The 72,089-nt window shown below is 38.0% G+C and overlaps 1 protein-coding gene across 1 annotated transcript; it reads right to left on the bottom strand.

The window, feature by feature from the left end:
* Window positions 1-31,526: 31,526 nt before the first annotated feature.
* CEP85L (centrosomal protein 85L) lies at window positions 31,527-70,637 on the bottom strand (the record flags this gene model as incomplete). Its single annotated transcript, XM_024756677.1, has 8 exons — window positions 31,527-36,052; window positions 40,227-40,458; window positions 42,073-42,177; window positions 57,356-57,406; window positions 57,952-58,069; window positions 61,576-61,730; window positions 63,930-64,082; window positions 70,458-70,637. Coding segments are annotated over 8 exons (1,158 nt in total), but the record flags the coding sequence as incomplete, so codon positions are not given.
* Between the last annotated feature and the right edge of the window lie 1,452 nt (window positions 70,638-72,089).

Below are 72,089 nucleotides of genomic sequence, written 5' to 3'. Positions count from 1 at the left end.
TTCCCAGAATTGGACTTGTTGAATCATGAGGTAGTTCTCTTTTTACTTTTCTGAGGAACCACCATGTTTTTTTTCCATAATGGCTGCACTGATTTACATTCCCCCCAACACTGCACAGCGTTGCCTTTTCTCCACATCCTCACTAACATTTGTTATCTATTGTCTTTTGGATGATAGCCATTCTAACAGATGTGAGATGGTATCTCATTGTGGTTTTAATTTGTATTTCTCTGATTATTAGTGATGATAAGTACCTTTTCATATGCCTGTTGGCCATTTGAATGTCCTCTTTGGAAAAATGTCTATTTAGAAATTTGCCCGTATTTAAATTGGGTTTTTTGCTCTTAAGTTGTATGACATCTTTGTATAGTTTGGATATTAACCCCTTATCAGATATATGATTTACAAGTATTTTCTTCAATTCAGTAGGTTGCCTTTTCATTATGTCGGTCATTTCTTTTTCTGTGCAGAAGCTTTTTCATGTGATGATTATTAAACGTCCCTTGCTGATGACGTTATTAAAGGAAACCAACCAGCAAAGAAGTGAATAAAAGAGACCATTCATGGAGCCATGTTAAGAGTGTCATGAACCAGAAATGTGATTAATCCAATTCCGAGGAGCTATGGTCCAATACGAAATTTAAAAAAAGAAAAATAGCTAATAAATCCCCATTTTAAAAAGAAGTCCAGTAGCAGATCGATGAATTTTTATAATAAAGGAGAGGATGCAAGTGACATGAGAAAGGGTCAGCTTTAGCTTGCTTGTTTGTGGAGACACTGTTCTAACTGCCTCATATAGCACTTGGCAGCTATTCGAGCAAGGATTCGGAGAACAGGTGGTGAAAGCAAAAGTGCCCAGGACATGGGCCTCCCTGAACACCCCAGCAGGAGAATGGTCCGCAGGAACAGGGTACTTATCATGGGCACCCAGGTCAGAGGTTGGACCATTGGACTATTCAGAGACATTTGTCTATTCCCAGCTCCTGCACACACAAATTGTCTAACTAGGAGCATTTTTTCCAATTATCAAAATCCTATCACAGTCCTTCTCTGGGCTGATCAGGTGTGAAGTGCTGTACAGAACAGAAATGCTTCTGAGCTGGCCTCAACCTGAGAAAGCTTGAGAGTGACCTCCAGAAGGGTCTGTGGCCACTTCAGTTTACGACCAGGCCAGCTATTTTATGTTTAGTATTCTCTTGCTCTTCTCGGTGGTTTGACCACAGGTACACGTATCCCTGAACAAAAAAAGATTTTAATTGCTTACCTTTCAACTAGAATTATTTATTTTGTTTGTTGTCTCTCTCCCTCTGACAGATATAAGTTCTCAGAGGGCAGAGATTTTTGTCTGTTTTGTTTACTTCTGTATTTCTGGTGCCTGACACACAGCAGGTGTCACAAATATTTGTTAAATCTATGAATGAACTGATACAGGCGAGTGGAAGTGGTTCCTGACGTCACCCTCATCCCTCACTGAGGCCCACCTGTAGATCTATATGAACTTTAGCATCTGTGGAGAAAGGACGTCATTAGGTCACAAGAGCCTTTTGCTGCCAGTAGTCAAGGATTCACTCCATTAACTCATGAAAAATTCTTGCTGCATCATATGTATGCACTTTTGTTTCCCATTTATTGCTGTGTCATCAGGCCTATGGCAGGCATGACTAGAGTCAAAGCCCAATCCCATAGTGGTATCATACAGCACCCTTACTATGGTGATTTACAGTGTCTTAGCCCATCCATTCTAAAACCTCTATATATGGCCCCATCTTTGTGTCTTTTCTAAGACAGAGTCAAACCCTAATCTTGCACAAATGGCCTCCGATATGCAGGGTTTCATTGCCGGATTCACGGGACCTAGAGGTCCAGGGGCCTCTGATGAGAGACTTCCCTAGACTGGCATCCTTAGCAAACCTGAGGAAGAACTGAGAAGGAAGAAGGAAACCAGTCTACTTGACCACTGGTCTCTCTAACCCGGGGGAACAGAAAGCAAGATTGCAAAGCTGAATTCAGGGATCTATCTTGGGTCACCTCCGAGCACTAATGCCTTTTCCTCAGCTTGACATCTCCCTACTTCCTCTACTCGGCTTAGATTTTCTTCCTTGCCCTTGAATTCATAGAGTATGAAGCTCCTCTATCAAATGACAGCCCTGCCCTCTTTCCTCATATGGCCCCACTTCATTCTTTGCTTTGTCCAGCCTGTACTCTTTTGATGCCCAGAAACTGCAAAGGCCAGTTCTGAGCTCATCAGAAAGTAAAACCCCTACCTAAAGTTGGCAAGAGGCATCCTTTCGTCAGCCTTGCAGTGTTTCCAGAACTGACATCTCACAGACTTCAGTGGAATTTTGTTCAACAATACCTCACCCAGAGCCGAGAAGTAAAAAATACCCACTATTCAGGTACACTCTTCTGAATGAGGATGCACTGGGGTATACAAAGCTGATTTTTGGTCTCAGAAACAGTCTTTTTGTTTTTCCTTTTTATAGAATTTAAATTTTTTACAGCGAACCATGGGGATTTTTAATATATATCGAGAGAGTTTACAGAGATGAGGGGTATTTATAACATATCATCTTGAATCAAATTCATTTGAACAAGGTAATTGTCCCCTTGTGATAAGGGAGCAGCTTGTTTATGGGGTTGCCATTGTTACCCATTTCTAAAAGGGCTTCTTCCTTTAAAAAGGACTTTCTAACTCATGAGCCACCTATTCCTTTCCTCCTGTCTTGGGTGAAGTCACTGAGCTATCTTTATAATTTCATCATTATTTTCCGAGCAACACACTGAGCAGCTATAAACGGAACATTAGGGAAATTCAAACCCACGCAACTGGTAGGGAAATTGGATTAAACAATGGTCTACCATCGTGGTCAAAAGTGACCACGGTGAAAATTAATTAAAGAGAAATATTTCTGTTGCCTTTGGCATCATTCTGCAGCTTAGAGAATAAATGTCCCAGATAATAGCAATGACTCCCAAAGTGAGATGGTGATTTATACATTTTCTTCCTGAAGAAACTACTGGTTATGGACAGGGAGAAGCTCCCCACTTCCTAGTTGGCCTGTGAAAATGATTTGGTGTAACTTGCAATTCATGTGGATGCAACTGGAATGTCAGAGGTGAGAATTCTCTTCTAGGACAGAGTTCTCTTTCACCTGGTGTCAGTTTCCCTGCCCACCCTTCATCCCAACACATGTTTGTCATAAATAACTCGCTTGGCAATACAGTCTCTTCTCTGAGTTCTGTCAGAGGTTCTCTGAGTGCTTCCAGCCTGTCTATTTGGGCCACAGCACCCGCAAAGCAAGTTATCTCAGAGCTGGTTCAAAACAAGAAATGAAATCTTCCTGACCTCTTTCTGGCCTCCTCCTTGGAAAAAGAATAGGAGTTGCTTGTTAGCAAGTCTTTGAACTTTTGTGTGATCTTTCCTTGAATTTCGAAGAGGAGTTCTGCAGCAAGTGGCTTTGATTTTTGTTTAATTGATGTTCTGATATCGAGTTCTTGGTCTTAACTGGGTTTTTTTCCTCTAAGACTGTATTTTATTCATTAACGTGATGTAGTTTGTGTTTGATCTACTCTCTGTGGAAATAGGTTTTGCGTGGATTTTTTAAAGGTTTTTCTAAAAGAAGATAACTAAATGATGAACAAATTTCTCTCCTACTTCAGTGTGACTAAGCTTACTGGTAGCCAAACAAAATGAGTTGTTGTGAGCTCAGAACACAGCTCTTACTTTGTATTTTAAAATAGAAAAGTGGGAAAAAGCACTTAGTTGTATCAAAAACAGAACTTGGAGAAGCAAGTTCTTGATGGGGGCCTTTTGAATCCAGACAGGTAAATACGTAAAATTTCCAAGGTAACGTGTGACTGGTGAGTGTAGATTTGAAATCAGAAGAGTGAGGCAAAATGAGTGAGCAGATTAAAACCATTATAATATATATATAATATATATTATATATAAATATACTATATATCTATTACTGAATCACTTTGCTATACACCTGAAACTAACACAATATTGTAAATCAACTATACTTCAATAAAATAATTTTAAAACCTGTAAGATATAAACTTGCAATTAAATATATCAAAACCATATGTAATAAATACTCAAACCCCACCCCTTCCTACTTACATTACTACATTTGCTAGTATCTGTGGACCTGAGGTAATTTACATGGATTGTATCTGTGTGGTAGAAATAGCACATGATGGAACCTTACTGCACATCTCTTCCCAGCTCCATGTGCAGTGATGTGAGATTGGTAGCTTGAAAATAGCTTTGCTGGAGTATTTACACCGTGAAATTTGACAAATGGTACAAACCAGGGCTTTTCACCAGACCTCCAGTTGTTTCAAACATTTACCAGCACTCTACTACCAAACAAGCGTAAGAATCTTGCTGTTTCAGAGCGTGAGTAGATCTGAAGGGCCTGTTCTGGACGGTTGATTGCTCTAAATGTGCTTTGTTTTTTACCATACAGCATTCTTTCCCTCTTCATCGTTTAGCATTATTCCTTTCTCTGTGGAGTTACCTCTTTCTTATTCCATGCAGTTGGGCCAGAGGGTGGAGACACAAAGACCCCAGCTCTCCCTGTCATCAGGGGTGACTTGAGTCATAGCACTGCAAGGCACTGGCCACAGTGATTGGTTCAGGCACGAACATGTGAGCCAAACTGGAACAGAGTCCTCCTTGAAATGTAATCGATGGATGCTGGCTGGGATTAAGAGCAGCATATGTAGGCTTGAAGCCACCATTAGCCATCTTTTCCACGTGTAATGATACATAAGAGGAAGCAGGACCCTGATGACATTATTTGAAATTTGTTTCAAGCCCAAAGTGCCTTAGACCTCCCAGTTACCTGAGCCAATATATTCCCTTTCTCGCATGACCAATAGGCATTTTTTTTTTATCTTGAGTAATTCTGATAAAATGCCATATAATATCGTACGGAGAACTCTCTTCTTGGGCTACAGGGACAGAGATGCATAGAGGGGATTGCAATTTGATCTATACTGTGACCAGATTTGTAGACCAATAAAATATTCTTTACACACAGTCTTATTGTATTTATCAACCAGAATTTTGTGTAAATTTATGAGATTCTATTTAAAATACTAAATTGTGTATTTGCTTGATTCTTTGACGTTCATGAAAGATAAGGACAATGCAAAGTCTATCATCACATCCCCAGGACTTATGCCAGCATCACATACAATATAATAAGAAATTACTCAGGAAATACCGGTTGAGAGAAAGCCTGTCCCTTGAAGACGCTGCATTCATCTGTACCATGATGATGATTCAGCCGTTTCATGCAATACCCCACAGCTTTCTTTGTAGAAAGGCATATGGACTACACTGTTTGATGTGAGGCAGAGTAAGCAGATTCTATAAATAAAGAAATTCGAGCTCATCAGTATGCTCTTTGACCTTGAGAGTTGAAGTTGTTTCTGTATAAGCCAGATTTCCCATTTCTGAGTCTCTGGGCTCAAGGGAACCAAGCCAGAGAAGAGAAATACCCTACCCTGCTTTATAACAAGCAAAAAAGGTTAAGCCGCTGGCTATTCGCAGATTACCAAATAGCTAATTTAAATTAAATTAGCTATTTTAAATTAAAAGTAATTTAAATCTATAAACTAAGCTTTCAAAATTTAGACATTTTTTTCTGGTATATCTCATACCCACCCACAGCAACGTCCAATGAGAATGCTTTGTCAGAACAGAACTGAGGTTGCCAACGGGGAGGGAAGGATTGGAAGTTTGGGATTAGCGTAGGCAAACTGTAATATGTAGGATGGATAAATAACAAGGTCCTACTGTACAGCACAGGGAACTATATTCAATATCCTGTGACAAACCATAATGGAAAAGACTAGAAAAAAATATATAACTAAGTCACTTTGTCGTACAGAAGAAATTAACGCAACATTGTAAATCAACTATACTTCAATAAAATTTAAATAAATAAGTACATAAAAAAGAATGCTCTTGTCAAAACAAGAGCAGTGTCTGCATCCCAGTTAGAATCTTTTGGGGGAACACCTGCCTCCCCTTCTACGTTTCCACAGAGATGAAGGAGCAGTGTTGGGATGAATACTTCTGGATCTTCTCTTTGTCCCTTTACTCATTTTCCCTCATTAGAATAAAAACAGATCTGTCTGAAGAGTCAGAGAATAATCTGGCACACGTTTACCAAGCTGACCAGGGTGGGGATGAGGCACAGCATTGAAAGGCCAGCAGCACATCCGTCTCCCCTTCAGCTGGGCCTCTGTTCTGCCAGACATCAGGTTACTAAACAGCCATGATTCTTTGTGGGGTTGGCTGGAGAAAATGTGCACTCTGCAGAAACAGCTCTCCCTACAGGTAAGGAACAAGGCCCAGATTGGGAGGAAGGGAGGAAATTGTGGCCTCCACTTCAGCCTAAGCTCAACCATCTAACACTGTTTACCAGGGGTTGCCGAGCCAGCAGGGGATCTGCTGATTTGCTCTAGCAGTGAAGCCGTATCAGGAACAGCAACTATAATCTGAGTCACCATCTGATTAAGTTCACAGTAATCCACTATCATTCTCTATGATCCGTCTGTCTTCTTCATCAGCCAAATAGCAAATGCAGATTTGGTAGAAATCAACACCTAAACCTTCCAAATCCTTGATGGTGGCGCTAATCTCTGCAGTACCTCTAAGACTGCAGCGTTACTCCTGGTTTACTAATTGGGTAAGCTTTAACGGCGTCCATTTGCTCCCCCTGCTACAACAGCTCTCATTTCACAGAACCGGTCTGGGCCTTCTGCCAGTTGCTGGACATGTCTGTTCTAACAGAGCAATCTAGAATTGAAGGGTGGGTTCAGGAACTTACTGGATACACTGTTACATTAACACGAGCCAGAAGTTCTTTGATCACTTGACGTCATTTAACCCTACTCTGACTGGCGGACCACAGTAGCATTTTGTGTCTCCAGGAGATTGTGTCAGTTCAGAGCCAGAGTCACAACATCTGATCAGTCTCCTTTCCCCACTGCACAGTCACCCTGGGAAATACCCACAGGTCCCTTTTGGGAAGGCTATGAGGAATGTTACCGTATGAACTTTGCCTGTGTAGCAGGATTTTCCCTTTAGAGAATTCAGTATTCAAGGATCCCTCCTTTATTTTTTTATTTTTATTGTTTACAGGTTATAAAGAAAGTATATTTTCAGTGCAGTTATGACATTCCTGGTTCTTTAAATTAAAGAAGAAACGTCCACTGAAACCCCATGTTTCATCACTTTAAAATATATTTTTTTAAATAGCCAAATAGGGCTTCCCTGGTGGCGCAGTAGTTGAGGGTCCACCTGCCGATGCAGGGGACACAGGTTCGTGCCCCGGTCCGGGAAGATCCCACATGCTGCGGAGCAGCTGGGCCCGTGAGCCATGGCCGCTAAGCCTGCGCGTCTGGAGGCTGTGCTCCGCAACGGGAGAGGCCACAACATTGAGAGGCCCGCGTACCGCAAAAAAAAAAAAAAAAAAAAGTCAAATAGCCAAATAGCAGGTAAATAAATGCAATGAATTTTTGGACGCCAAAGAATGCACATGGGCTACAGCCATAGGAATATTCTTATGTATTTGAAATACAGGTATTAAGGATCCCTCCTTTAAGGCATGCTTCATCCAAGGGGCTCTATATTTGTCAAGAGGCTCAAGGCTGGTTGAGAGAATGTGACTCTATTATGGTGATTCAAGGACCTCTGTTCATCAGACTTAGGGCTTTTCTATTTATACAAATCGACTAAGACTTTAGTGGGATGTACACCTACTTTCATTCTAAGGACACCACAATCAATCACCAATGCCAAAGATTTCTGCGGGTCAGACTATTCTTATGACGACTTCAGCTCAGCAGTTCACCATAGTAACCATGGCCACACTGTCTCTGGCAATTAAGTACATTTAAAGGGCAGATTTTGAATCCTGTCCTCTCAACCACTGTAAAGAGGACCATCTGCCATGGACCTGGGCCCCATCCAGGTGTGCTTACTGCTTGAGGACAGAAAGCAGAGGAGCACCCCCCGTGCCTGGATCCAGAAGAGGAGAGGAGAAACCCCCTGCCCCTGAACAGAGTGAAAAAAGACAAATGGATGGAGACTGAACCTGGCTTCAGGGGCCCAGTTACTCACCCACCAGCTGACTTGGCTCAAACTCAATAGATGTCAAGTCCGAGCTGCACTGCCACTCCTTCACCCTTGGGGAAGGGCAGAATAAGAAGATGGAGAGAAGCAACATTTCCAATCCTTGCACTTACCCTGGCAAGAAAAGGGGACAGACGCCCTCCTATGTGGAAACAAGACTCCTAATAAGACTCTGGATGAAAGCGTAGGATTTGGATTAGCTGAAACGACAGGCTTCAAGTGCTTGACATGGGGGGAAACAGTAGTCAGGAACACAAAGGCAGGAGAGGATGGCAAATCCAGGAGGGTTCTGGTCCTGACAAGTGACTTCCACTCTACTAGAGCTCCTGTCCCAGGAGGGAAGTAGGTGTCAATCAGGAGCCAAAGCCTGACTTGGGATACAAAATGTACAAATGTGGAGGTCATTAGGAAAGGGAAGGTTCAAATGGCACATGGATACAGAGGGTGAGAACTTACAGTATTTAGGGCAAAAGAAGTAATTCCAAAGCAATCCTCAGTCCATAAGCAGAGATTTCCTAAAGTGTCTCCAACCTTTATTAGCTGAAAAATAGACAGCTATTCCCCAATCATCCCAACTCCCTAGAAATGTGAACCTTTAGGCAAGTTTGCCCTGAAGTTGCAGTTGTGCAAAAATATGTCATTTATGGAACGATAAGCCTTGGATAATTCTCGGTTAATGTTCATGTGGTTATTAAAAATCAACTAAGACTTTAACTTTCATTTGCATTTCATTTTTATACTTTCCAGAAAGAAAAAAATTACAGAAAATACATCTCCTGGGACCAAACCACAAATTCCAGTTCAGTTCAAGAAGCTGAAAAAATAGGACCCCTGCCTTCCAAGAGACGCAGAAACCAACAGGTGCTCCGCTTTGAAAAGGAGGCTAAGAATAAAGCAGGCACAGCAAATAGTTCTGGGCAGGAAAGAAACCAGTCAAACTCTTGCCAAAAATTATTGTATTAAGTGCTAAATCCTACTTAAAGGTGGCAACCACAATTTAGCCTTTTAGAAATCTCTCCCTTTATAAATAGAGCCTCCTGCTATTTTCTAAGAAGCAGAAGAACTTCTGTCTGCAAGATGATTGATTTTTTTTTTTTTTTTTTGAGAAGAGCTGGAATTTAAAACTGGCATCAAAACCCAGCCAACTTGAGGCTAGGGAGAAGAAAGTAACACTGGTTATTTTATCTAAAGATGAGCCATTCAAATTTTTGGTACATCAATACCACGTTTGCCTGAGAAAAAATTAAGGAAGTCTGGTTGCATAAATACCTCCTATTCATGACTTTTCACCTGCCTCTGTGAGTGCAAGATTGGGTGATGGTATTGGCAATTATTTGGAACAGTCACCAGGGGCTGCTTCCCCCAAGAGCAGCCCAGTTAAGTGGCATGTCTATGGTGTTCTTTTACATAGTGACAAATGGACCTGAGGCTGATGAAATTACACGGAGCTCCACATGACGGGCCATGGTCAGGTAGAGACTCACCAGGAGGATGTGGAAAAGTTCTTTTTTGAGGGAGAAATTTAAAGGTGGAGATGGTAGGGGCAGGGGAGGTGGGATGTTGTGTTTTTAAGACATTCAGGAGGGTCTTCCCTGGTGGCGCAGCGGTTGAGAGTCCGCCTGCTGATGCAGGGGACACGGGTTCGTGCCCAGGTCCGTGAAGATCCCACATGCCGCGGAGCGGCTGGGCCCATGAGCCATGGCCGCTGAGCCTGCCTGTCTGGAGCCTGTGCTCCGCAACGGGAGAGGCCATTACAGTGAGAGGCCCACATACCGCAAAAAAAAAAAAAAAAAAAATTCAGGAGATCAAAATAGGTATGCAGGCTTGGGTGATCCTTCAGGAAAAGTAGGAATGATGTCACCTACTTCATTGTGGAATGATTTAAAATGACTAATGACATGAAAGTTAACTATCTTCCCTTCGACATATTTCCAAAGCCTTCAGTAATGAAAACAGTTTCTTCTTTGTCAATTTCCTATGCTTAAAAGAAAATTTATGGGCTTCCCTGGTGGCGCAGTGGTTGAGAATCTGCCTGCTAATGCAGGGCACACGGGTTCAAGCCCTGGTCTGGGAGGATCCCACATGCCGCGGAGCAACTAGGCCCATGAGCCACGACTACTGAGCCTGCACGTCTGGAGCCTGTGTTCCGCAACAAGAGAGGCCGCGATAGTGAGAGGCCCGCGCTTGCCACAACTAGAGAAAGCCCTTGCACAGAAACGAAAACCCAACACAGCCAAAAATAAATTAATTAATTAATAAAAACTCCTACCCCCAACATCTAAAAAATAAAATAAAATAAAATATCTGCATTTACGCAAATGATACAATTTGTGCTTTCACTTTCCTCATCAAGATCATAAAAACGTCTTGTTGGTGATAAACTTCAGTAGTCTTTGTTCCTTATATAGCCCAAGAGTCTAGAACAGTTCCTGGCACATAGTAAATGCTTATCTTAACCTGGAGTCCCAAGAAAGCAGAGCCTGAGACAAAGGCTTTAAATTCAACCACTTTGCTGGTGGAAGAAATCCCAGAAGAGCAAAAGTGAGGGAAAGGGGTTCTGAGAGCAAATGTTTCATTTGATCTTTTTTTTTTTTTTTCTTTTTCGGTACGCGGGCCTCTCACTGTTGTGGCCTCTCCCGTTGCGGAGCACAGGCTCCGGACGCGCAGGCTCAGCGGCCATGGCTCACGGGCCCAGCCGCTCCGCGGCATGTGGGACCCTCCCGGACCGGAGCACGAACCCGTGTCCCCTGCATTGGCAGGCGGACTCTCAACCACTGCGCCACCAGGGAAGCCCTCATTTGATCTTTTAAGACCATCCTTTGCTAAGTGTAGAAACTGCATCTCGAAACAATCCTCTGGGAGAGGAAGAGAGAAGAATGCATCCCTTGGCCCCCATCTCCCACTGGTCTCCCTTACGTTTCTGAGTCGTGCGTGTATGGGACCCCCCAGAGCGCCACACCTCGTGGTCAACAGAAAAGCTGTGAGCAGACTGTGTGGGCTAGTTGCACCGGGGTTGGGGGCGGGGAGTTGGTAAGAGCTCGCACAGAGGAAGAGAGGATGGGAAGTTGTACGTAAGAGGAGTCTAACATAGTACTCAATAAGTATTTGCTGAAAGGATAGAATTTTATTATAATAGTCTGAGTTATTGATTGAAGAGGTGTAAAATGTCCCCAGTAATTCATTATCATAATCATCGGTAGTTTAGTGAAGAAAAGACACAGGCTCTGTTTTAAAAGATCTTGTTTCATGGAAGAATTTTAATATTTACTGATTTTTGAAATATTTTTCCAACTATCAGCTCAGTCTAACTATAGCTGATCAACGGGGGGACCTGCAGCCATGCGACAAAATGTCACAGATAATGCAGCTGCCCCTCAACTGGATTAAAGAAAAACTGTTCCTAAAAGCATGGAGCAAATCACATATTTCCACGAGCATCATCAACAACAAGTACCCGCTAAGTTAGCTTAAGTGATTTTTCAAATTTGCCACTGTCCCCTGAAGACCTCACACAGACTCATCCTTCCCCATCACATCATCCTTTTCTGACTACGATTCATCCTTCAAAGCTAAACTGAGAAATCAGTTACCAAAAAGCCTTCACATTCCCTCTCTCTCCCTCTTCCCCCTTCCCTGCCTTTTCCCCTGTCTCCTTCCCTCCCACCCTTTGTCCCTCCCATTACTTTGTGCTGGGTGCTTTCACGTTACTCGGTGTTACTGCTATGGCTGCATCTATCATATTCCACTGTAACAGTGAATATTTCCCCCACTAGATTGTCAGCTCTTCCAATGCTGGGATTGAGACACTTCTTAGGACCTGACACAGAGCAGGCATCCAACAAATTTCAGCTGAATGAAAGAATGAGCCAGTTGCTGTTTGAATAAGAGGGGAAATTGCAAAGGATTTTGGGAAGAGAGGGTAGCTGATGGTGATAGTGGGCTGAGTCAGGGAAATCTTAGAGGAGCTAGATGCAGAAGGAAGATGAGATTCATGGACCTAGAGAGAAGGGAAATGCTGTTCCAGTTGGGGCTGTGGCCATAAGGCAGAAATGCATTTAATTTACCGTGAAGCAGTGGATTCTCCAGCTTGGCGAGGGCAGGAAGCTCTAGAGCAGGTCACAGGAAATAAAACCGGAGACGAAAGTGGGGGTCAGGTTGCAGGGAGCACCGAATGCCAGGCTTAGCAGCCTTACTTTGTCCTCTATTTTAAGTTCTCAAAATACTTTGAGCAGTAGGCAGCACAGTCAAGTGACATTTAAAAACAGCTGGTAGACGTGTAGAAGAGCAATTGGGAGGGAGAAACCAACCACACTTAGAAGCAGAAAGTGACTTTCCTTGTCAAGCTCTGAGCCAAAGATTAGAGTTTGGCTTTGGAAAAAACAATTGGGGAGGGGTTTAAAGATTATTTGCAAATTCAGTGCTTTTCTGTCCCTAGCTTAGAGCAGACATTCTCCAAGATGTGACCCCCAACTCTACCACAGTCTAGTCTCCTGACCTCCTGCCAAACTGACCCTTTTGTGGTCTCCACACATGACCTCTATTGCCTCATCTCTGGGAAGATCTTGGTGCCTGGAAGACTCTCCCTTGTACCCTTTTCTTCTGGTCAAAATGTGACCCGCACTTTATCCCTCTCTTTAAATGCCCTCTCATCCATGATAGAAGGTGAATGTAAGAAGTTCATTCCCAAGTGACACATGTCGCTTTCTCTTGGGCTGTCTGGGGACAAGCTATCCCTACCTCAGAATGTGTAGGGGTCAAATCTAACCATATCTCTCTTGAGTTTTACATATGGAGGAAGAATAAAGTGTGATGTAATAAACAAAAACCTGGATTTTAGTTTGTTCTGTATGTCCTGGGTCACACAACCTTGGTTTCCTTACAGGCAAAATAAAGGGGTTGGATGAGGTCTTCTCCGAGGTGCCTCATGGCTCATCACTCCAAGTGACTAATAGCGAGAATTTGTTAGTGACTAGTGAGAACTATTAGTCACTCCATGTGACTAATAGTATTTCAGGGAGACACACGGGGGCTAAAGGCATGGCACCTAGAGTGACTGGCACCTTGGAGATGCCCAATAGACATGTCTTGATTGATGGACTAACTAGAGATCCACTCTAATCACTTAGATGTTCTATTTGCCTCTGTTTGGAGCTGGCTGGGTGCAGGGCCCAAGGATCAGAGCTGACTGTTGTTATGGCAGTGACTGCAGTATCTTTCCCCCAGTTTTCCTGAGATACACTTGACTTACAACAATTGTGTATGTTCAAGATGTATGGGACAAGTTGATATATGTATAGCTTGAAAAATGATTACCTCAATAAGGTTATTTACCACATCCATCATGGCACATAGATTGTGTGCGTGTGTGCTGAGAACACTTAAGATCTACTCTCTTAGTAACTTTCAAGTATACAATACAGTGTTGTTAACGATAGCCACCACACTGTACTGACTGCAGTCCTTAAAGCAGTGCTTCTCAAACTCGAACACACATATGTATCACCTGGGAATCTTGTTAAAAAGTGGATTTGGGTTTAGTAGGTCCGAGTGGGGGGGCCTGAGATTCTGCATTTCTATCAAGTTCCCTGTGGTGTGGATGTAGTTGCTTCCCCAGCCAGACTTTGAATAGCAAGAACTTAAAGCACGGTACAGTCCATCCTCCATATCCCCGGGTTCGGCATCTGCGGATTCAACCAAACGTGAGGATGTGGAACCCACTGCTCAGAGGCCAACTGTACGTTACACCCTTTTATATAAGGGGCTTGAGCATCCAAGAATTTTGGTATCCAGAGAGGTCTTGGAACCAATCTCATGGATGCCGTGGGACAACTGTAGTAGGCCATAGAGTCTAGAGCTGTGATTTTCAAAGTAGGGCTCACAGTCAGACATGAGTAGGGAGGGCCATAGTGGGCTGAGGGCTAACTTTATGGGGCAGATAAAGTATAATTCCACAGACTTTAATTTTTATATTCTAATAAGTGCTGCTTAGTGGTGGAGGTTCCAACTGGGAGATCTGGTTGTCGTGCGGTGTGACTGTAATTATGTAAAGTGCATTCATTCGCCTAACAGCTACTGGTGAGCGGTGCCCTGTGCCAGGCACTTGTCTAGGCACTGGGAGTACCTCTGAACAAACAACAGGAAACTCCCTGCTCTCATGAAGCTCGTATTTTAATAAGGAAAGTATTGTAAACAAAACAAGACACACACATAGTTAGAATTCCTACACTTTAAAAAAGAAACACACTTTTCATCACATAGCAGTGTTTTCTTAAGCTGCTCATTGCTGTTTGCAATGCTGCTATTCTTGCCTTTTAAATGTAAATTGATATTAGCTTAGCTTAATTATCAATGTAATTGTGGTCTGTTGTGTGAATCCAAGGGTGGGTAGTTATGTATGTTTGCCCCCCTGGTATTTTAGGCCTACACATTTCCATTAGCTAGACTCTCAGACATGCAGGCATTTGAGATTCAATTATGAATCATCCACATCCCATTTCCAGCTATCAGTTTAGTGTAATTAGAACCGATTAACTGGTGACCAGCAGCAATGTGACGAAAAGTCACAGATGACAGACTTGTCCCTCCCTCAATTGGATTAAAGAAAAATTGTACATAAAAACTTGGAGCAAATCATATATTTCCATGAGCATCATCAACACCAATCCTAAAGTAGATATACTGAATCTCTGATCAAATTCTGCTTGGCTGGTGCCATTTAACTGTGATCACCAAGTCCTTTTTTCACAGAAGGAAGAAATGGATAGGGTAGATGGGCCATAATTCTTCACGTTCACTGAATCCTTACCAGCAAGAATCACGTGGAGGCTGAAATTTCTAAGAATGCCCGCCATAAGCAAAGATTTCTACCACCCGGAGTTTTACAATTACTATTGTGTGCAAGAGTCATGACTTTTCTATTAGGTTGATGATTTCATTAGCCATGTACTTCCTTAGTTTCTGCTTCTCTGTCCTCTCTCTTACCATCAAGGGGGCTATTAAGGGCTTGATTTTCTCCTTTTTAGATGAGAGCAGTGTTTCTTTCTAAGTTTGGACATTTTAAGACGTTGGATGCTTCCCCGACACGGGCTCAGTCCGAACAGAAAAGTGAGTGGTGCTGTCCTGCTAAGTAGTTTGGAAGTCAGACTGACCAGTGTCACCCAGCTTTTTTCACTTGGAAATACATGATCTTTTTCAAATGTTCTACAATAGGCACATACTGTTTTCATATATTTAAAAGTACTTTTTAAATAAAATAAATGATTTGTTGATGACAATTGACTTAGTACAGTCACTGTTTATGAAATGAGGTGAAATTTTTAAAACTGCTTCTTTTTTAGCTAAAGGAGGAGGCAGTCAATCATCTTTTTTATTTCGGAAAACCGAGTTAGTACCCATTACCCTGGGAAAACTGTATCACTGGACCTTTTTACCTTATGTGACTTAGAAAAGGTCGCCTCTCCCCTCAGAGCTCTGGGAAGCGTCATGATAATTTGTATACTACTGGAAGGGAAAGCCCAACTCCAAACGCCCTTCCTAACACCCCCAGTTATTTTCTAGCTGACAGAGTGGACCAGAATGGCTCAGACCCAAGTCCTCTGGCCAGAGAGGACAGCCCGGACCCCAAAGGGGACTTCACCTGCAGCACAGGGATGATGGCCACGGGTGGGCACGTGAGAAAGCAGGGTCCAGCAGGGCACGTGCCTGCAGCTGCAAGCGCCCCCGCCTGGCCAAGCTGCCAGGGTCTCATTTTTACAAAGGCAGAACTCACCCTCTCTGAACTGAAGTAGCTGCCACGTTTCTAGACCAATCAAAAGGGAGAGGAGAACTCAAATGGAAGATGCTATACTCTCATAAAATTTAGCCATTAATAGGGAAAAGATAGCCATATTTGTACCCTAGGCTGGTGAAATAAGTTGATTTGTACTTATTTTGTGTGTTTACCATAGGCAGGTTAAGGAGGCAATATTCCCTCAACAGAGTTCTACGCAAAGATCAGGAGCCTGGATGTTCGTTGAGAATATTCTGAATATGCTGCTAAAAAGCTTTAGCAGCAAGTTTCAGCTGTGTGGTCACTGCACTATACACCACAGCTGTGAGTCTGAAGGGCATGTTTCCTGGGAGAAATACTCAGGAGACCCATGGGCAGCCCAGGAAGTGATGACAAAGGAATGTAGCAAATGAGCAAATATCTGGATGCATCCGAGTGTCAGGGACCCTCTGAGCTGAGAGGGACTTGTTTGCAGACAGGAGGGGAACTGTGGTTCCTGTTTGTTTGAAAGCCCTTACCCTGGAGAGAAGGGGAGATAGTTCTGCCAAAGCTTCTGGGAAGTTTCCACTTGCCCTGAAAGCCTTCCTAGCCCAGGTGCTGCAGCATCTGAGACGACCTCACAGTCTTTCATTCCTTTGAAACATGCCTTTCAAGGTGCCATTTAAAACATTGGAATGAAAACCCATTAAAGAATATGTAAGCAAGAGTGAGAAGGAGGGTTGCCAGGGACAAAGAAGCCACTCATGCCTCATCACCATTTTGCTTAAGGGCACTGTGTTATTTTCCTAGGGCTAGCATAACAAAGTACCACGAACTGGGTAGCTGAAAACAGCAAAATATATTCTCTCCCGGAAACTGTGCCCCATGGGAGGGAGACGCAAGAAGGAGGGGCTATGGGGATATATGTATATGTTTAGCTGATTCACTTTTCAATAGAGCGCAAACTAACACACAACTGTAAAGCAATTTTTCTCCAATAAAGATGTTTAAAAAAAAAAAAGAGGGTTGGGCTTCCCTTGTGGCGTAGTGGTTGAGAGTCCGCCTGCCGATGCAGGGGACATGGGTTCGTGCCCCAGTCCGGGAAGATCCCACATGCCGCGGAGCGGCTGGGCCCGTGAGCCATGGCCGCTGAGCCTGCGCGTCCGGAGCCTGTGCTCCGCAACGGGAGAGGCCACAACAGTGAGAGGCCCGCGTACCGCAAAAAAAAAAAAAAAAGAAGCCAGACCATGTTGGCACTCTTATCTTGGACTTCTGGGCTCTAGAACTGTGAAAAATAAATGTAGGTTTCTTTTTTAAGCCCCCCCCCCCCAAAAAAAACAAAAACCCTGAAACCATGCTCCATAGGGTTAATAAAAACTGGTGGCTAACAGAAGCTCTTGGGCTTATCTTACAGAACAGCAGATAAGGGAACAGCTTGTTAAAAAAAAAGCCCTCTGCCTGTAACACAACAAATCTGGCTGAAACCAGATGGAACCAACATGACTGAGCCGAGTCTGCACAGAATAGACCTGCTTGTTTAATAGATGACCTTTTGCTGTCACAGCCCCAAATTTGCCCACACTTCACACTAATTCCCCCCGGATTTGCACATGCATCCCAGGAAGAAGCGTGTAGCTCAGCAGCACCTGCACAGGAAGATAATTGTGTCACCTTTTCCTGCCTCCATCACTTTCCCTTGCACCTCCGACCACCCTATGCTCTTCACCTGTCGCTCTCCCAAGATCCCCACCTTCAGGGAGGCAGAGCTGAGATTTGTTTTCCTGTCTCCTCAGTTGGCTGCCTCATGAAGAAACTTTTTCTCTGCTGCAAACCTTAGCTTCTCAGCATTTGGCTTGCTGCATGTTAGGCAAAGGAACCTGGTTCGGTGACACTGTGGCTAGAAGTCCAAAGCCAAGGTGTTGACAAGGCCTCTCTGAGAATTTTAGGGAGAAGTCCTTCCTTGCCTCTTCCTCGCCTCTGGTGGTCATCGGCAGTGCTTGGTACTCCTTGGCCTGGAGATGCACCACTCCAATATCTGTCCCTATTTTACATGGTATTCTTCCCTCTCTGTGTTTCTGTTTTCTCTCTTTATAAGGACACCAGTCATTGGATTAGGGCGTATCCTAATCTAATATGATCTCATTTTAACTAATTACATCTGCAAAGGCGCTACTTCCAAATAAGGTCTGAGGTTCCAGGTGGACATCAATTTGGGGGGGACCCTATTCAACCTGTATATAGTATAGTGTAGTACAGCAGCTATACCTCCTTTTGGCTCTATTTGCTTCTTCTAATATTCTAAATATGAAGAATTATCAAGGTGAAAAGAGGATTTCTTATGATTTGGATTAGTACACAGCTGACAGGAGATTTTTTATTTATTTTAAAAATAAGCTTTTTCACTAGATGGGGTCATTCAAGGTCAAAGATTACCTCACGTGGGGTTGGAACGCACTGATAATATCTTACATGATCTTCAAACCAGCTGTTGTCAACATTCCTAATGTAGGTAGAAAAATAATTATAAACAGAGCTCTCCCCCAAATCTGCCTTTGGATGTTCCTTTCAGCAAGTTCCCTCTAGAATACCATGATTTACATCCATCTCCTGTCCCCAACCACAATCTCCTTCTTCTTGACAATAGTCTCTGGGACTCTGGGACATTGAAAGGAGAAAATTCACACAAAATTACTGCTGACCTCTTTCTGTGGGATTCTTTAGGAATACCCTTCCTAAATATCTAGACCTGTATGAAGAAAGAATCCAGAGGAAATAACAAATGCTTGTTAATACATTAATGTTATCTCCTCAAAGTGTAGAGATCAGGCAATCACACACACACCCATTGCCTAAGTATCAGATATACAAGCTGAAACAAGTGGGTTGTAAGCTACAAAACTATCCAGTCAATAATGAGAGAAACGGAAAGGTGTGCTTCCAAAAAATAGAAAATGAAAGCCAAGTGAAGATTTCTTTTCTAAATAAACATATTTTAACAGAATATACTTATGGCTGTCTGTTTCAGTGCTGTGTTGCTTTGCCCAAGGTAGCCTGGTAAGGAAACATCGCACATCTGGATTGGGTTCAGGAAGAATTTATAAACATCATCTATAGCCACAAGCCTCAACAATTTTTGAAGTAATACAAATGTCCCATAATCTAAAGAAAAATAGAAGCACAGAAAAATTTGTAATTTTGCAATTACAAATTTGCAATAAGAAAAACTGGTTACTGAGTATCTTCAACAGAAAGCTAGGCATCATTTAGAGCACGGTCTTCCAGGTTATCCGATTTAAGCCTGTCATTGCCTTGAAGCTATTTTACAACTCTTATAAGTTGTAGATAACTGATAATAAGGTAAAATAACTGTCTACTGACAATTCTTGTTTATCAATATGTGATCAATTCTGGCTAGCGGAGGTTCTGCTGACTTCCCTTCCCCACAAAGGAAAAGCGTTTTGCAATCACTTGCAAATTCATTTCAGTATTCCTAATTTATAAATGTGTTTGTTCTTTGGCTTCTTTTTTGAATTACTTGTAATAGCTTTTCCAGTTCCTGCAATTAATTAATGAGTTAAATAAAATCTTTGATGCATGTTCACTTTATATTCATATGAGTCATATTACTTTAAAAAGTTATCCTTTTACAGATTTATGGAACAAAACATGCCACCACTTTCAGACTGAAAAGAAGTCTTCAATGTTTACTGAAAATTAAATCTATCCATTAGATTAAATTTAAGTGAATTTATATATTCCTGTTATATATTCCTGGAATAGCACTCTTGTATGAAAGCATTAATCCCTGCATAGATGGACTGACAGGTCAAGGTTATTAAATGTACTGTTTTTCCATAGTGTCCTCATTTTTTATCACTTCTGCCTGGAAAGTTTTCTAGACCAGCTCTGCTCCAGAGCTAAGGAAAAACTGGGATACAGCCATAGAAAATGTGAATTCATTTGGCTTGCTTTGTGAATTATCACATACATTAAAGCTGAGATTGACAGCAATGTAATTCTAAAAATAATTAATTGCTTGATAACAATGCAATAGCTACTACATTCAAACAACTTGACAATTTACATGTCACAGAGTAAGTGAAAAAGGAACAGGTAAGTGAGCTGCCCATCCTTTACCTAGAGGATGAGGACCCACAAGACTGACGTTCTGACTTCAGGTAACCCCTCATCCCCACACACTCAGGCCCTAGACCAAGTTGAGAAGAAATTAGAGTATGTCTTTGGTACATTTTAGTTGCCAATTTCTGCCAACCTACTATGACTACCTCAACAGCCAGTATTCTCTAGCCCAGTCTCTGCTGTCAAGAGAAGATTTTGAATAACTCTTTCACACTAAAATATTAATAACTTTCAACATCTTTCCTTTCCCAGAAGGAGCTTTATTTTAAAAGAGCATTGCAACTCCCACATATACAGTTAGCTGATCTTTGACAACGAGCAAAGGCATTTAATGGAGAAAGGATAGTCTTTTCAGCAAATGGTACTGGAAAAACATGATATACACATGCAAAAAAAGTGAATCTAGACACAGAACTTAGAGCTTTCACAAAAATTAACTCAAAATGGGTCAAGACCTAAATATAAAATGAAAACTACAAAACACCTAGAAGATAACATAGGAAAAAAAATCTATGTGACCTTGGGGTTTGGTCATGGCTTTTTAGATACCCCATCAAAAACATAATCCATCAAAGAAAAAATTTAGAAGTTGGACTTCGTTTAAAGTTAAAATTTCTGTTTTGAGAAAGACACTTTTAAGAGAATGAACTATGAGCCATAGACTGGAAAATATAAACCATGGCCAACGCATACTGATAAAGGACTTCTGTCCAAAATGTGCAAAGAACTCTTAAAATTCAACAATAAGGAACCAAACAACTCAATTTAAAAAATGGGCAAAAGATCTGAACAGACACTTCACCAAAGAAGACATAGAAATGGCGAATAATAATATGAAAGGATGCTCAACATTGTATATCATCAGGGAAATGCAAATCAAAACACTAATGAGATGCCACTCCACACCTGTTAGAATAAAGTCCAAAACAGTGACAACACCAAATGCAGTAAGAAATCTCATTCATTGCTGGTGAGAATGCAAAATGGTAAGTCATTTTGGAAGACTGCTTGGCAGTGTTTTATAAAGCTAAATATACCATATAACCCAGCAATCGCACTCCTAGGTATTTATTCCAAAACGTTGAAAACATGTCCACACGAAAAACCAGTATGTGGAAGTTTACAGAAGCCTTATTCATAATTGCCAAAATCTGGAAACAACCAACTGTCCTTCAGTAGGTGAATGTATAAACTGTGGTATATCTATACAATGGAATATTCAGTGATAAGAAGAACTAAGCCTTCGAGCCATGGAAATAAGCTATCAAGCCATATGAAAGAATCTTACATGCATATGGCTAAGTGGCTGAAGCCAATCTAAAAAGGTTACAATGCTATATAATCACAACTATATGACATTTTGGAAAAGGTAATACTATAGAGACAGCAAAAAAGATCAGTGGTTGCCAGGAGTTTGAGGGGAGGGAGGAATAAGTGGAGCCCAGAGTATTTTTAAGGTGGTCAGACTATCCTGTTTAATACTGTACTGCAATGGTGTATACCTGACACCATGTATTCGCCAAAGTGCATAGCACTGTTCAAACAACAGTGAACCCTATTATAAACTACAGGCTTTAGTAAAAATAATGTATCAGTATTGGTTGGTCACTTATAAGAAATGTATCACACTAATGGAAGACATTAACAATAGGAAAAATTGTGTGTGGCAGCAGTGGAATGAGAGTGGGTGTATTTTCAGTGCAATTTTTCTGTAAACCTAAAGTTTCTCTAAAAACAAAAAAAGAGAAATTCAAGCTGAGTGAAATGTTTAACACAAAAGTGTGAATCACTCGTGAAATATTGGCAGATGTTTTGGAATAAGCAATCCCCACTACGTCACTTCATTCACACAAAATAGAGGCAAGCATTCCTCCTATCTATCAATAATGTGGCCTTCCTGAGTACCAGACAGGGATTTTACTGTGTTCTTTCTTAGTCAGATTCATTCTTTTTTTCTGCTTCTGCCCCAGATTCACTGATGGGAAAATATTAGCATCGAATCATAAATCCTTACACATTTGGCCACACTTTTTGCTCATAAAAGTTACTATCGGGCTTCCCTGGTGGCGCAGTGGTTGAGAGTCCGCCTGCCGATGCAGGGGACACGGGTTCGTGCCCCGGTCCAGGAAGATCCCACATGCCGCGGAGCGGCTGGGCCTGTGAGCCATGGCCGCTGAGCCTGCGCGTCTGGAGCCTGTGCTCCGCAACGGGAGATGCCACAACAGTGAGAGGCCCGCGTACCGCAAAAAAAAAAAAGTTACTATCACTTTCATTCTGAACTCAAAAGCCAGATAAAAACACTTGCTATCACACCAAGTTTACCAATCTTTGGTGCCCTCATCAGCATCGGTGCTCTGTTCCACCACCCTTCCTTCTCCACTACAGTGTTTACTCTAGGCACCTCCTCTAGCTCTGACCTTATGGTTATTGCTCTGCTTACTACTTGCCACTTTCCAACACGACTTAGAGCTATTGAGGGCAATTGTTGAAAGATACAAATACAAGTATTTTTTTTATCACAGGTTCAAATACTACACAAAGGTTATTTATGAAAAGGATTAACAAGATTACCCCACTTTACCTACATTAGGAAATTGGACATTTTAATCTAGCTCAAAAATTTTAAAACCCATATCCTTTCAAGCCAACCTTCCGTACATCTTCCTCTGGATTCCTAAATTAACTAACTTGAGTCTATTCTTGAAAATGCTCTCATAAAATTACCCATAGATTCAAGATTAGGAGAACTAATAAGGGGTCTAAATGTTTAAAATATTAGAATTCTTAGATACTAGTCACATGGTTTACCTTGCTACTTGAATTAAAAAGGAAATTAGGGGCTTCCCTGGTGGCGCAGTGGTTGAGAGTCCACCTGCCGACTCAGGGGACATGGGTTCGTGCCCCGGCCCAGGAAGATCCCACATGCCGCAGAGCGGCTGGGCCCGTGAGCCATGGCCACTGAGCCTGCGCGTCCGGAGCCTGTGCTCCGCAACGGGAGAGGTCACAACAGTGAGAGGCCCGCATATCGCCAAAAAAAAAGGAAATTAGTGGATTAAAATTATTCAACTGGGCTTCCCTGGTGGCACAGTGGTTAGGAGTCTGCCTGCCAATGTGGGGGACACGGGTTCGTGCCCAGGTCCGGGAGGATCCCACATGCCGCGGAGCAGCTGGGCCCGTGAGCCATGGCCGCTGAACCTGCATGTCCGGAGCCTGTGCTCTGCAACGGGAGAGGCCATAGCGGTGAGAGGCCTGCGTACAGCAAAAAAAAAAATTATTCAACTGTTATCAACAGTTTAAAACAGTTATAAGAAATCTGTCAATACCATATCTAACAGCCCTCATTTAATTATTATTATCTAGCCACTCCAATGCTAGATATAACTTCATCAATTTTAGCAATTACTTTATTAATGATTCAAACACTTATGGAAGAAATAATAAAAGACTGACAATACTCCAATGAAAAATAGCTTATCCTTGTTTCTATAACAGAAATATTGATTGAGAAATCAGTCAAAGCAAATATTTCAGAACCTGACTCTTATTTCCAGTGAAAAACATGTTTATTGAATAAGCACCAGGTACAAGCCACTATGAGGCATAAAAGGATAAGGAAGATACGGTTAGACATAATGCCATCTGAATTGAATTTTGAAAAGTAGAAATGGGAAGAAGTTCATTCTAAAGGAGTAAAAAGCATTAAGTTGACTAAGTAATTTGGTATTTTTTTAGCAGAGCTGACTGTCCACTTTGATCAGTGTATGTGACCAATATATTTTGACCAGACTAGTGAAAGGGAAAAACTTGAAAAACAGGATGAGAAAAAAAACCCAGCAAACCACAACATGAATGTCAAGTTAAGGATTTCTTTAGACAATGGGAATCATTGCAAGTTTTGAGAGCCTGATTAGGACTGCCATTTTGAAGATTATTCAGAAGCAGATATGCAGGATAGGTTAAAGGGGAAGGAACTTAGTGAAGTAAATATATTATTGAAATAGTCTAGGAAGGAAGGAATTTTTGTGTAGTGATAGCACTTCTTAGTATAAGAACCAACTCTAGAATAACTGCACCCTACATCACTAGAGCAAGCAACTAGAAAAGATCAAAAGTAATAAAGGCCAATATCCCTGGCAAACAATATTTTAACCAACAAGAGGGGATGGTGGAGTACCCATTGTCAAACTGAATTTGTTTAAAAACTGGTGGTTAAAATGTCTTATAAAAACTGTCTTATAGGGCTTCCCTGGTGGTGCAGTGGTTGAGAGTCCGCCTGCCAATGCAGGGGACACGGGTTCGCGCCCCGGTCTGGGAAGATCCCATATGCCGCGGAGGGGCTAGGCCTGTGAGCCATGGTCACTGAGCCTGCACGTCCGGAACCTGTGCTCCGCAACAGAAGAGGCCACAACAGTGAGAGGTCCGCGTACCGCAAAAAAACCCAAAAAACAAAAAACTGTCTTATAAAGATTTCTGCTTCCAATAAAGGCAAACTAAGAAATTCAGATGAACCCTCCCACAGAGAACAACTAGAAAATGCTGGAAAAATAATCTACTTGAAGACATCAGAGAGCTAATGATGCAGTAAAAAATATTACAGGATCAAGATCCAGTACAAGAAAGAAACAAAATGGGGCTATTTTTCCTTTAGGGATATCTGCCATTTCTGGAAGAGATAGCTCACAGGCAGAGAAGCTGGACAGAGCTTTCCTTATACTTAAGGACCCAGGACATGGGTCAGCAAAATTTTGCAAATCATAAATAATTTTGGCTTTGAGGGTCATATAGTCTCTAACAACTATTCAGTTCTGCCATTTTAGCACAAAAGTAGCCTCAGGCAATAGATGAATGAATGGGCATGATTGTATTCCAATAAAGCTTTATTTACAAAAACCAAGTGTTAGGCTAGATTTGGTCTGTAGGTCATTGCTCACCTAATCCCTGGACTAGGAGGTAAAAATTGGAATCCATAGCTCTCTTAGGAAGGGAAGCCCTGGCAAGTGCCCTTGACTTTGGGTTGGGATTCTGCTAGGTGAGCCAGATGTAGAGGGGCTCTCTCAAGGGCTCAAACTCTTGTTCTAAATCAGCTGAAGCCCTGAGTTGACTAGGGTGATTAGTGTCCCTAGCCCTACCAGAAGCAAATTTAAATCCTATCTGGAGTAATATAACATTATCTAGAGCCTCAAATACTTTCATATAAAATATTCAGCTCTCAATAAAAAAATGATCAGGTATATGAGGAAAAAAGACTTTATTTTAAAAATGAAGTGAAACAACAGACAGTAGAAACAAACCAACTGGGGATACAGATAATGGGCTTTAAAATATTTATGCTTAATAAGCTCAAGAAATTAATGACAAAATTGATAATGTTGACAGAAAACTGAAAATTCTAAGGAAGAACCAAATTGAAATTTTAGAACTGAAAAACACAACACCTGATATTGAGAACGCAATGGTTTGATTTCACAGATAACTAAATATAGCAAAAAGGAGAAATAGTAAATTAGAAGATCTATCAGAAGAAAATATTCAGAATGAAGAAAAGAGGAACAAAAGAGTAAAGAACATAAGACACATAGTGGATAAAAGAGAAGATACACATAACTGGAGGTACAGATGTGGGGAAAAAAAAAGAGAGAAAGCAGGACAAAAATGATATGCAAAAGAATATGGCTGAGATTTTCTGAAAGTCATGAAAGACATCAATTCACAGATTCAAAGAGCCCTATCAAACCTAAGCAGGGAAAATATAAACAAAAGCACTCCCAGGTGCATCACAGTAAATTTAACTAAAAAACAAAGATGGGGCCACAACAAAATACTAGTCAACTTAATTCACCAGCATATTAAAAGCATTATACATCATGACTAAGTGGAATTTGTTCCTGGAAGGCAAGAACGGTTCAACATACAAAAATCAATGTAATACACTATATTAACAGAGCAAAGGAAAAATCCCATGTGACCATATGAACCGATGCAGAATAAGCATTTGACAAAATTTGACACCCTTTCATGATAAAAACCTTCAACAAACTATGAATAGAAGGAAACTGCCTCAACATAATAAAGGCCAAAAAGTAAATATTTCCTTTATTATTTTATACAGTGTTTTTTTATACCAGCTTTTTGTTCATTGTTCCTTCTTACTTCTCTATCGTCCTTTCTGAATTTAATGTTTCTTCCTGAAATTTACCCTCTGGGAATTCTTTTATTAAGGTCTATTGATTTGAAACTCTTTCCAAGTTTTGTTTTTATGAAAAATGTCTTTGCTTTGGTCTTACTTGTGAATAATTGATATGATTCTATGATGACAGCTATTTTGTTTCAGTCTTTGGAAGATATTCTACTGTCTTCTGTGTTTTGTTATTGCTTATGAGAATTCTGCTGGTCTAATTGCTTCTTTGAAGTTATTCTACCTTTTATTCTCTACCTCTTTTAAAAACCTTCCTTTTAAATTTAAGATTCTAAGTTTTTCTACAATGTGTCTAGGTAGAATTTCTTTTCCATTTTTCTGGTTTCAGTTTAATTGAATTTCATGATTCTCTATTCTCTGTCCTTAAAAATTCACCAATCCTGTTAAATAAATATGATCTCTTTAAATATTTCCTATTCCCCCTTTTCTCAAATCTCTCCTTTGGAAAACTCCAATTAAAATTTGTATTAGACTGTCTCATTATATCCCTTGTGTTTCTGAACCTTCTTATCTGGGTGACTTCTTCTTGGCTATCTTCATGAATTCTTTGTTTGTACCTAATATGCTACTTAATTGCTCCATTTAATTTTAAATGTAATTATATTTTTCACTTCTAAAAATTCTATTTTTCTCCCAAAGTTCCTTGTTTATTTTTTTAGTGTAAACTTTTAATTGAATTATACACACATATAGAAAAGTGTGTAAATTATAAGGGTACAGCTTGATGAATTTTCATAAAGTGAAAACATCTGTGTAAACATCATCCAGATCAATATGTAAATGGAATATGCCCAGAACCCCAGAAGTTCCTTTGTGCCTCTTCTAGTCACCATCTTGTACATAACTTCTGCATAGTTTTAAATTTTATATAAATTTAATTACATAGTAATTTCTATATTATAATATACATCTGATAATTTCATTATCTTTCACATTTAGGGCCTAACTCTGTTATTTGTTGGTTTGTGGACTTTATTTTTTCCTTATGTTTTAAAATTTTAGATTTTGAGCTGATGTTCACAGGGACAAATCCATGGGACTTCCGTGAGGACTCAATTCAAAATGCTTCCCTCCAGGGAAGATATGTTTTGTTTTGTTTTGTCCAGGATTCCAAGGAGCTGCTAACCCAGAACTCTTTAAGTCAACTTCTAGCCTTAGGATTTTTTGGCTCGCAAATGTAGCATAAATTCAAACCTCATTCCATATGAAGGTAGCGTTGTGGTTGCAAATTCTCAAGGGGACATTTTTTATCCCCCTCAGCTGAGTCCTTGAAAACTAAATTTCCTTTTACTAGAGGGCATATTTTCCTCCATTTCTAACTTTCATCGAATATGTGATCTTTTGGAGATCCTGGCTTTATGTAAAGGTCTTACTTAGTTCCAACCCTCTACCTTATATGGACCAAGGCTTTGTCATCTGTCCTTCATTTGACAGTTAACGTTAAAGGGGATCATTTAGCACAACCGCATGATCTAATTCAGCATCACTAATAATGGTACAAACCATTATCGTAAACTGCCAAATGCGATGAGTGAGAAACACACATTACTCATGTAGCATTTTCGCCAAAAATGTTTCCCCTAAATCTAATCATCAGAAAGAATCAGACATCCAGATTTTGGCACATTCTATAAGACGTTAACAAATAATGATGCTATAAAGATTCAGAAATTCTCAGAAAAAAAACCACATTTTTTTCTTTTGAGAAGTTGAATCAGGAGTCTTACATGTCTTTTCTTGGGTGAAGCAAATACCTGAATCATTAATGATATAGTTTTAAAGCTGACTTTGGAGGCTCCAATTTAATTTTTTTTTTAAGCTCAAGTATCTGACATCTGTTTTACAGTAGTTTGAGCCTCAATTAGATGGAACAAAAGAAATGGAAACGAAGTACCCAAGACAAATGTGAAAGAATCAAAGAAGACAGAATCTGCAAGATTTGAAAACTGATTCACTTATGAGATAGTATGGAAAGTAGAACAGTCCCCCAAAGATGACTACATCATAACCCTTGGGACCTCTGAATATATTAGATTACATGGCAAAGAGGAACTGAGATTGCTCACCAGCCAACCTTAAAATAGGGAGAATATCACATTATCTGGACGGGCCCAATGTGATTACATGGAGTTCTTAAAAGGGAAAGAGGGAGGCAGAAAAGAACCAAAGAGGTGGCAATGTGAGAGGGATTAGGGTCGGCATCGCTGGCTTTGAAGAGAGAATAGGGCCACAAGTCAAGGAATGTGTTAAACTCCAGAAGCTGGAAAGAGCAAGGAAACAGATCCTCTCTTAGAGCCTCCAGAAAGAAAACACAGTCCTGTCAACACCTTTTGAATTCAGTAAGACCCATTTTGGACTTCTGATCTCTAGAACTGTAAGGTAACAAACTGTGTTGTTATAAACTAATATAAATGGGGATGTAGGGGAAAGAGCGAGCCAGAAAGGATTCCTGGAATGAAGGTGCAATGCACAGAATTGGAGAAGCCTAATGAGGAGGCAGGTTTGGGAGAGAGGAGGAGTTTAATTTTGAGCACAAAACCGAGACAAGGAGGAACTCTAGTGAGTGGTTCAGTCAAACTTTGGAGCCTAAGAGGCCTGGTTCTTACAAGCTATTCCAACTTGGCCAAGATAGTAAACCTCTCTGTGCCTCAATCTTTTCATCTGAAATAGGAATAATAATAGCACCTACTTCATAGACGATTGTACAGAGGAATAAATGGGATAATTTATGCAAGACTCTTGTACTTAGTTTATGCTCAAATGTTGGTTGATGATGATGATGATATGGAAAACATGCTGTGTATTGCTTTTAGTCATCACAGGCCACTACACAACTTTAATTTGGTTTATGACCAAATATCAGTGTAGGAATAAAAAATGTAAATTAAACTACCTTGCTTCCTTGTTTAGAAGGGATGCCAGCTGTACTATTTCTGTTTCAATGATTATTCTCCAGATTTGTGCATATATATATATATATATACACACACACACACACACACACACACACACACATAGAGAGATGAAACTGCATTCATTGTTCAAGTTGACATTTTGTTCCTCTTCTAAGACCTTGGATTTGCCCTTACAAAACCTACACAGCTGGCCTAAAGCCCGATGAGACTGCTATGCTCCAGGAACACTGGGGTTGGGAAATAACTGTGTCCAATCCTGTAGCCTGCAGGGCAGGCTTTCTGCCTCAGAAGGGCAAAAAGAGGACAGTCACAGGAGAGATTAGCAAGAGGTCCAAGAGATGGAGGAAAATGGAACTTGCCTAAGTAGGGTTTATTATCACTTTACCTGTCCCATTAAAAGCACCACACCCTCCTAGGATGAATTACGCTTTAAAGATCACTTCTTTTCTTCCTGGAAATCGTTCTTCCTTCCTGGGGCTAAGGACAGGTATTTGCACATCTCTGGAGGTTAGTATTTCCTACTTGCTCATTAAAGACAAAGTTTAATAAGACAGTGTGCCTGCTCTAAAAGAGCTCAAAGTCTGGTGAGTGACCAGCACCCAAACAATGGTATAAAAAATTTGTTTCAAGAAGGGTAAAACCAAGTGCTTCACATCAAGTGTGGAGACTCATGGAACACAGGTGGCAGCATAACAAAGGAAAACACTCCAGAGGGAAGTGTAAACAAAAGTGCCTCTGGTAGAAAGGAGGTCTGTTTTCCAACTCTGGTGCTCCATTGCCTCGTGGTCTATTAAATTTTACTCCATTTCCCCAAAGGATTGACATATAAGCAACAATCAATTAAAACCCGAGGTCGTGAGAGAATGCTGTTTTTCAACTCTAGGCCGAGAACTCTTACTGACAGATGCCTGTGCTATTTCCAGTTTTTGATTATTATGAATAAAACTGCTGTGAACATTCATTTACAAGTCTCTTTTTAGATGAGTGTTTATCTCAAATAAACACCTAGAGTGGAATGTCCGGGTCACAGGGTAGGTGTACGTTTAATTAAAACTTCTATTATAAGGGAATCAACAGAGATCGTGAGGCAAGGCTGTGTTCAAGTAAAAACGGGTTGGCTAAAATGGAAAGTTGTGTGTGTGTGTGTGTGTGTGTGTGTGTGTGTGTGTGACCGCGCCGAATTTGTCAGGGACAGCAGTTTTATTTAAACATTGAAGAAATCTTTTATCTCAATTTCAGTCCTCAAACTGGAATCTCCTCTAAATCAAGGAGACCATCTTGACTGACATGATGTTAGAGCGCTATTCATTTGTAAACGGTTTGCTCTACTGGATCCACATGCTGCCATTTTGCACCATCACTAACAGCATATTCTACCCCTCGTTTTAACTGAGTCCTCTGCACTTCTACATAGAATGACTCTGGTTGGTTGGGAAAGCTGGCATAAAGAGAAGCTCAAAGTACTGGCAAAATCACTGGGATGTACCCCGTTAAGTCCTCTGCTGACTCCATCAAAACACTTTTTTTTAAACCAGATCAAAATAATCATATCTTTCCTTATAAAGGAGAAACCTCTTCATTAATCACCTTGGAAATACTCTAGGATTTTATCCATTCTGTTTTTATTTCCAAGTCATTTGCTTGCAACCTAAGGAGTCTGTAATGCATGATTCTTTTTCCTGTTAACTGAATTAGATAACTCATCTGAAACTCCTGATAGCAATGCCAAGTTAGCTGGACTAGAAACAGATGCTGCTAATCCAAATATTAACCAGCTAGAGACATTAAGGCACATATGACTTAGAACAAGGACCCAGGTGCCATCAAAGCTGAGATGTCAAGGCCTCTGCAGAGTAACCTTTTAACAAGGTCTTATTTGTATATGTTTCAGTTAAGGTTTTAATCTCTGATTAGAAGGGAGAAAATAAAAAAGATTTAACTTGCCAGCCCAAGCTTTCAGCAATATAAAAAACTGAAATCTGATTTGTCTGTTGGAAAAGTAGAAAGAAGACTTGATTCAAATAAGTATTTTAGAAATTCAAAGTACAGACACAGTGCTATGAGCTGAAATGCATAGACATTCCCTTGTATTTACAGCACCTGCCATCAGAAAATCTCGGTGCCCTTCAGGGGAAGGCCCTGAGAAAAAGCTTTTTGATGACTGAAAAGAAACTGTAAGATAGACGTAGAAGGCAGAAGTGTCCCCGATCTAGTAAGATTTTCTCTTGCGTATTTAAAGAAAACTTTAAAAAGTCAAGTCAGCATATTCTTATTGGGAATTCAGCGAGTCTGAAATTTCAAATACATTTTTATAATAACATTAGGCACTTGGTAGACATAAATCTTTTATAAAAAAATTTATTTCTCTGTTAATACAAATTCCAACATCAACAAACAATAGTCCAGTGGAAAAATACTTAGCCATTAACATTGAAAACTTTTTTTATTAATAAATAGAACTTTGGCATTCAAAATTCTAGCTGTAAACCCTATTAAAAAGCAAAAACAAAAAAACAACCCCTTTACAAAAAAAGAGGCAAGGATGATAGATCAGAAGGCATAAGCCAACCAGTGGCTTCACATTCTTCTTACAATAACTGTATTTCAATTAAGTCATGACCGTTGTATTTACACATGAGGTATTCTGGGTGGTTCAAAAACTGAACCTAGTTTACAAAAACCACCAGTCATAGTGACTGATTATACACTCTGCTGTGCTTTTAATATAACCACCTAGCACCTTACTACTTCTTGTCATCACACCAATGTGATGCTGAATTTTATGTTTACATATTTAAATAACTATTTATACATATATGTACACATATACACACAAATGACTATACTCCAAAGGAGTTTCCTGCTCACTAAACAGGGGAAAGGCTGGGCTCCAAAGACATATATCTGATACCTCCCCTCATGTTTACTAAGGTATCTACCTAGTAACCAAAAACTGCTCCTTGCTTTAAAAGAAAGGAAAAAAAAATCCTAATCAAGTCTATTTACAGAAGAACAAGGTGCAATAATCATCAACATTCTTACAGCTCACGTAAAATAGAAATGAATGCTTACTGCAGGCAAAAAGGCACAAAAGGTTCTCTCTGTATGCAGCTGTAATAGTGTTGTTAATGACTTATTGATTTGAAACTACATTCTTTATATACTCAATACTTCTTTTAAGTAAGAAAAAAATCCAAATATCCAAAACCTTTCCCTCTTCATGATTAAATGTAGAACATTATATCATGCAGCAATTTTCACCATGACATTCTGGGGTGAAGCTAGAAATTTTATGTTTTGTGAACACTGGAAAAAAAACTGTCAAAAATGGAAACAAAATGAATTAACTTTGGCTCTGAGAGCTCTAGCTACTGGCAGTTTCAAATGACACAGTCTGAGTGAGCATGGTTAGGAGAATTGCTTATTCCTGTAATTACATATCTACAGTGATAGAAAGCTGCATAAGAGAATGCCAATAATCTAAACTGAAGATGTGCCTGAGCTGCACTGTGTGATGTAAAAATATAGTCCAAGTTCTCAGCTACTGTATTATTCAATGAACTATTAGTGATACTGAAAGAACATTTTCCCAATAAAGTAGTTCCTTTAAAAATGCCCTCTAAGAGAATCCTATTAATAAGTCTTGAACTATGACAGAATTAATTTAGAAGCTCATTAGTGAGTCAGAAATGTACAATATCCATTTTAGCAACACTTTCCGGCTCTTGAGATTGTCTCTAACAGGCTACTGGAAGAAGTCTAATTCAGTTTAATAAATTGCCATGACCAAAAAACAAATTCCACTAAGATAAAATACTGTTAACGTTAAATACTGAATCCTATTTCAAATACAAAAAGGGGCCACACTTATTTTTTTTTAATTCAGGCATGGCTTACCTAGTCAATACTTAAGCAAAATTTCAAATAGATATACTTTAAAACTTAGGTTAATTTTCACCTCAGACACACAATCACTGTAATAACTTCCAAGAATATCCTAGTTCAAACGAGGACAAGATACTGTAGTGTTTCTATTTGCCCATCTTACCTAGCCTAACAGTAAAATCTTTGTTTTTAATGAGATACTGATATTCTTACTACTCTAACACAAAAGATTGTCTTGGGAAAGGGGAATTTTCTGAAAAATAAAAATCAAAATTAAATACTGACAAATTAGAATACTACTAGTTTTATTTCCCCCCAAATTCCCTCCAAGTCTGTCTACTTATTATCTAGGCCCCTTTACAAAACCCAGACTCCAAGAGATTACATTCTGTACTTCAGGGTTATACTTACACTATCACATCTTAAATCCCCTTTTTATGTGGAGTATACATTTTGGAAACTGAAATACATCAGCAGTAGTTAGTTAATTTTCTACTAGGTTAAATTTGTTTTAACCTCAAGATATGTGAACTAAGTCAAATTCTGTAAGTTTTAGAAAGCTAACTTATTTTTAAAAAATATAAATTACTTAATCCCAACTAAGCCGGAAAACAAAGTATCTACAGTGATCAAAACAAATGATCAAAAGTTTGTTTAAACAACAATACTAACCATAAACCCCCCAAACATATACATTTAAAAATCTAGTGACCCAAATCAGTGATTATTTGCCCATTATCACTATTATTTTAGGGTACCTTTACTTTCAAAATTATGGAGGCTGGGGTGTGGGGGAGGGGATTCTATTCAAAGAGGATATAAAAGTGTTGTGTGCTACGCTTGTGGCTTATCTATTTCAGATGCTATTACCTACTTTACTGTAAAGGGCCATTTTTACAGATCTTAATTTTTTATAAGGCAGAATTCTTTGCATCAGATTTTTGGTACAAATTTACTACTCCCTGATTGTCTTCAAACCACCAACATTCAAAAACAAAAGAACACGTGAGAAAGCCAAATTCTTGCTAGTGACTAAGCCCTTCCTTATTAGGTTAGGGACCTTGGGATGCAGAATCACTACAATGCACTGATTTCTTAGTGCCCAGATCCTAAGACTTAAAAGGGCAGGGAGGACTCAGGCACTGAATGGAAGGAAAAGTCTGATGTCCTTACAATGTATTATAACTGATTGTTGAAATATAACTATAAAATAACTATTGAGAGCCGTATATAAGTCAATTTCTGAACTGAATGTCTTCCTGGGTAGTTTCCTTGAAGGCCTTATCCCAAGTATGTTTTCACTGCTGAAAACTTTAGGAGCATATTTTTCTAGGAGCAGCCTTTATACCAGTATATAAGCCTGGCAAGAAAACAGACATGTGATCTGCTCTTGCCCTAAACAATATTCTCCTGCTTGATTAACATCCCTCATTCCTTCTACCTGTTATTTAGTCTTGACCTAAATGAGACCTGGGGTTGCATCAAGAGATAAATCAAAACAACTTGTAAAGGACAATGACTGCCGTAACTAAGTACATTAAAAAGAACGTACATTTAAACGCTCTGAAGGCAATGGAATATACAGTCCTTCCAAAATACCAGTTAAGACAGGGAAATACTCATTTGGAAGCTTAAATGATTATATGGCTACAAAAAAGTCAGTTGCATTTCATAGTGATATCCTGTACCCCAGAAGAAGAACTAACCTGGCCAAATTTGTATTCTATGAAGAACCCTGTTTTTAATGTACTTTACCTAACAAAAGGAATTGCAATATCACCTGGGTTTAGATTTTGTTTTATGCTAGTGATAATTCTGATATAAAGAATACAGGTTGATTTTTTTCTTAAAGTAGTTTCAACTTTAAAACAGATACAAAACTGTTAAAATGTAAACATTTGAGATTTGGATAAATAAGCTATTGTTCCAGAGTCACTCTGTTAATCTTTCTTTTACAATAATGATCTGAGGCCTTAGGTTTGCATTAATTATATATGGCTTTGTTTACATTGATATATACATATAGATAGATAGATAGATAGATATAATATATAAACAAAAAGTTGTAAATAGTAAGGGACATGTTAAAATTAGTTCAGATTACGTTAAATTGCCTTGTAATACATACATTACAATGCTAACGGGAAAACCATCACATCAAAATTTCACATCTCTTCAGCAATTCACAAGCACTCTGGAAAAACAGCTGACCTATCTACAGTACTAAAATCAACCCAACCCTACAACCTCACCATCTCAACACAGGGATTGTTCAAACACAGATGGTTTCGCCTGCTGTACTACTATTTGAACACTTGCCTGCTGTGGCAACTCTTGTTCAGCCAGCCCTTGAAAACCCCAAGTACAACACAAGCTTCTCCATGAAAAAAGAAGCAGCACAAGAATACAGTGTGTGCCTTTCTCAGAAGCTTTGCTTTGATCCTAGAAATCTTTATAATTTTGTGAACACACACACATACAGACACACACACACACACACACACACACAAAAACTACAGGATTAAAAGAAATCCTATCCCTTTATCTGAAGGGCACTCTTCACAGCTTGGTCCTACAATCAGTAGTTTGAGAATACAGAAATTTTTTTCTTACACATTTTATCATATTTTTCAAATGGTAATTTAATTATTTCCTGATTAGATAAGCCCCTTTGATACTTCCTCACATCCCAATTCCTCCCCAAAAGAACAAATCCACAGAAAAAAAAACTTATGTGCAAGTCGTATGTCACTTGCAAGTTTCTATCATGGCTCCTAAAAGAAATGTGAAGAACCTAGCACAGCAGCATGTAACAATGGGTCGTTATTGCTGTGGGACCAACACTGGTCACTGGGTTACACAGTTGTCTCCCATGTCCTGAGCATAGCGGTCTGATATCGTGGTCCGTAATTCATCTATGTCCCTCCGTAACTGGCATACATCTGACAGTTTTTTAGTGAGTGTTTCTGGGCTGTGGTCATTCTCAGTCTCTTCAGCTGAACAGTTCATTGCTGTGGAAATAAAACATGGAGAAAATCTCACATTTTTTGGGAACAAAGTCATTTTAGGATTTTCAACTTATTATCATTGTAAATATAATGCTGTATACTTAATACAAGTCAGGCTCAGGTTTAAATTATGCATCACTCAATAGTAAATGCATCTTATCTACTCGGTCCTTTTAAAATTTTGCTAACTAAAATGCATTAAATTCATACAGTGATAACACACAAATTCAACAGGTTTAATGGATGACAATATTCCAAAAGTAAAAAGGAACAGGCTCTAACAGCTCTCTTCAAACTCAGAAACAAAAATCTGAAAATCACTGTGTGGTGAGGGGCATTATCTTATATTTTTACAGATTGCAAAGTATTAACAATCGAGTGTGTGTGTGTGTGTGTGTGTGTGTGTGTGTGTGGGTTGGGACCCTATGATTCTAAACAACTGAATCAGGCTGATAGCTAGTTGCCCAATGGCTGAATCACTGAGGGTAAGGCCCTGAGTTAGCTAGCTTTTAATTAATTGGAGGCATAAGAGTCAGATAACTTGTTATTTATAACAAACATTAATTGAACTGTTTTACTGTTCATGAATCATGATCTGGGCACTATGCTGAGTGCTGAGGTCAGCAAAATAATGCATATAGTGGCTTATTCTTAATGATTTACATACAGTTTCACAAACAAGTCAATTAAGTCAGGTACCACAGGTGACCTGCCACTACACAAAGGCTACATTAGCACAAAGAAGAGAAAGAAAAAGGCCTCACTGGAGAGGGGACAGGTTCACTGAATGGGACAAGGAAGCAGAATGAACAAAGGTATACAGAAGCAGAAAACAAAACAGTCTGACAGAAATTGAGAAACATCAAGAAAACCAGCTCTAAAATAGCAGAACACAAATTAAGAGAGGGGAGGTCCAAGAAACAAGGCTGGAGAGGCAGGTGGGAGCCACCTTTATCTCTATTCTCAGGGAGGGTATTAGGAAATCAGAATCACAGGTTAGACAGATGGCTCTGGCAGCAATGTAAAGATGGACTGGGGTGGGGAGGGCACAAGGCTTGGCAGAGAAACCAGTCCAGACGAAGGGCTACGAAAGCTTGAATTAAGGCAACAGTGCAGTGGAGATGTGGCAGCAGGAATAAACGTCACAAGTAGGAAGGGACTCATAGACATGAAGAAGTTCGATTATCAATCAGCTTGGAAAGGGGCCAGGGACTGGACACGGGACACAGATGGGGGAACGAGTAGGGTGGAGGATAAAATCTGGGTTGGGGTGATAGGTGGATAGTGGTTCTACTTATTGAGAGGAGGAGCGGGTTTAGCGTAGGGAGGAAAGAAAAGTAGGTTCTGTTTCAACCATACTGAGTCTGTGATACCTGTGAAACTGCTGGTCCTAATGTACAGGTGAGTACAATCAGGACAAAAGGGACATTCTAGGCAGTGAGAGATGAATGTCTGTATGGGTCAAAGGTGTAGAGAAAACAGCAAAGAAGTGGATATGTACAAGATTACTCAGAGAAAGTAAATAGAAACAAAAAGACCAACAAGAAAAGTTTCCTGGGCGACCGCCAGTATTTAAGTGGTGGAGAATTTCACAGATTGAGGCTGAGCAGTCATAAAAGTAGAAGCAGAGCCCAGAGAATGATGTCATGGAAACCATGGTAGCCCAGATTTAAGAAGGGTGGGGTGAACAGTATCAACAGATAACTGATGACTCCATCAGTTTATCTCCATCAGATGAGATAAAGGTTCAAAACACCTCCATTGTTTTTGAGAAATTAGCTGGCTGGTCAAATTTGCAAATGCCAGCCTATAAGGTAAGGGCTCTGGGGTTAGACTTTGAAGACTGGAAGGGCTGTACACTGTGTGGGGGAGGTGCTGAGACTCCCTTCTGTTCACATTGGGAGCACGCTTTTATCCTGGTACTGAAAAAGTAATAAATGCTACACAGGACCGTGCAGATGTAGAAGGTTACAAAGTAACTGAAGGGGTGACCAGCTCTAAAATGGTGGAGAAAACCAGTCTTTTGTGTGTGAGCTTTTATTTCTTGCTCCAAGAGATCACTGCTAACTAAACACCCCATGTTCACCTGGCAAACCTCTCCTCCTTTAAGATTCAAGCCAAACACCAGCTACTCCATGGAGCCTTCACAGCCCCTCCCAGGTAGATTTAGTTGGTTTTCCCCCTGTGCTCCCACTGCCCTCTGATCACATTTCAATTACAGTACTTACCACAATGCTGTAATATTTTGGTTAATGTGTGAGCAAGGGCTGTATTCAACTTATCTGCATTATCAGCACCTTAGTGCTTGGACCATAGAAGGCATCTGATAAATGTTTACTGAGTGAGTGAATATACTTAAACATTGAAGTGTCTTTCAAAAAGAAACAACCCAATCAAAAAATGGGCAGAAGACCTAAATAGACAATTCTCCAAAGAAGACATACAGATGGCCAACAGGCACATGAAAAGATGCTCAACGTCGCTAACTACCAGAGAAATGTAAGTCAAAACCACAATGAGGTATAACCTCACACCAGTCAGAATGGCCATCATCAAAAAATCTACAAACAATAAATGCTGGAGAGGGTGTGGAGAAAAGGGAACCCTCTTGCACTGTTGGTGGGAATGTAAGTTGGTACAGCCACTATGGAGAACAGTATGGAGGTTCGTTATGAAACCAAAAATAGAGCTGCCATAAAAAGAATGAAATAATGCCGCTTGCGTCAACATGGGTGGACCTAGAGATTATCATACTATGCAAAGTCAGTCAGAACGAGAAAGACAAATACCATATGATATCACTTATATGTGGAATCTAAAATACGACACAAATGAATGTATCTATGAAACAGAAACAGACTCACAGACATAGAAGACAGACCTTTCATTACCAGAGAGGAAAAGGGGAGGCGGATAAACTAGGAGTCTGGGATTAGCAGATACAAACTACTATATATAAAATAAACAATAAGGTCTTCCTGGGAACTATATCCAATGTCTTATAATAAGCTAAAATGAAAAAGAATAAATATTTTATATGTATAACTGTATTGCTTTTCTGTACACCATAAACTAAAACACAACACTGTAAATCAACTTATACTTCAATTTTTTTAAAAAAGTGTTTTTTACATACCCACACTCATATATGTGTTCTCACATTTATGAAGTGGAGGGGAAAATTCTGCCGACATCTCTGAGTACAGTTACATGTTTCATTTAACAAGTGAGATACTTCGATAAGGAGTAATATTTGGTTTGCCAAAATAACTACTATGAGGCAAGACGGCAGAATCTTTTTGATGAAACTGGAAACAAAACTAGTCTCCACTCAGTCACATATTAACCATATTATTAGGCAATTACTCAATACAAACATGTTGGTACATAAACAGTATGGTCTTACTCCACTCATACCTCCTTACTGAAGTCCATTTCCTCCATATTAAAAAGAGACCAACATGTCAATATTATAATAATTTAGAGCCATGTAAGTTGAGTGTTCCAGCAAAATTAGCACAGACGGGAAGAGACACTAGGATATTCTTGTGGCGGTTCTCACCATTGTGTGTTCAGGAAGGCAGAACTGAGGCAGAATGGGTGAGTGTCACATTGGAAGGGACAAAGCCAGCAGGTGTGCATCACAAGGGCAACAGATCTATGGGCCATGAAAACTGGCTCATGTGACAGCATTGGCACTTACATTAGACAGTTGCCATAGAACATACGTAAGAAAGCTTACGAGTACTTTCTCTAAAATATTTTACCAGTGGACTGATGGCTGGGTCATTAATTTAATACAACTGCCACATGAAAGCAAAGAGAATCATTACTTTTAGAAAAGTAATCAGGAAATCACACCCAACTACCATTCCAGTCACATATTAACAGACTCAGCATAGGAAACATCTCCTAGCAGGCACATTTATAGGCATTCTTCTGAGTGGCAGTCCATATCAACTACGATCCTGCTCATTTCTATAAACATAATGAGGCAAGTTCTAGCAATGAAGTAGGAACAGGTATTCAGACCCACAGATTGATTCAGAAATATATAAAGCTAAGTAGGAAAGGAGATAAAAACAAATAGGGAAAAGGCAGTCAGAAGTTCCCGATTCATGAAGACACATTTCTAATTGTTAAGCAATACAGTAAGAACAAGTCAGTAGCCACTTACATCTGATTCCCAGTAATAATGAAAGATTAGGCTCTTTGCCCTGAGCACGCTGGTTAAGAATACTACACAATGCCTTCAAGTCCAACAAACAATAGGACATCTCCTTGAACAGCTGATCAATCACACTCAAATCAAATAGTGGCCTTTTGGAAAGAATGGTCTGCTGCCTGGATTGGTCTGCTTCCTGGCCCTGATCCAATAAAGAGCAGGTCTCTTCTGTTTGTCTTTGGTTCTGCAATGGATAAAGAAAACAAAAATCTGGTTGTTAGAACAGAGGAAAGGTACTCAAAAGCCATAAAGGTTAACAATCCCTCATCCAATTCTATAAAGAAAACAGTGGAATATTACATGCACATTAACCAAATTTAACTGCATACATATAGCAGGAAAAATAAAAAATTTTCACCATTTACTCCTCATCCTGAAAACTGCTAATTAAAGGTAAGTTTAACTAGCTTTCCAGTTGGAACTGTATTTCAGAAAAGCCAAATAGCCTGGGTTGATGAGGAAAATACAAATTTTTACAGACAAATGCCAGCTAATAAATGTAAAGGGAATGATATAATTAGAAAAAATTACTGTTGTTTTAATCATCTAATGATTCAGACAATGATCACTGGTGTAAGCTAAAACCAGCAAGGAAAAGGTTGCTGGCAAACTGCACATCCACACACTTGCCTAAGTATCAACAACCCCATTAACTGCTGACTGCAGAGGCTACAATGTTACAATGGAAAGAATCAGTCTGTCACCACCTTAACCCAGTGAGATGGGTATTTGTGACACTTACAGTGGGATAAACAAACACGTATAATTTGATGATGTGAACAATACCTACAAAGTATTCGTGCCAAAAAATGTTTGCACTGAATCTAATATCTTTAGCTTTAACTCCTAGCTTACAAGAAATACAGGGGGGAGAGAACAAGATAAACCACACCATGAGGAAGCGATCAGACAAATCTAGGTGTGACAAGTTTACAAGTCTGTAAGACAAAATGTCCAGTTTCTTCAGGGAGAAGAAAGAAACTTTAGGTTTATAAGACAAAATGAAACACAACACACGGTCCTTGCTTGAATGCTGGTTTCAACAGCCACTATAAAAAACACTTGGGGAGCAAGAGGGAGGGGATATGGGGACATATGTATATGTATAGCTGATTTACTTTGTTATATAGCGGAAACTAACACACCACTGTAAAGCAATTATACTCCAATAAAGATGTTAAAAAAAAACATTTGGGGAAGAAGGGGGTAATTTTCATAAGACTAGGTATTATCAAACGCCAAGGAAAATTATTATTCTTATCGGGTGTGACAATGGTGAAATGGTTATATAGGAAACTGTCCCTAAGTTTTGGAGATGCATTCCTAAGTATTTAGAGGAAAATGTCATGATGACAACTCAAAAACTAAAATAAGCATTTTTTATATAACATGTCCTTAAATGCAAGCCAAGTATTTCATCTCATAATTAAATGAAGAAAGTGTGACCTGTTCCAGTGATGAAGTGTCTACATTGCACCTTCCCTTAAGGATTTTCAAGGGTAATTTTGTTTATATTCAACTTATGCATCATTTGATGACTTTAGGATCTAATCTCTGTACACTATTTGACTTTGCTATAGTTAAGTTTGTGCAATTGTTTCTAAGACATTAGAAAAATAAAAGTTTGTGTTTTAGATTATAATTTTAGTAAGAAACCTAATGGATTTGATTAACTGGCACATCAAAATCAAGTCTTCAATTAAAAAGTGATTTATGAATATGTACAAAATAGGCATTTGCTTTAACTTAAGTAGGTACTGAATCATCCTTGAAAGCTATCTGAATTTCTTTTACTCACATCAAGCAATGTTCTTAATCTCTGAAGGTTTCTTTCTTTCTTTTCCAGCTCTTCCATCATCTTTTGAGTAGTCAATTTTTCTTTAGAAAGCTTCCCTTGCATAGACTAGAATAAAGAGAATTGCAAGCAAAGCATGTTAATGCTTAAAGCAAAATGCAATCAGGTAGGTAACCAGGAATACTGGCTCTGAATACTTTAGATGTTCTGACCTCCCTCACCCCTTGGAAGATGATGCCTTCACTTTTCAATCAACCCATATTACTTCTAGAGTGGATAATTCCAAAGCAGGGGAGGAGGGAGGAAGGAGAAAATATCATCTTTACCAAGACAGTTTTTAATCTGGGTAAAACATGTTAAATCTAATGTTGCTGTTTTAACAACTATATTACAAACAGTTCTTATTTTATTGACTTTTGTTTATACATTGGGAGTGTATTAGCAAATCTATACTTTAAAAAAACCCTTTTTCTTATGATTAATAAGGTACAAGATAATAAGATCGTAAGACTATCCCCGTTTTCTATCATTTGAAACAGCTAAACAACCTCTCTCAGTGTATAGTATTCCAAGCTGTGAATATGATGTTCAATTCAGGGCAAACGTCTATTATGGGACTTAGATAAACTAATCTCTCTTAATTCCATTATAAAATTATTCAGACATGATACTATTGTGAGGTAACCTTGAGTACACCAAAGCAGAGTATAGGCTATTTGAAGACTGCTTGGGTCATTTCAGCTACACACCAAAGAAGGACTTGCCAGAAACCTTGTACTTATCAGTGATTTTTTTTCTATCAACTTTTCCCCTTTTAAACCACAAGATCAATAAACATGACTAAAGAAGAAATTTCATTATTTTTTGCTTCAGGTCTATATTTAGTCTCAACTCTGAAAATACTTCAGAATGCTGATGACCTAAATAGCACACAATCTACTGTGAAGGTTTTTTTTTTTCCCTCACATTATCTCTGGATGGAATAAGAGAGGATAGCTGTCACCACGGGTTGAGGTAAGACTCTAAATATAAAACAGTTTTCTCAGTAACAGTATTCAACCTTGTTGCTTTTTAATTTCATTTGTCTGCTAAACTCTGTAAAAATACTATACTTAATTACTCAAAAGTTGGATACAGATGAATCAAGCTCTATAACAAGTACATTTTCTTCCAGGGAAAACTTGTTTTACATTCCACAAAGATCAATTCCACAGTACAAAGTCACATGGGCTATCTGAAAATATATATTTTTGGATATTGAAATTCCTTTGTAACTGAGTCAAAACCCATTTGATTGAATGATATGTTGGGATTTATTTATCTAGCTAAAAACTCATACTTACTGGCATGACAAGATTATTCGGCTAGAATCCAGAATTCATCCTAAATTTTCTTAAGATTTGTGACTGTTTATTTTATTACAATTGTAGAAGAAAGGCACCACAAATAAACTACTCTAAATCTCATATTTTAACAGTGAAAACAGAACCCAAGAGAGGTATTTTCACAATGCTGTAATATAACTCTTTAGAAGATTATAGTGGTTTTTATTTTTATCATATTGAACGTGACTAATAAGTAGCTAATAAATCTGACTAATATGTTATTGTGTAAGACTAAATTTAAATCAGTGAAGAAAAAGGTAATCTCCATCAGAATAAACCAGAAATGTCTGGTAGTACTGCTGTCTGTCATAAGAAGGAAAATTGAATTGGGGAAATACATTAAGCTTAACGTGTTATGTTGGTTAGGTTCAAAGGCACTAATCAAGCAGCCCTTTAATAGCAGAAAGAGTTCACAGACACATTCTAGTAAGACCAAATGCTGTACAACTTATAGGATAATACTAGGTGTGAGTGCTATAGCTGTCTGACAATAACATTTCACCTAAAAGATTAATTACTTCTCTATCCCAAATTGTATGAAAAAGCACATGTTTAAAGTTTAAGAAAAAAGCAAGGTGAGGGGAATCTCTACTAAGCTTAGAATGGGATTACTGAAGTTAAAAACGAAATCATTTTTAAATGTCTACAATTTCTCTTTAAATTTCTTGTTTAATAACGATTTTTTAAAAGTCTCAGTTACTAAGCCACAGGTTGTTGATCACAATCATTCTTGCAGTTGAAAGTGGTTTTAAATTCATTTCTTATTTTGATGTAAATATCCAGAAACGCTAACCATTTTTTGGCGCATATACAACAGCTCCAATGAAGGAAAGCCAAACGTGCCTGACTCAGCGCGTTCTATGTACTCCACAAACCCAGTTTAGGAGGAAGTGTTTTGAAAGCCACTGATGTTAGCAGTTTTACCATAGAAACACAGCAAGCGACCAACCTCACCCCGCCCCACACGCCATACAAGAGTTCCACAAACACATTCCTTCCTACAATCATTCATTTAGCAGAAATTACAGCCAAGCACTATCTGTTCACTGGATGGTACATCAATGAACACAACAGTCAAAACACTTGCTCCTTGTGGAACTTGTACTAGGAGGGAAAAGAGCAAAGAAAATAAACATAATAAATACATAAGTTACGTAGCAGCACACACTGGGACTTGCCTCGTGCTTTCGAGAATAAATAGGGCATGGTGAGGCAGGGGGGTTAAAATCTCAAATGGGGTAGAATAAGGGCTCATGGAAAAAGGTGACAGCTGAGTAAAGTCTTGAAGGAGGTGAGAGACTGTGTCCCATAGGTATCTAGAGAGTATGTTTCAGTCAGTGCAAAGGCTCTGAGGCGGATGGTTTCTTTTCTGTTTGAGAAAAAGCAAGAGAGCCAGGATGACAGAAAAGAGTAAGAGATCAAGTCAGAGAAGGAAGGCGAGGTGGGGAATTGATTGCATAAGCTCTTCTAAGCCAATGTTACAAACTTTGATTTTTAACTCAGGAAAAAATGAGGAACCACTGAAGGGTACTAAGAAGATATGATGTGATCTGATATTTGTTTAATAGCTCACTCAGGTTGCTGAGAAAACACTGTGGACAAGCAAGGGTGGCAGCAGAAAGAAATAATCCAGATAAAGAATGAGGATGCTTGAACTAGGGTGGCACAACAGTGGAGGTTGGGAGAAGGTGCCAGATGCTAGATATATTTTGAAGAAAACAGGATTTGCTCACAAAATGTAAGGCAGAAGAGAAGTCAAGAATAAGTCTTAAGGTTTCCAGACAGAGCAAATGGAAGGGCAGATCTGTCATTAATAGATATGGGAAATATGGAAGGTGTAGCAGGTTTATTATTTTTTGGCTTAGGGGAGTAAGAAATTCAGTTTTGAACATGTTATGTCTAATACATCAAGTGGTGACATTGAGAAGGCAATTGGATATACAAATTGTAAGATAAGGGGAGCACTTTGACCTGGAGATAAAAATTAGGGAGTAGTGAGCACACACATTATATTTAAAGCCATAAGACTGGGTAAGATCACCAAGAGAAGTATAAATAGAGAATCCTAGGAAAGAAACAAACCCGTTTTGAAATATGACACTGTGTGTGTGTGTGTGTGTGTGTGTGTGTGTGTGTGTGTATTTTAGCAGTATAAATGACCTACAAAACTATGTTAATTTGAGGTGCACGACATAGTGATCTGATATTTCTATACAGGACAAAATGAGCACCATGATAAGTCTAGTTATCATCTGCCACCATACAAAGTTATTACAATATTATTGACTATATTCCCCCCACTGTACATTTCACTCCTGTGACTCATTTATTTTGTAACTGCAAGTTTGTACCTCTTAATCTTGCTCACTGGAATATGATACAATATTTTTGAAAGTAATTTACACGTCTTCAAAATAAACCTTAACATAAATATCACAAATGAAACTAAACTTATCCCTAGATTATAAACTGGAAAAGTTTCTAATAAGGTAATATGTCCAATTTTTATATACTAGTCTACTAACCTGCCTATACGTTACAATAGGATTTATGCAACAGACCTTAAATTCATTGTGTCTAGTTAAATCAAACAACAAAAACAACCAAAAAAATCTTAAAAAGCAAGTTCCTCTGAATTCTTTTGATTGCCATTTTATTGTACATATTTCAATTATCTAGAAACAAGGTATAAGTCAGTCACTTTAAGTTTGTTGCTGAGAACAGTCGAAAGGCTTCATAGGAACTGTTATGATTTTATTAATACGAGCACACTATTTTTGCAATAGCATATGTAACTACACATAAAAGGTAAGATAATAGTGCTACTATCATAAGAAATAGCAATTAATAAAGAGCATGCATACTTAACAAGATAATGGCATTTAGAAATCATTAATAAGAAGACTATATTCTTTTAATAAAATTTAATATTTTTCTCTCAACACCTTTTTAAAAACTAGTTAAGAAAAGTTCATCTCCTACAGGAGGCCATCCATTCGTTCAAGACTGGGCGAGATAGCTGTTTTATCTAGTACATAGAAACCAACACAGAGAGTCAAGGAAAATGAATATGTTCCAAATTTAAGAATAAGATAAAACCACAGAAAAAGACCTTAATAAAAGAGAAAAGTGGTTTACCTGATAAACACTTCAAAGTAATGGTCATAAAGATGCTCACCAAGGTAAGGAGAACAAAGCAAGAACAAAGTGACAATTTCAACACAGAGAGAAAAAGTATAAGATAGTACCAAATGGAAGTCACAGAGCTGAAGAATACAATAACTGAACTGAAAAATACAATAGGGGGTGTTTAATAGCAGACTAGATGAAGCAGAACAAAGGATCAGTACATCTGAAGACAGGGCAGTGAAACTCAGCCAATGAGAGCAGTAAAAAGAAAAAAAGATTGAAGATAGTCTGAGGGACTTATGGGACAACATTAGGCAGACCAACATTCACATTATAGGGGTTCCAGAAGGAGGAGCAAGAAGAGAGAAAGGGAGAGAAAACTTAAGTGAAGTAATGGCTGAAAACTTCCATAACCTGGGGAAGGAAACAGACATCCAGATCCAGGAAACTAAGAGTTCCAAAGAAGATGAATCCAAAGAGACCCACTGCAAGGCACATTATAATGAAACTGTCAACAGTTAAAGAGAGAGAATCTTACAAGCAGCAAGAGAAAAACAACTTATTACATGCAAGGGAAAGCCCATGATGCTACCAGCAGATTTTTCAGCAGAAACTTTGCAGGCCAGAAGAACGTGGCACTATATATTCAAAGTGCTGGGGTGGAGGGGAGGGAAAGAACTGCCAACCAATAACATTCCACTTAGAAAGCTGTCCTTCAGAATTGAAGGAGAAATAAAGAGTTTTCCAGACAAGCAACAGCTGAAGGAGTTCATCACCACTAGACTGGCCTCACAAGAAATGTTAAAGGGACTCTTTAAGCTGAAACAAAAGGGTACTAATTAGTAACAGGATAAGTATAAATCTCACTAGTAAAGGTAAATATATTGTAAAATTCAGAATAATCTAATGTTGTAAAGGTGGTAGGTTAATCACTTATAAAGCTACTATGAGAGAGTATGAAGGTTAAAAGGCAAAAGTAGTAGAACTATAACTACAATAATTTGTTAATGGATAGACAAGATAAACTGTGGCATCAAAAATATAAAAGGGGGAGGGTGCTATATCAAACTAAAAAGCTTCTGCACAGCAAAGGAAACCACCAACAAAATGCAAAGGCAACCTACAGAATTGTAGAAAATATTTGCCAATAGTGTATCTGATAAGGGGTTAATATCCAAAATATATAAAGAATTTATACAACTCAAGAGCTGAAAAAAAAATCCAATTTAAAATGGGTAAAAGTTTAAATAGACATTTTTCCAAAGAAGATATTCAAATGGCCAACAGGCACATGAAAAGTTGCTCAACTTCACTAATCATCAGGGAAATGTACATCAAAACCACAATGAGATCACCTCGCACCTGTCAGGGTGGTTATTATCAAAAAGAGATAAGTGTTAGCTAGGATGTAGAGAAAAAGGGAACCCTGGTGCACTGTTGGTGGAAATGTAAATTGGTGTAGCCACTATGGAGAACAGCATGGAGGTTCCTCAGGAAACTAAAAACAGAGCTACCATGTGATCTAGCAACTCCAGTTCTGGGAATTTATCCAACGGAAATGAAAACACTAACTTGAAAAGATATGTGCACCCCACTGTTCACTGCAGCATTATCTATAATAGCCAAGACATGGAAGCAACCTCAGTGTCCCTCAATGGACGAATGGATGAGAAAAATGTGATTTTATATAATACACACACACACACACACACACACACACACACACACAATGGAATATTATTCAGCCATAAAAAGAATGAAATCTTGCCACTTGCAACAACATGGATGGAGCTTGAGCACATAATGCTAAGTGAAATAAATTAGACAGAGAAAGACATACTGTATGATTTCACTTATATGTGAAATATTAAAAAAAAAAACAACTCAGAGATAACAGAGAACAGATGTGTGGTTGCCAGAGGGGAGGGAGTGGGAGTGGGGAGGGAATGAGCAAAGGGGGTCAAAAGGTATAAACTTCCAGTTTTAAAATAAGTCCTGGGGATGTAATGTACAGCATGGTGGCTATGGTTAACAATACTGTATTGTACATTTGAGTTGCTGAGAGTAGATCTTAAACGTTCTCATCACAAGAGAAAAAAATTTACTAACTACGTCGTGATGGATGTTAATTATTAGACTTACTGTGGTGATCATTTTGCAACATATAAAAATATCAAATCACTATTTTGTACACCTGAAACTAATGTTATAACAGTTTGAAAGAAAGAAAGTATAGAGTTAATGGTAACAAGATAAGATTTTGGAGTCAGACAAAATTAGGTTTTGGGTGCACAGCTTATGTGTTGTATAATCATGGGTAAGTTATCCAACCTTTCTAGGCTCCAAATTCATCAGAAAGATTTTCCAACCTTGTAAAGTACTGTGAAAATTATGTGGTATATATGTAGACAATACCTTTGGATGCCTGCCTATTCACAAATCCCATGAATCATACATAAGTAGTCATATTTGTACTGGGATTCTATATTCTTGGGTTATAGCTCACCGGGTCAGGCTGAATGAACACTTGACCAAACCTGAGGAAGTGAGACCCAAAGTCTCTGAGTTAGTCTCTGCAGGTGGCGGGAAATGAACTATAGAACTTCAGGGCTGTGGGACAGCCATAGTCTGCCATATGAGCTAAGGAGGAAAGGAAGTCAGTCTGCAGAGAGAGAAAAGAACTGAAACAGAGGGAAATGCGAGCAGCAACAAAGCCTTTTCCTTCCTGAAGCCAGGCTTCATTCCCACCTATGGATTCCACAGATATCTCTGCATTCTTGTAATACAGTATATTCTACTATTTTTGCTTAGGCTAAATTGAACTGGTTCTGTTGCTTACAATCAAAAAGCCTCAATTACTTTTACCTAGTACAAAATATTTATGCAACTAACACTAATTCCTTTCTTCTTATACTAATATTTAAAAGTCCATTTCTTATTTCAAATCACCATGATATACACTTTAAATATCTTACAATTTTATTTGTCAACTATACTTCAATAAAGCTGGGGGAAAAAAAGAGCCCATTCCAGGGACTTCCCTGGCAGACCAGTGGACCAGTGCAGGTTCAATCTCTGGTCGGGGAACTAAGATCCCACATGATGCGCAGTGTGGCCCAAAATTAAAAACAACAACAACAACAAAACAACAAAAAAGAGCCCGTTCCAAATTCAGCATTATGGGTGAATTTTCTTGTGGAAAAAGGTTTTTTTGTCTTTTTTCACTAGTCATCCCCTAGAAGAGTGCCTAGCCCATGGTAGAAACTCAGTTAACAATTATTAAATGACCTGAATTGGTGAATAAACGACAAAATATGAAAAAGTAACTATTTAACACCTAGTTTTGTTTAAGTAAGAATCTGTGCTTACTCATTCAAAACAGTTACTGAGCCTCTTTTATGCACAAGGCACTGTGCTAAGTGCTGAACTGGATAAGGAATGTTCAAAGACCTTAGTGTACCCATTATAAAGCTCTTGAAATAAATGTATCAGAAAAAAAAGGCATTTTATTCATCTCAAGGAGCAAATAATGCCACCACACTGTAGAGTGTAATGTACTAAAAGATTTCACTTTGGAGACAAAATTTCCAAATTGTGCTTCTAGGCAACTGAGCATAAGATGCTTTCCGCAGAAGACTAGTTTCCCAGTGTGCTCCAGTTTAAATATCTTTCATTCTAGGAAAAGACCCTTAAAACAATTCCCTCCCCTAAGGCTTATACAAGGAAGAAATCAGACTAACATCTTTTTTTCTTTTTCTTGGGACTTTTCACTTTGAGACATCCAGGATTAACGCCCAAGGCACAAACTCTGAAGTCAGACAGACATGAATTAGAATCTCAGCTGTCGAGACCTTGGGCACACCTTTTAAATCTCAGCAGCTTCATGTATAAAAATATGCTCTTTCTTACCTTGTAAGATTACTGTTGAGGCTTAGAGATAATAAACATAAACCAGAAAGAACCGCTCCTGTAACAGGTAATATCATCACTAGCATCATCACTGACACCTCTGCATTTGGCAACAGAGGTTCCATTTCTCACTTTGGCCTAAGTGTAGACAAATATTAAACTCCTTTTCCTCATTCTTCCATACTGATAAAAGAGAATTTTCAAAATATTTGTAAAACGGAGGAATATGCAAGCACCATAAAAATTGCAATTTTTTAGGTTTCTGTTTAATAATAATTGAAGATAGTGTACACCTCAAATTCCTTTCTTAACTATCACCTTGTTACCTGATATCATTTTAAAAATAATCTCCCTGAGGGCTCTGCTTTCGGCATGATGGCATGAGGAGCTCTTCAGACCTGCTCCCCAAGGAAACTGGTGAAAAACCATAAAATAACACATTTAAAGCTTCTGGAAATGGTTCATACAAGCAAATGAAGAAATATATTCAAGAAAAGCTACTAAAACTCAGAAGAGCTGAAGTCTGTGGTATTTGAAACAAAATCCACTTGATTCCTACCCTCTCACAGCTAAGCAAGATGGAAACTCCAGACTGGAACAGCCAAGAACAGAGGGCGCCCCCTCCCCCAGCTCCTAGTTGGACCGCTGTCTTCCTAGGAAGGGCAGGGCGTCAGCACTTCTCATCTGTAGCTGAAGCTAAGTTCCAGGCAAGTGCAGCCAAAAGGTGGGGGCTCCGTTCTTCAGAGCCCAGGCCGCCTCAAGGGAGGAAGGCTTTACCTGGGGTGTAGCCACGAGAATACTGGGGCCCTGACTGCCCTTGCGTTGGCTTCTGGGGCAGGAGTATCCACTGAAAGAGGCAAGCCGAGAGACCTAGAGCTGCTGCGCACCCTCCCTCCACTAGCACTCAGCTAGAGTCACTCAGAATCTTGACATTGTTCCCACCCACAATGATTAGGCTCAGAGATTTTGCCTGGGGAGAAATAGGCCACAGAACAGAGACCGCTGAAGGTCTCCCTAAAGGAACTGAATTCTTTTGCAACAGAGTATGAAGTTCAATCCTAAGGGCACTCTCAAAACAGCGGGAGATTGTGGCAAAGGCAGTTGGGAGGACAGTGTTAGATTCCCTGGAGCAACAGGCTCTACTGTAGGCTGGCTAGCTTGCAAGAGAGAAACAGTAAAAGAGACAGCTGGGAAGGACACTCCTGAACAGTAAAAATCTCAAACATTAACCCAGGAAGCTAGTCCTTCAAAGGAACCAGAATGGACCAGTCTATGAAGCAATTTATGCCACAGGGCATTGCTGAAAACAGCAGAGTGTTGGCAATTAACGGAGCTCAACAACTGGTGTGGTCAGAGAAAGAGTCACAAAAGACCACAGATTACATTTATATAAAATGTCTAAGAGCAGGCAAATCTATAAATGCAGGAAGTAGATTAGTGATTGCTGATGCTGAGGAGGGCATGGGGTTTAAGAGAGTGACAGCTAAAGGTGTTACTTTTGGAGGTGACAAAAATGTTCTAAAATTGACTGTGGTCTTGGTTCCATACATCTGTGAGCATACTAAAAATTACTGAATTGTATATTTTTGGCCACTTGGCTTGCAGGATCTTAGCTCCCCGACCAGGGATCAAACCTGAGCCCCCTGCGTTGGAAGCGTGAAGTCTTAACCACTGGACCACCAGGGAAGTCCCTCTGAATTGTATACTTTATATGGGTGAACTATAGGGTGTGTGAACTATATAACAATAAAACCGTTATTAAAAAATCTGCACAGTATTAAAAAAGCACCACTTGCCTGGGTTCCTTTTCTTCCAGGTCATGATTTTCTCAGGCTTATAAAGCAAGAGCTACCAAAAGGGTTTAAACGTGCCATTACACACCTAAGCTTAGTGTCTCAGAATTAAATCCTTTTTTTTAAACTTAAATCTCAGTCTTTCCAGTCAAGTCCCACGAGCAAGCTGAGGATTGTACAATACTTCCTAAAGGCTCTAGGACTAGGACTACTACTGGGCTATAAGGAAGAACTGCCTAGAGAACTTATTAATAATACATTATTTCAAGCTTCACTCCAGAGATACTGACTCATCAGAGTCACAATGGGGCCCAGATATCTGTATTTTAGAAAGTATCCCAAGTACTTTGAATATCCATGTAGGTTTGGTGACCACTCATAGCACAGGCTCAAGAATACTCTTTCATGATTCAAGTGAGCTGACTCCCTTCCTGCAACTTCCCACCTCAGACACAAAGAACTGACTTTTCAAAAGTTAAATCCACCTTTTACATATCTTATTCTAAGATTTTAATTAACAACTATACTGTGCACACAAAAGGCCTATACACTAAAGATTTTTTCTCTTTGTAAGTACAAAGACTAGAGAGAAAGCTTATTTTTTAAAAATCTACTTTTCCTTTGATAGAATACATATTTTTGGCTGTTAGGATTTTCAAAAATTAGTATTGATTTCTGATGAGAAATTTTCAGTTTTTCATGCATTATAGAAAGCATTTACACATAGGTAAAATTTTTAAAAATTAAAAAACTTTGGGAAGAAAGAACTTCATGTCAGGACACATTACAAAACTAGGATAACATAAAAAATGGAGATAAAATCACACAATAATAATGAAAAACATTAAATCAATATGTATTTAGGTTAAAGAAAAGTTATATTCTGCCTGTATGACACTGTATTGGATTATGATCCATTTTCTCACCATATCTACTGAAAAAACCTGTTTGATGAAAGCTTTAATAAGAGAGATTGCTAAAAATTGGAATAAAATCTTCTGAGGCTGTGGAAACATCTTCTCTTGAAGCGTTATAAATAGGACATACTGTCACAGTTTTGAGATTGGTGGTCCCAACCATGCCATTAAAAGTGAACAGTCTTAAAGACTTTTAAAAGTGTCATTCTTACTTTGTAATATTATAATCATTCATTGATAGCTGTCAATTCAGAAAGGCCATTTAAACGCGTAAGTTCTTTTAATGAGAAAACTTTTTAACATGTTAGAGAAAACAAGTAAACATAACAAACTTTTTTACTTTGTATCTCCTCTGCCAAAAGATTACAATGATAACATAAAGATAGCAGCTCACTGGAAACAAGGTTATATGGGTGAAATGTCCTTTTGAGGGATAAATAGGAAGGAAAGTAATAATGCCCAGTGAAGAACTCATTCGCATTCTGACTGTAGCCATGTTTATGGAAATGATGGGAAACATTCTACTGCAAAATGTCTTTTTATAGTATGTATATTGACAGAAGAAAAACCTGTAAGAGGAGAAGTCAGTTTAGCTACACTGGTTTCGTGGATATAAGGAAAGGCAATATTTCTAAAGGATCAGTTAACTAATCAAGGTATTCATGCCAGTTAACAATATCATCTTGACGGCTGAACAAAATAGTAGATAAATCTGTGTTTTTATAACACTGAACTCAATTTCAAAATCAGCATATACTGTTACATGAAGTAAAACCTTTTCTATATTCAACAACAAATACAATATAACTAGTAGAAGACTGATTTCTCCCCAAACCTCCAAAGTTGTGAATCAATAAACTTGCCACTGACCTAAACCAGGTAAGTATTTATTTGAGTTCTGGTGCAAGGTAGTAAACTACATGTATTTTATTTTCTTTTTTTAAATTTATTTATTTTATTTATTTAGTTTTGGCTGCATTGGGTCTTTGTTGCTGCACGCGGGCTTTCTCTAGTTGCAGCGACTGGGGGCTACTCTTTGTTGTGGTGTACGGCCTTCTCACTGCAGTGGCTTCTCTTGTTGCGAAGCACGGGCTCTAGGTGCGCAGGCTTCAGTAGTTATGGCTTGCGGGCTTTAGCGCACAGGCTCAGTAGCTGTGGTGCACGGGCTTAGTTGCTCTGCGGCATGTGGATCTTCCTGGACCAGGGCTCGAACCTGTGTCCCCTGCATTGGCAGGTGGATTCTTAACCACTGAGCCACCAGGGAAGTTCAATAGTTGTATTTTAAATATAGCATTTTCACTCTATAACAATGCCTTATTTTTACTGCCTATAAACTGGACATAGTAAACATGGCAAGGGATTTTATTTTTTGTGTCATAAAATTTAAGCTATAAGAATAACCTGCATCTACCCAAGGCAATGCAGTACTCCAAATCAGCCAAACGAACTTCTAACAAATTTGATCTTCTCAACAGTGTGCAGGGACATAAAGAAGCAGTGAAACATGAAACTCGAATAATACTAAGTTGGCTTTGTCTACTAAACATCCAAAAATGGAACAACTTCCCAGCACTATGGAGGAACAAAACACGCAAACTACAATGGCAATGACATTTTACAATAAGTTTAATACTATACTAATAGCTAAAATGCATAATTCATGTTAAAATTGGTTGGGAAGTTCTCTGTTGTTCTTAATTATAAAGTATTTTGTGTTATTTTGGCTATGCCAAGGAATTTGAAGTAATATAAAACAGAGTTATAGCATGTTGGAAGGACATCACCATCTACATAGGACTAAGGTTGGCCATTCTTGATGTAAGCAAAAGGAAAAGCTAGGAGCTTTAAATAATCAGTAATTGACAGGAATTGCTCTATTATGTGGTTCAACTTGACGACATGCCCATTGACTATAGCATAAAGCAACAAGAATACTTCTTCAACCCAGAGTGTTCTCTTTAGGATTCTGCAGTTTCCAATGCTAGGTAAATGATTAGTATTCATTTTTTCAGAAGAGGCAATATTCTGAAAATTTCAGGTTTTTACAGATTACACACTTTTTATATCCATCACAAACCACCAAATAACAAATGAAACAAAAAACCTAGCCTTCTCAACTGTGACGGCCCCAAAATAACAAGTTTAAACAAGTAATGTTAAGCAAAAAATTTTCTCATTATCTGAGGCATATTTGTTTCCATCTGTAATTTTCAAGATATTTTCAAATAATATCTTGGTAAATACATGGAGTTTAGTTGGCCAGTTATCAACATTTGCTGTCTCTCTCTGTGAGGAAACTATATCCTAGACCTATAAACCTAGATGGTTACAATGGCTAAGAACAAAAAACAAAACAAAACAAAACAAGATAGGCTTTGCTTCCAAAGGTAGACAATAGAATTAATGAGTATACTGTCTGGGCCCAAATATTTGGAAATAAATGTACCTCATTAATTTGACTTCCATTCTGTAATTAATTTGAAGAAAGAAAAGAATGTTAACTCAAGCATTTTAAGAACAAAGAATGGAATGGCACATAATTATATATTCTTCTACATATTCATTTATATATAGTCATCTCTAAATGTGACTAAAGACTTGGTTAATGTGTAAGAGTAAATTGCATTACGATGCTTCCACAAATGGGGAAAATGCACCTTTCAATTAATACAAATATACACTAAACATCTATAATGTGAGAGAGAGTATGCAATAAATCCTACAAATAAACAAATTAAAAACAATAAATCCTACATGTTTTATCCACCAAAATTTCAATGCCAAAGGACAAAGTTGACTGTCCTTAATTTGTATCGCCATAACTTTTATTAGATTTACCTCCTGGATATTGTTACCAAATGAAAGAGAAATTCCTTTCATTGTGGTCTATGATAAGAAGTCAGATAATAATGGCTGAGGGAATCTAACCATCTCATAATTCGAATGGCTTGCAGAACAACTGAAGGAATACACACTAAAGAGTATAACCTCTGTGAATCAATCCAATAAGCCCACACACTTGTTGAACTGGACTAGTGTTTGACTAAACTGATAGATCACTTAATATGGCCAAAAGACAAAGCAGATTGTCCATAAATTCTGACACTCAAACCATTACGTTTTTCTTTTTTACTTCCAGTTTTGAGAATACTCAAATGAGGAGATATAAAAATAATTTATTCAGCAAAATTTGTCCAATGGTTTTCTATCACACAAAGAATAAAATACAAAGACATATACCTCTATGTGATCTGGCCCCAGGCTACTGTCTACCATCAGTCACCTCTCACTATACCTCACAATCACTGTACTCCAGACTAGCAGCCTACCTGCTTGTCTTAGAGCACACCAGGCACATTCAGGGCACTGGCTGCTCTCTTTGCCTAGAATGTTCTTCCCCTGCTTATCTTCATTCAGAACTATGTTCAAATATTACTTCTTCAGGGAAAACTTCATGACCACTGCATATAATGCAGCACGATCTGTCATTGCCCTCTATCCTCCTTTTTTTTTTTTTTAAAAATAATAGTACATATCCGTACTTGACATTATGTTTCCATTTTCTCCATCTCACCCCACTAGAATGGCCAGGGACTTGCTTTGTTCACTGATGAATCTCCAGTGCTAAGAACAGTGCCTGGCATATATGCAGGGGCTCGGTAAATATCTGGCAAATCAATAAAAGAATGAAAATCCACTTAATCTACAAATTTTGGTTTATATTTTGGGTCAGATACCCTAAGCTCTAGTGTCATACTTTGATAATACAGAAAAATAATATATAGAATTATTAGGAGGGAGAGTGCTCTTGCCGAGTTACGATGTACTAAAAACAGTTGTCTTTAATTTTAGATCACTGATGACCTTAACCAAATGTGTTCTCAGTAGTAGAGATAGACTGTACCCAATTGAAAAGAGGAGAGGTAAGGAATAGAGAAGAATAATTTTCACAGTTTTTGAAGAACTGATTTACCAAGTATCATTTTCATTCTAAAGAACTGAAAGATTAATATTAAAGAATTTGCAATGTCACCTCAAGTGTTATTAATATGTTCATACAAAAACATATATGCTTTGATATTTTTTAGATATGCAATTACTAAGAGTAAATCAGCATACAACTAAATTAAAATAAGCACGAAGTATTCCTTACCTGAATTTCTAAAATCATTCTGTCAATCTCATCTTGTTGGCTGTCTATTATCTACAACATAGGAAATATATCAGTCTGAATCAAATTTTTTTTCCATTGCTTTTTTGGAAGTACCAAATTTCAAGAAAACAAAAGCACAGGGAATTATGAATTTATTTTTTTTAAATCAAAGTGTGTGGGGTTTTTTTTTAACAAAAGTATTCATACAAAGTATCCTTTAAACAGCCGTATGATTTGGATCACACATAGGTAAAACTGCAAATGTCTTACTCTAGCTCTTGATAAAACTTTAATCTTTACAATTTATAAAAATAAGTTTGAGACAGATTTTGAATAATTTAGGACGGAAAAAGATATACTTTTGTTTTTGCTAAGAAATAATATAACTTTAGTTTGGCTTTTATTTAAATTTAAATTAAAGTTACTTAAACTGCTATTTTCTTTCCTAATAAAAACATTCAAACTAAAAATTCCATAAGCTCTTAAATATTAGCAAAAATATAAATCAAATAAACTAGATAAATTATATATCTATGCACGTATCCATATAGTATAGATTTCACTATCAAATTTCATTATTAAAGACATATACTGACCTTACTAGCATTCTCATTTTGTTTTCTCAGGTTATCATTTTCATTCTGAAGCTGTTTTGCATCTAGCATGGGAAGGCGAATTCCATCTTCAAGGCATCTTTCTACTTTTTGCTGCAAACTGTTTTAGAAAGACATAATTATAGGAAGAGAATAAGCTCTCTGTGCTGATTTTGGTAGATGAATGAAGTCTCTTCTTAGCGTCTATAATATTTTTTAAGCAAGCAATAATCAAGACCTACAGACAACAGATGACTAAGTTTGAGTACCTATATTTCATACAAATAAGAAATATAATGCAGGCAGATTATCTTTTCAGAAATAGCAAATACGAGACCAGAGTCAAGAGTTGCTTAGTATGTGACAACATTAGGCCCTGGTGAAGTCCTTCATGACGCTAATCTGAGCTCTGCAATCTAAGCCGTGTTCTTTCCCTCTCCCCCAAAGGAGAGTTCCTTGATTAAGATGATTATGGTAGGGAGCCTAAGAATACAGATACACGTCTTTTGTCCTGCATTTTGAGTTCAGCAAAAGGTTGTTTGTAAAGATAATTGTTGACTAAATCAGCAGAATTACACTTCTCCTTCATTAATATGAAGAACAATCTAGTTCCTTTTTACAGTAATCTGCATTTCTATCAATAACCTTCCTTGTTTCCTTCAGCATTTTTACTACCTCCTTTTTGAACTTGGGATCTAGTAGATGAGAGGTCAGTTTCATTCTTTATTCTTTCAGGGAATTCTCTTGATCTTTTCATTGGGAGTGGTTCCTCTGCTTCTTCATTTTACTTATATTTCTCTGACTGTATGAGTTTAGAAGAAACAGTTACCTAGTGGTCTTGAAGGGCTGTTTTTGTGGGAGCATCCCTGTATAGCCTGCATGCGTCTAACATTTTTGATGTGAGGGCTGTTATTAGTATGGATGCTCTGCCACGTCTTTCCTCAGTGTGTGCTGCCCTAATGGGTGTGATTGGTGTTGTGGTGACCAGAGTTTGCACTGGATGCTGAGTGGGGCCTTCTCTTTGAAAAGCAACAATCCAATATATTTATTCCTTGACCTAACAGTTTCTTATGCTATGCTTGGCACAGAGTTGCATTTTAGAAGAGGAAACAACAAAAGGAAGCCCCTCTGGTATATTAAGAATAAAAGACAGGGAGCAGGGTGGACGTTAGCTTTGAGAAAGGAAGAACAGTATTGTTTGGGTTAAAAGAAACTATGCTATTAAAAACAATGACCAAAACCAAAACATAACAGCGAAGACACCTAGGAATAGTTCTACTTTAGCCTGTAATCATACTCAAGAGTTGCAGCCTACTAAAAGAAACAGACTTGTCATAATGTGGATTTTGATATTTTCATTATTTTTCTTCTTTCAAGTATCATGGCTATCGTGTTTTCTCTCTCCCCACCCACCGCCCAAAAAGAAAAACTGCCATATCTAGTCTGTAGACAAAGAATTGACAGTCTTAAATAGTACAATAAGGGCTTCAGATGTGTTCATAAATAATGGCACCAGAGAAGTTTCTACGTATTATGAATGTACTGTACTGATTTGTAATATATTGTTACTTGTCATAAAAGTATTTGCTCTTTCAGTCTAAAAGTAAAAAAATACATTATTTCTATCTCAGAATAAGTTTTTGTCTCAATTCAGTGTGAAGACACTACTTCTATGTATTTATAACATTACAAGAAAAATAAGTTACATGAAAACCATTAAGGCTCTCATATTAAAAAGAAAACAAAAGAGCCAGTGATGTGGAGGGAAAAATATACTCTGTCATGTAAAAATATCAAGTATTCTTTCATGTATATATTCTCATTTTGTTTATGTTATGAAGCATGCTCACTTAGAAAAGTAATAAATCTCTTTAACGGCAAAGGTACCAACTATTACAATACTAGGAATCCCGTCCACATATTTTACTTAGATTTTCATTTCTAAATGGAAAAGTTTTCTTATCTCATTTTTAAATCCCAAAAGTTCTACGTATTCACAAAGCAGGAAACTTGTAATATTATATAAAAACAGATCAATGTAATGATATAATTTATAGTCACATAATACATCTTAAGTTCTTCTGGAACTTAAGGCATACTACATCATATAGCTGAGGAAACTGAAATAACACTCCTACGCCCAAGTCAACTGACACTACAGCCATACAAGTACTGAAGAATTTTAGAAGGCCTTCTTCAGTCCCTTATATCTATTAGAAATCAAGAGAAAGTTCCTGGGATGATGTCATATCAGAGAGTATCAAGGTAAAGTTTAGCATATGGAAAATGGATTCTCAAATACACTATACTAAATCTTTCCAAATCACAAATACTAGGCTCAATGCTCTCCAAAAACCTAATAAAAGAGAAGGTATAAAATGATATTAAATATGTAAAAGCACACAATGGAACAAAACAAATTATTTTCAGGTGTTCCTAGTTCTACTCATAAAACACAGCTTGAGTTTATGATTGTAATGCCCTATAAAACAGAACAAACGCATTACCTCTTTTCATTTTGTCATAAGATTAAAGAAAAAGATATGTGGTTGAGTTAATGGAGGTCAGGAAGCTGTTTTGAGACTAGAGAATAAGATATAAGATGTGGAATAATAAAAAGAAATTAAAGACCAAGAAAGCAGAAAACAGGAGAAAAATAAAGGTAGAGTCAAAGGTATATGGACTTTTTTTGGAGCTGAGATTAGAAACACAGAAGACTGAATTGTCCCAGAAATGAGAGGTTTTCTGCACTGAAATCTAGGGAAAAAAAGTAGACCAGGCATATTTAAGACTTCGAAAATAGCAGTAAAGCAATATTAACATGGAATTATCAGGAGGATTTTGACTAAAAACGTGAATTACATTGAGTTATATATAATTGATAGAAGCATAAAGAGTGTCTTTATTAAATTTAGTTTTTTGCTGCTTTGTTGTCTTCTTCAGGATAGTGTTATCTACTTATAGTTGATAATTTATTAAGGTTTTTTAAGTTCTACAAAACAGTGCACATGTAGATGCATATATAGCATAGTTTTCTAGGTTTTTCATGAATCCAACATTAATTTTCCAGCTTAAATACATTAACAAAATATACTAACAAATAATATTCACTGCAGTTCTAACTGTATTAAATTCGAAGAGACCTGTGAGGCAAGAGATATGTGAGTAAACCCGGAAGGTGCATGGCAAACGGCCACATCTGTTACTCTGCAGTCAGGTGAAATGGGAGCCAATTACCTCACTTTGACATGTCCCATTAAGGAGTGCAGTCCGGCTGCCCCTCTTTTTGTTACTTAGAATTTTTACTTATTCTTTGACAAAGCCATTAGATAAAGGGTTTGTGTTAATGCTTCCAGTTTTCAACTGATGTTTTTTTTTTTAGAAAACTATTCTCATCTAAAACCTACTCTTATCTAAAACCAAGATGTCAGTATGTTGCATCGCATTGTTAAATCACAACTGAGACAACCTGTTTCGATGACATAATACTTCGGGTTCTCAATAATACATCTTTAAGAGAAATAATAGAGTACTAATTATAAATTAACATATTTTAAGTGAAATGCTTTATGACAAATAAGGAATAACTTAAAAATAACATAAAAGAATAACTGAAGGTTTTCTTACCTCTGAACTGTAGTTACCAACTCCTTTTCTTTCTTTTTCTGGCATATTAGCTGTGCCTCATTTTCTTGACACTGTTTTTTGAACTCTTCAAGCCTTTTTTCCATTTCCATCAAAGTCTCTTGCAAATTCTTGTTTTTTTCTTCTAGAACTTGCAGCTAAAGAGAAATTTTTTAAAGTTCATGACACAAAGAATATTAAATATGTTCCTACTAGAAACTGATACTGGGTTCTCAAGAATTAATAGACTTATGGTTAAAATTACACTATCTTCATTTCATGGATAGCACTTAACACTTTATCTCTTCCTTTGTGTAAAGGGAGCTGAGAGAATGAGATTATGGAGAAGAGGAGAATAGGGTCAGAAATTTCTAGAAGACAGAGAAAAGTGAATGATCTCAATTTGGGGATATTTTTAAAATTTTAATTGTGGCAAAATATACCTAACACAAAATTCACCATCCTAACCATTTTTAAGTGTACAGTTCAGTAGAGTTAAGTACATTCACTTTGTTGTAAACTAATCACCAGAACTCTTTTCATCTTTCAAAACAAACTCTCTACCCATCTACTTCTCTGTCCATCTACCTCTCCCCTCAACCCCTGGCAATCACCCTTTGACCTTCTGTCTCTATGAATTTGACTACTTTAGGTATCTCATACCTATTTTTCTTTATCTTTACTCTATGTATCTTTGCTTTTTTTCTTTTTTTTAAATTAAATGTCTCCTTTTCAATTCCTAAAATAATTACTGTAATCATTTTTTAAAATTTTATTTTATTTAATTTTTTATACAGCAGGTTCTTATTAGTTACCCATCTTATACATATGCCAATCCCAATATTTATCTTTGTGATTGGCTTATTTCACTTAGCAGAACGTCCACAGGTTCACCCATGTTGTAGCATGTGTCAGAAAGTCCTTCCTTTTTAAGGCTATATTGTGTGTATACCTCACGGTTTGCTCATCCATTCACCCACTGATGGACACTTGAGGTACCGTTTGGCTATTGTAAATAATGCTGTTATGAACATGCATTGTGAATAAACACCTGTTTGAGACTCTGCTTTCAATTATTTTTAGCATGTACCCAGAGGTGGAATTTGTGGAGCATATGGTAATTCTATTTTTAATATTTCTGAGGAACCATCATATGGTTTTCAATAGTGGCTACACCATATTACATTACCACCAACAGTGCCTGAGGGATTATAATTTCTCCACATCATCACCAATGCTTGTTACTTTCTGTTTTTTAGATATTAGCCATCCTAATGGGTGTACTGTGGTATGAACACATGTTTTAAAATCTATAGTCCTCTCTGTTCCTGCTCAAGCTCCTGTGGGTCCTTCTTTAGTTCCTTCATGATATCACCCTCTGTTAGTTTTACAATTTATAAATTAATGTAAACAGAGATTGTATTATAGGTCTAGAGTCTACAGAATAATGATACTCCATGGATTAGATCAATGATTCTCAACTGGGAGTGATCTCCCTCCACTCACCCCAGCAGACATTTGGAAAAGTCTGCTGACATTTTTGGTTTAGGGGGAAGGGAAGAAGCAGCACTATTGGCATCCAGTAGGTGGAGGCCAGAAATGTTGTTAAGCATCCTTTAATGCACAGGACAGAATCCCACAACAAAAAATTACCTAACCACAAATGTCAAGAGTCCTAAAACTGAAAGTCCCATGATTAGTAAGATTTTGAGAAAAGACTGAAGAGTAGGTTTAATGGATTTACAAATAAGGCTTCAAGAGGATAGGCCTCACCAGAGTTAGTAGAAAGACTTTGGATGAGGTACTGCTAAGAAAGGAAAATGGCCAGAAGAGAAGTCAGAGGAGTGAATGGAGGTCATAGATTAAAGTATAAGAAAGAATTTATAGAAAGATTAAGAAGAATGATGAAAACAAAACAAGTATCTGGAAAGATGGTCAAAAAAAGGTCTTGTTAAGCCTTGGTGGATCCCACAGAATACTGGGAAAAGTCAGAACTGAGGTGCATGAGTGTGTGTGCATGCAGTGGGGTGTCACTGGTTTAGAAACTACCTTTTAGAGTAGAACAGTAAGTGAGAGAGTTAAGACAGGTTCATTAGGAAGGAAACCGCATATTAATTAAGGACAAGAAAGATCTATTCATGCTCAGATGAACAAAGTTTCTAATTAAAGTTAATCCTAAAAACAGCAATTAAGCACACAGATTTAACTTACAATTAGCCAAATATACAACTAAAATTTTAAATTATAAAAATTTACAAAATGAATGAAAAATTATAAAAATGAAATGTCTAAAGAGTCAACTTAAAAAAGAATATGTTTCCCTCTCATTTAAAGATCAGAATTTTATTTCATGTTACCTGTAGACTCTGACTCTGTACATCATCAAGAGTTGGAAGATCAGCCAGATACTTTTCTAAGGTCTCAATTCTTCTCTGCTTTTCTTTATTCTGTTCAGATTCCTTCTGGCACTTCTTTTTCAGGCTACTGATGTATCTATCTCTGGTTTTAAGCTAAAGAAAAAGATTATGAAGCTTCAGTGGTTTTGTCAAAAAACAGTAATATAAAAGCCAACATTCTAATCTTAGGCATCACTGAATTCACCAACTATTCCAGATATAGTTAACACCACTTCCAACTTAAGTATGATTTATCTTATTTCATAGATTCGAAGATTCACATTTTTTTCAAATTCTTGTATCATTGAAATCAAGAGTTTTGAAATTTTTATTTGATTTTACAATTGATGATATAAACTGCAGTCAGGCAGCGGTAATGATGTAGTTTTTATTGCCTGCACATGTGCAAATTTGGTCAAGGTTATTCATATCTTTGTCATTTCCACAGTATTATGTACATGTTGAAAGTGTGTTGAGTTTAAATCATATTTAAAATACCTTTGAAATATTACATTATAATTTGGCATTGAAAAATGTTATTGGGTACCCAGAAAGACAGTTTCAGGGAACAACTGAGAAATCAGTGAAGCAAGTATTCATCTCTGGAAGGATGACTTTAATTTCTTATTTATTGCAAAGTTATATGCAATGTTTTACGTGAATTAAGAAAGGAAGATATCTATAAGTAATTAAAGCTGTTTTGTTACTTACAGACTTACAAAGGAATCGCTTATCATGCACTAAAGCAAAGCAATCAAAGCCAGGGCACTCACCAAAATTACCAAATACTTAGGAACAAATAATGGGACTAGTGAGACTAATTCATACCTCAAGCAAGACTATTGTTAAGGCACTGTGTCAAACTGAACTTGTACTATATTCTCTTACTATACAAAATAAAGATGTGCCTTACCATTAATGTCATCTTAGGACTGATGAAATATGCTAAGTGAACACCTACTATGGAATACATACAATTCATGATCTTTAGTAAATCCCAATTTCTGTAGGTTGAACCTCAGACTTTTATGTACTATTTTTTTTCACCTTTCCACCTAAAACATACGATCTTTAAATTTTGTAGATATACTATCTCTAAAGCTCTTTCATAATCAAGATCAATTAAAAACAATGTATATACAAATAGTTGCCTAAAAAGTAAACTCCAGACTCACATTTACTTTAATTTACCAGTCTTCCAAACATTTAACATTCTTTCAGAAGCTTACAGCATTCTAAAATATCTTTACAGCCTTTTCTCATATTCACCAGGGAAAAAAGTACGAGTAATTAGTATAACGGATTACTCTTTCAAATTTTATTAAAGCTAATGCTTGTCCACAATCCAGTTTCTTTCATGCCTTATCTAACATATTTCAGGTCCAATGTATAAAAACTTTTATTAAAACAATTTCAATTGGAAAAACAAAACACAAATTCCAATAAAGATTTTAAAAAAAAAGAAAAAAAACCCCAATTTCAATTGGAGAAACAAAGGACATCGCATTTCATCTATTCATTCCATCAATAATGTTAGGATTCACTTAGGTCCTTGGGTAAGGAGTAACAATGGTAAATACCCGCGTCCCCGGCATCGGCAGGCGGACTCTCAACCACTGCGCCACCAGGGAAGCCCTGGACAAAACCTTTTATTTGGGCTTTCTTAGGACTAAAATCAAGTATGCTGGTGTGACAATTTAACTTTTGATCTATCAGAACTCACAGACTGTTGGCCCTGGTCGTGACCTGAAAGACCATATAATCCTGCTCTTGCCTTAGCAAATGACCCTGTAAATTACAGAAGCAAACATAACTACCAGCCTATTTTTACTACATGCTCCCTAATTTATACTTAATTGTTTGTGTCTTAAATGTGACATAATTGTTTAAGTGACATAATTGTGTCCTCAAAAAGCAGCCACTGGAATAAGTTAGTCATGCTGTCTTCTATGCAAAGGTGTCCTAGGTTTCTTCTTTTTCTTTGGTCAATTCTCTTCTTTGCTATCATGTCAAGCTTGGTGCTCTGGATCACAAATCTCGGCCAGCACTCTCCTGTTGGATACCATCTCTGTTATCTGTGGCCACAAGCTGATCACACATAATTACTGGATCTTTTTTGTTTATTTTTTCCAGCCCTGCTCACTGATGAGAAGCTCTTTATTTTTTGTTTTCTTTAACTTCCAAGTTTTATGTTGTTGCAGATTAGCAGATTAACAGAGGTTACTGAATTCTGAACTCCAGTAATTACCTACAGGTAAATGAGGCACCACTAATAAATCTTTCCTATTCTAGTTATAAAAAGTTAAGTAAAATTTCAAGGAGGTATTATGCAATACTGAGATCATTCCTAGAAGGCAATTCCCCACTTCAGAAGAGGTTTACAAACAGATTTATTTTTCTTCATTTTAAATACAATTATTAGAACAAAATAGATTAGGGAGAAAGTGTTTTCCACTAAAATTTTTATAAATTATTATTAGAACCAAGGCATCAGCTGGAGAGTTAAATTGTCTTGAATTTTACTTCCAGCTTTTCAACAACTTCTATCTACATGCAACTGGACAAATTACTTAACTTTTCTCAAAATTTCAGTAACCTCATTTTTTAAAAAATGGGGTACAGTATATACCTCATAGGGTTTCTGTGACACTAGGACTGAATAAGAAAATGCATTTAATGTACATCAACGTACCATCTGGCACATAAAAGAAAGTGCTCAACAAAGAGTAACTTCCCTTGTTATTCTTACCACATTAAATGTTTTTCTGTCTTAGAATCAGTCTTGATCAGGGTTACTGAGACTAAATGCAGAAGGAAAACAATGCAATCTAATCTCATGTGGGCCCAGGGTGCTGTTTAGTTGATGCATTACCAATGAGTCTAATTTCCTAGCTTCTACACTCCCTTCAAGAACTCAGGTCATCTCCACGTCCTCTGACACAAAGTCTACCCTCTATATTAACCCCACTCCTCAAGGTCCACTGGTATAGACACGTCCATTCTTAATTGTCTCACTTCACAGAGAGGCTATTTCTCTTCTTTTCCAAGAGGAACTCTTCCACCTTGGCATCTGTTATCAACATTCTCCTATTTCTCCTTAGGAATTTGGTCCATCGTGCACCCATTCTGACATCTTCGATATCTCTAATTATTCTTTCCCTAGTCCTTTGTTGGGGTTATCTCATTCCCTTCTCTCCCTTTGTGGCAAAAATCACCTGAAAGCATTTGTTCATTCATTCATTCAATATGCCAGGGACCAGGGCTGGTGCTACATATGCTACAGTGACACATTCAGATACATCCCTGCCTTCACAAAACTTACAGAGATACATAAAAAACACAGCAACATTCAAATTTGTACTGAGAACAAAATGCTTTAAGCATGTATAAGAAGCGGTTGGAGGGAAAATATATTTGAGACTTGATAAAATATTGATAAATAGGTGACTGGGGAGCAGGAAAAGAGAGCCAAGTAGTCATCAGGCAAAGAGGACACTTTATGTAAAGAACCTATACCAGAAACCAGGTCTGACCTGCTTAACAACTGTAAGACACTATACCAAGACACAGTGTACCAGAGGGAGACTGGTAGGGCCCAAGGCTATATAATTAGGCAGGCTCTTTCAGGTCACAGAAAATATTAAATTCTTATTTTAAAGACAATGAGATGGCATTAGTGGGTTTTAAACCAAGTAAGAAAAATGACTGGATCTTCATTTTAAAAGGTTCATTCCTCCATACTATTAAGAATGGATTTGCAAGGCTGTGGAGCACCTGGAACTCTCACTCTCTGGTAGTGGAAGTGTTAAATGGTACACACACTTGGGAGGACTGGGGTAGTTTCTTATAAGTTAAACATCTACACTATGAACCAAATGACCTAGAAATTCCACTATTAGGAATTTATCCAAGAGAAATGAAAACCTATGTATACCAAATAAAGTCTAGTACAAGAATGTTCACAGCAGCCTTATTCATAATTTTCCCAAACTGCAAACAATCCAAATATCCACTAACAGGACAATAGATACATTGTGAGAGATCTATATAATGGAATGCAACTCAAGGATAGACAGGAACAGACTACTGATACATGCAACAACGTAAATAAATCTCAAAGATATTAAGGGAAAGAAAACACACACAAAAGAACATATATGGTATGACTCCATTTATACAAAGTCCAAGAAGACTCAGAACTAATCTACAGTGATAAAAAAGTGTTTCGGGGACCTCCCTGGTGGCGCAGTGGTTAGGAATCCATCTGCCAGTGCAGGGGACACAGGTTTGAGTGCTGGTCCGGGAAGATCCCACATGCCGCAGAGCAACTAAGCCTGTGTGCCACAACTACTGAGCCTGTGCTCTAGAGCCCGCTAGCCACGACTACTGAGCCCACATGCCACAACTACTGAAGCCCGTGCGCCTAGAGCCCGTGCTCCGCAACAAGAAGCCACTGCAATGAGAAGCCCGCCCACCACAACGAAGAGTAGCCCCCACTCGCCGCAGCTAGAGAAAGCCCGCGTGCAGCAATGAAAACCCAATGCAGCCAAAAATAAATAAATAAATAATAAATAAAATTTATTTTAAAAAAAAGTGTTTCAGGGAAGGAAATAAGACTGACTAGAAAGAAGCACAAGGGAACTTCTTGGACAACTGAAATGTTTATGATCTCATTTTAGATAGTGGTTATATGGGTATACAGTTGACCTTTGAACAACAAGGGGATTGGGTTGCTGACCCTCCATGCAGTATACAACTTACAGTCGACCCTCTGTATCTGCTTTTTCCTCCACATCCTCAGATCCTCAAATTGTGTAGTATTTACTACTGAATAAAATCTATGTATAAGTGACCTGCACAGTTAACCCATGTTGTTAAAGGGTCGACTGTATACTATTAGCAATATTCATAAAAACTGAACACCCAAGATCTGCACACTTGACTGTATGCAAATTATGCTTCAATCTTTAAAAGTATAATAAATAAAATACATAGAATTACAACAACAACAAAAGTGATTGAGGAGAACAGGTAGACTGGGCAAGGGTGAATTCAGAGACACCAATGAAGAGGCCATTACAAAAGCTTTGCCAAGAGCTAAGAACCTGGACTAGGCTGGTAGTGTTGGACAGGTTTTGTATATATTTAGAAGACAGGCTTGATTAACTTAGTACAGTTTCTAGCATGAGTAACTGAATACACAGCAATGAACATTGAAGAAAATGTTGTTTTATGTCATTTGAGAATAGGGCAGTCAGAAGGCAAAATTAAGAACTGATTTTAGACATGAGAAGTCTGAAGTATTTTGAAGACATCCAATTAGGAGCTGTCTCATAGGTAGGTAACATATAAACTGATTTTATTAAGCAATACACATGAAAAATAATAAAAGATGAGAAAAATTTAGATAAAACATAAAAATATATTTTAAAAACCACATCCACTGAATCTTCACAATTTTCACACAATCTTTTAATTAACAAGTTTCAGGTGAGAAAACATTTTAATCCCTCCCACTTATGTACGACCGATGGATATTTCCATAGCTCCCTCCAGATTGTGGTATTAGATAAGGCCCAAAAAATACACAAAAGAAACAAGAAACAGTACCTGTTTCAAGGTACTTTCAAGTTAGCCACAATAAAATACATCATATAGCTGAGAAAGAGAAACCATGTAAAATTTGTCAGTTTTTTGGAAGATAAAAATTTTAGCTCGTGTGTGTGTGTGTGTGTACTGACTCAAAAATGTCAATGAGCTCTCAATTAATAGCTCCAAACCTGCCTACAGAAATCATGGTGATGCCTCAAGATCACCTGAAGGGAAGGTTAGTTAATAGAATAATCAGCTGGGTATAACAAGAGAAATCTAAAACCAATTCTGCAACTAAGTAGTAGCTTAAGGATCTATGCCTCTTCAATAAATCAGAGCTAGCATGTATCCTTATCTTACTTGATCTTTAATGATACTATAATGGAATGAGATGAAGTCTGTGAAAATACTGTAATAAAGGCAGAAAGGTCAAATAAATGGATAGATGTATTGTGTATATAGAGGTATCTGGCTTTCAGCTACTTATTCTGAATCAAGGGCTTCAGCTTAAATAACGTGAAGTCATGTGCTTCTGAAAGAAGGACCACTTTCATTTCATTTACCAATCCTTCATATCCCACATTACAAAGACACAGGGCCCAAAAAGGAAAAGGAGAACAGTTACTGGTGTCACATCTCAGTGTAGACAACTAACTTTATAAAAATCTTTACTATTACTTAGAAAGACATAATATAATACGCAGTGGTATTTTTATCTCTCAAAAAAAAAAATGCCTGGATTTTTGTAGATAGCACAGGGTTTCTCAAAAGTTACTGTAAAACTAATCACTTCAATGTAAATAAAACCTGGTATGACACCTGGCATAGAGTAGATGACAAAAAAATCATGTTGAAGGAATGCCCTTGACCCAATTCAACTTTATTAAAAATACCTACCTTTTCCTCCAGTTTCTTCTTCTCTTCACTAAATTGGCTTATTCTTTGTTTTAGAAACTGATTGAGCTGTAAAACCTCTTTCTCAGTAGATGCAAGCTTTTGCTCAAGCTCCTCTTGCTGGGAATGGGATGTTGACTGGTCTGAAAATGGAGTCTGGAGGGAAGTATTCTCATACTGTGGCTATTCAGAAAGAAAACAAACATAGGTAAGACTTTAAAAGTTTACCTGTCTTGAATAAATGGAAAGAAATTAGAAATGAGGTACCTACAGTACAAAGAGCACAAACAGCCTTTAATGACAGACCTTGGCATAAATCCCAGCTCTCCTGCGTCCTAGTTTTGTGCCATGATCAATTCAAATTGCTTACCAACAACAAGTTATGTAAAGTTCCTAGCACACAGCAGAAGCTTAATAAAAAGCAGTTATTATCTGGTTAAAAAGTATCAGAGTATAAAAAGTACATTATAAAGAAGTGAAATCTCAGGGGAAATAAATAAAAACTAAAGAAATATTTCCTCACAGGTGATCATTTTTTAGCTAATATTAAACTCAGTAAGTATTAATAGAGTGCTTCCCCTAACTAGAAACTAAGGTCCATGAAATCAGGAATTTCTGTCCATCTTAGTTGCTCTTATATCCCTATTTCATAGAGCAGTGACTGGCACAAAATAAATGTTAAAAAATAACTGCTTAATGAATAAATGTATTATTCTTTTCATGAGCAAGGCTTTGAAGGAGAGTCAGACAAAATCTCTTCCCTCCCCTTCCCCCTGCAGCATTACAACCTGGAAGAGGAGGGCAGGAAATACAAATATTTCCTCAAATTAGAATGTGATACCAACAAAGTAATGTGAAAGTAAAGAAATAGATTACTTTTCTATTTACTAAGCACATATGTTAGGCATTGTGTACAGGGGAGTCAACAGTTAATAAAACAAGGTCCCACCAGTTTAATAAAATGTCACACACAAAAAGACAACAAAAACTGCCTAAGTGCTAAGATAGCTGTATGTGTAGTAGCTATAGAATGGCTTTATAGAAATGAACTTGAACTAGGCCTTGAAGAACTCATACTTTTTCAAAAGGTAGAGATGCAATTCAAAAATTATATACACGGTATGGTACTGGCACAAAAACAGACGCATAAATCAGTGGCACAGAATACAGAGCCCAGAAAAGAACCCACACTTATATGGTCAATTAATCTACAACATAGGAGGCAAGAATATACAACAGGGGAAAAAACAGCTTCTTCAATAAATGGTGTTGGGAAAACTGGACAGCTATATGCAAAAGAATCAAACTGGATACTTTCTCGCACCATATAAAAAATAAACTCAAAATGGATTAAAGACTTAAAATGTAAGACCTGAAATCATAAAACTCCTAGAAGAAAACACAGGCAGTACACTCTTTGATATCAGTTTTGGCAGTTTTAGGGGGATTATGTCTCCCCAGCAAGGGCAACAAAAGCAAAAATAAACAAATGGGACTAAATCAAACTAAAAAGCCTTTGCACTATGAAGGAAACTATCAACAACAAAAAGGCCATCTACTGAATGAGAGAAGATAAATGGCAAATGATTTATCTGATAAGGGGTTAATATCCAAAATATACGAAGGACTCATACA

The sequence above is a fragment of the Neophocaena asiaeorientalis genome, unplaced genomic scaffold, assembly GCF_003031525.2.
Source record: "Neophocaena asiaeorientalis asiaeorientalis breed wild unplaced genomic scaffold, Neophocaena_asiaeorientalis_V1.1 scaffold125, whole genome shotgun sequence".
NCBI lineage: Eukaryota > Metazoa > Chordata > Mammalia > Artiodactyla > Phocoenidae > Neophocaena > Neophocaena asiaeorientalis.
This window is presented reverse-complemented; position numbering and strand designations above follow the sequence as displayed.